We start from the raw sequence: 72089 nt of genomic DNA on the forward strand, positions 1-72089 counted from the left end.
GTAAAATAATTCATATGGCTATGAATTTGCATTTTCCTCCTCCAAAAAACTGACACTGGTACCTTTGAAAGCAATTTTAGGTTAGCATATGCTCTGAGATGCCTTGGACAGAGCAGGGAAGGAAGTAATTTATTGTGTGGTTTTCTGAACATGCCTCCACCATGTGCAAGGTTTGAAAATATAAATAAAGAAGTATATGACGCTATTTGCGATACTGTCAAAGTTTCTGTGAAGAAAGCAGTTGAGGAATTGGTGGAAATACTCTAAAAACAAATAAATCCTTGGGTAGATATTCATGACAGTCAATCTCCTACAAATATTACTGACATGTGTGTGTCTGTAGGTTGGACCTGGATGCAAAGGGGTCACACATCTCCGTATGGAGTTGCATCTGTTATTTGGATTGACTCAGGTAAATTTTTAGATGTAGAAATTATGTCTAAATACTGCCACCAGTGTGCAACAAGGAAAATGTCCAACAATGAAGACAGTGAGAGTGGCTAGAAAAGCATGCTGTAGCATGCTCTAAAAATTATAGTGGTTCAAGCGGGGGCATGGAGGCTGCTGCAGTTGTAAGGATGTTCTCCAGGTCTGAGGACCAGTATGGTGTTAGATATACTAAATACCATGGTGATGAGGACTCCACTTCATTCAAAGGTGTAACAGATAAAAATCTGTACAATACAATAGAAAAGTTAGAATGTGTTGGCCACATCCAAAAGAGCTTTGGTAGCAGGCTTCGTCGGTTGCTGAAATAGATGAAAGATGAAGTACTTGCGGCTAAAAAATCACTAGGAGGAAAAGGCAGGCTTACTGTGAAAGAAATTGGTTCTTTTCACTTATTTCATGGAAGAACTATCAGGAGAAACAAACATAATTTAGAGGCAATGAGGCGTGCTGTGTGGGCAATTTTTTCCCACAAACTATCCAATGATCAAACACCAATGCACCATGTGTGTCCGAAAGACGATTGGTGTATGTTCAACAACAAAATTGAGATGTATTCATATAAACACTCATTACAAGAACCTGATATGAATGCAATTAAGCCAACATTCAGGTTTCTTGCAAACCCTGACTTATGGGTGTTTTGATGGAAAGACACAAAATGCAAATGAAAGCCTCAATAATTTAATTTGGATGAGATGCTCAAAAAGGACATTCTGTGGATTTGAAGTACTGAAAATAGGTGTCTATGATGCAGTTAAGTTAAAATAACGGAAATAATGGGAGAATTGAAATGCTGAAGAGCGTTGTTATAGATCATGGTGTGTTTACAATAAAAGCAATTTACACCATCGACGAGAGCAGGGTCAAGAAAGTAACAGATCAGTGTCTTATATGCAAATACACGACAGGCAGATTCGAAGAGGAGAGAAAAGAAACCTGGAGAATGAGGAGTATCAGTATGGAGGATTTTAAAATTGAGGTAAGCTTATTACATGTAGAAGTATGAGAAGAAAATCTTTGGACCTGATTTTCTCTGTTTTACATTTTTTACGTTATTTCAAGTCTTTTCTCAAAAAGTATATGCGCTAATACTATAAAATTTTCAGGAAAGGTTCGCAACTTGTTGCTGTTTGCTCGGAACTAAAGAATACGATATCCTGCGATTACATTCTGATTTTTAGACGACTGTATGTAGGAAAAGATGTTACTTTTGGATGTGCAAAATTAAAAACTCTGTTAATAATACAGTTTATACCACAAATTAATAACTGTACTTCAGTGGTCTTCTAAACTTCTTAGGATACTACACTAAAATTTTCACTTTAATTGCATTGTTAGAATTTGAGTTGTGGCTTTTTATGAAAAAGACATTAAAAAATTAAATATTCAAACTTCTAGCAAAATATTAGTCCTGAATATTTTATTATATTTTTCTGTTAAAATACAGCTCTTTTGATTTACACATGCAAATATCTTAGATTTGTACATTAATAAATATGGCTTTAATGATTATTAAATAAATGTTTACATATTCTGTTACATCACCCCTTAATCAGTTGTGTTTTGAAATTGTTCACTTTGGCTACATTTTCTAGGATTGCCATTTCTCTTTTAATCCTGTCTTCATCAAACTGCAGAGTCATCATTCTCCAATTCATTGTATGTAATGATGCTTTTTATTTATTCGATACTAATTAACGTGTCTTGGGACGGTACATACCGAAAGTGCCTACGAAGAACTTGAGCAGCAGATGCAGCAGGCCGTGCGCATCCTGTAACAACACCAGTGGCCAAAATGGCCCATGTCTCACTGGCTGCGCGTGCGTCGTCTGACAGCTGTGGGCCATCTTGGCAACACGGCCGGCAGGTGGCGCTGTGATTGGACAGGCAGAGGAACCACGAGTGCAGGTCAGCCAGCACAATCCCCAAGCGTGTGACGGGAAAACCTGACCGTCGGAGTGAACAGCAGATCGTAGCCACCATAGCTGAAATAACTGATAAGTAAAATACGAAATAAGAGAAAGCTTAAATAAAAACTGAACCAAACCTGTGTCACAGGATCAGTCCAGTGGTTTCGAAGACAAAAGTTATACAAGTGCGTGTGTGAAGACACGTCCTCACTATGAGATTTAGTTTAACAGTCATTACACGTTAAATGTTTTGGAATATAAAATAATATATAAATATTAATAGCTTACCAATGCCTTAGACAATTCAGCAAAACATTGTGTCAATGGACAGGGCTCAGTGTGCACCACTGGACTGATCTAATTGATTTCCTGTCAATATTTCGTGTTTCAAATAAAGGCAAGCATGTGTATTCAGTGCACAGAAAAGTGTATTTATTAGTGATGTAAGGGCCCAAAATATAGTCCACATGAGCGAGAACACTATGTGCATGGAAAGCGTTAAACCTATGACAAAACTAAAGGAACCACTGAGATTCTGATGAAATTTACGTCCACATTCATGTGTTGTATTTATACATATCATTACATTTACACAATGCAGAGCCAGAGAAACTGGTACACCTACCTAATATCGTTGAGGGAGTAATGTAACAAGGAGGGCACAAATGGTTAGTACGAGTTGCCTACATCAGGGGCAAGTATGCACTCAGGGGCATACCCATTGTTTTCCTTTCCAGGTCAATAAGATCACTTGCCACTGAATGGCTGGAAAAACAGTAATAATTTTGATAAAGTTTATGAGGGTCTAACTACATAATGTGAACTCTGAATATAAAGAAATTTTACTACAATGAAAGTGTTTTGTGGATGAAGATTTTGGAATAATGATAATCAGAATAGGTTTGACAAAACCTTTATTATATAAACATCTATGTCAGTCAGTAATTTAAAGTTTTTCCTGCTAGTCGAAGTTTGAAGTCTATAGACTTATTGGGTACTTTTCCTAGATGCTCAAAACTTTGTGTACACATTTATAACTGTGTTATGTAAAATGACTGAAATCAAATTATTTCAATCAAAAGTTTTCATGCTATACGTACATAAATTATACAACCAAAATTAAGGTGTTTTTTTATAGTTAAGAAGGGTACATTTCTCATCCTGGTGATAGTAAGCTGGTATCTGTAGTCTACTTTTCTCCAAATGGTAGTCTGAAATATCGCGAAAGATTTCAGACATCTAGTTCAATTTCTTTTCTTTTTTCTTTTTGCATAAAATAAACATGTCAGAATATTTAGGTTAAAGGTACATTTCATTTGTTACTCACCTCAGTTGTTCTTAAAACCATCGAGGCGCGTGGTTTTTGTGTTGCTCATCTACTGTCTTCCTTTTCTTGCTCCTCTGTGCTATTCAGGCCTCGTTAGTTGCCTCAAGGACCCCGTTTTCGTGCAGAAGTTTTCGTTTCACGGCTTCTCCGTTTGCTTCCCGACCTAGCAAGCGATTTAGCCTTCCACACTTTTTATACTGGAGATATATTTACTAGCTGCATCTTAAACTGAGTTGACAGAGATAGTGAGTTGAGGATACTATAAATGATATTTCATGAGGAGGCTCAGTTATAGACCCTTCCTCATAACCATCTGACAACAAAGCACATAAACAATAGTGGCCGCTGACCAGAGGAGGCAAAGGAGGGTGGTCCCCTAAATTTTCTGTAGTAGAGGTGATAGTAGTGGAGTCGAAGTAGTAGTTTTAGTGGTAATGGCAGCAGTAGAAGCAAAGTTATTTTTATAATAAAACTTAATACACTTTTGTCAACGAGCACAAAAGACGATAGCTTGTGCCATTTCTTTCATACTACCAGCCCTTTAGAGCAAGTCAAAGTGCAAAAGCGTAATCCTAACCTAAAGCTGACAGAGATGCGAAGAATATGTCGAGGAGGCCAGACACAACCCAGGCCACCTCTTAACACCCAGTTGCCATGGTAACTGTTACTCCACTGCTAAAAACAGAAGAGGGGGTTCTTGCTGCCCCCGCCATCCAACAGGGGGGCAGTTGAAGGGGTGTCGCGTGTGTAGGTTTCCCTTACCTTAGTTGTCCTGTGTGTAGCGAATATGGCTGAAACCCAACCTCGTATAGGTACAAGTGTAACACTTTCGAGGTAGGATAGCGTTACTTCCTTGCAGGAGCTTTCGTCTTCAATGGGATGTGAAACTAAACGACACGAAATTCTGGACAAAGGATATCCAATAAGGGCTCTATACCTTCTTCAGGAAGATAAATTCAAAACAGATGCATTCTGAAGTTCATGGTATGAATATGGCAACGCTAGTTGTTACATTCTAGCACTACAAACGGTAAACGATTATGCCGCCCATGTTTGCTCTTAAGCGCAAGAAAAATTCTGTGATTCACTGAGGATTATGACAACCTGAAGTCCTTGTCTAGGAATTTAGCCTCGCAACCTTCTTTTAAAGATCGTCCCTTTAGTTATATTTCACATAAAGAACTACTAAAAGAAGTTTTTAATATTTCAGAGTTGCTTAATCATCTGATGAAAATCAGACATACCGATGAAGTGAAAGCGAGCAGGGAGATCATGAAATTGTAATCGATATCAGACGTCTTTCGTGAATCAGGAGCTAGTTTTCGGGTATCATGTTGACACAGACGACTCCCTGAATCCTGGAAATTTGAAAGTCGTTTCTAAATTTGTGCTAAACTTAACGAAGATTTTAAGGGACGCTTTGAGGTAACTTGCCAGTGAACGGCTGGTAAAACAGTAATAATTTTCGTTATGTTTTTGAGGGTCTAACTACATAATGTGAGCTCTGAATATAAAGAAATTTTAGACAAATTAAAGTATTCTGAGGATGAAGATTTTTGTATGTGAATAATCAGAATAACTTCGATATAAACTTTATTATATAAACATTTATGTTGGTCAGTAATATAAAATTTTTCCTGGCAGTCTAAGTTTCAAGTCTATAGAATTATTAACTACGTTTCCTAGTTGGTTAAATCTTTGTGCACACATTTATGACAATGTTATCTAAAAGTTAGATTAAAATCAATCGGTAATCTTTATCGTAAAATATATAAACCAGACAATCCAAAGTAATTTTTTTAAAATTTATAAGGGTGTATTTTTCCTTCTGGTGTTAAAAACTGGTGTCCATAGTCTACTTTCCTTCAAATGTTGTCTGAAGTATTACAAAATATTTCGGACCCCTAGCTCAAATAGTTTTTTGCATAAAATAAACATGTCAGAAAAAAACTGGTTCTTGATAAATTCAGTTTGCAGGTCCATTTCATCTGTTACCCACCTTTGTTGTTCTTAAAAGCCTCCAGTTGCATAATATTCTTGGTTTGTGTGTTACTCATTTTATATCTTCCTTTTCTTCCTCCTCGGTGCTATTCTGGCCTCTTTAGTTGCCTCATGAACCCATTTTTCATGCGGAATTTTTGTTTAACGTCTTCCCTGTTCTTTTCTCCGACTTAGCAACCAATTTAGTCTCACACTCTTTTTCTGCTGGAGTATTTACTAGTTGCGTCTTAACATGGCTTGACAGACATAGTGAGTTGAGTTCGCTGTGAATTAAATCTCATGAACAGGCTCACATAGAGACCCTTCATCATAACTATCTGACATCATAGAAAATAAACATCAGTAGTGGCTGACCAGAGGAGGCAAATTAGGGTTTGTCCGCTAAGTTAACTGCAGTATAAGAGTCAGTAGTAGAGTAGTGGTAGTAGTAGCTTGTTGTTATAGTAGTAGTAATGGTAGCAGTTAAAACAAAAATTTATTTTATCATAAAACTTTATGCACTTTTGTCATCGAGCAAAAAAGACGATAACTTCTGCCATTGCTTTCAAACGACCAGTACTATAGAGGAAGTCAGAGTACAACAGCTTAAACCCAAACGTATGGCTGACGTAGGTGTGAGGAATATGTCGAGGAGGCCAGACACAAGCCAGGCCGTCTCCTAACACCCAGTTACCATAGTAACCATTACATCACTACTAAAAAGAGGAGAGGGGGTACAGGCTGCCCTCGCCTAGTGTAACCTTTCGAGTGAGGATATCATTACCCTCTCGTAGGAGCTTTCGTCTTCAAGAAGATGTAAACTGAAAGACTCGAAATTCTGGAGGAAGGATGTCTAGTAACAGCTCTACACCTTTTAATCAGAAAGACAGACTCAAAACACATGCTTTGTGGAGGTCATGGTATGAGTAACTCTAGTTGTTATATGCTAGCCCTACAAATGGTAAATGATTGTGCGGCCCACAACACATTTTCTGTGATCCGCTTGGGGTTTTCACAATCTGAAGGATCTGTCAAGAGGTTGAGCCTGGCAATCGTCGTCTAAAGATCTTCTGTATTGTTTTATTTCACATAAAGAACTATTGAAACCGGTTTTTAGTGTTTCAGAGCTACTTAGTGAACTGATGTAAATCAGACATGACGATGAAGTGAAAGCGAGCGAGGAGAACATGAAAATTGTAACTGATATCAGAACTCTTTCTTGTAAACAGGAGCTAGCCTTCAGGAATCATGATGATACAGACGATTCCCTGAATCCCAGAAATTTTAGAGTCGTTTTTAAACTCGTGCTAAACATAAACGAAGATTTGAATGGACACTCTAAGTTCACTTGCCAGTGAACAGCTGTAGAAACAGTAATAATTTTCATAAAGTTTGTGAGGTTCTAACTATATAATGAGAACTCTGAATGCAAAGACATTTTAGGACTGAATGTGTTTTGATGAGGAAGATTATGGCATAAGAATAATCAGAATAGCTTCTATATAAACTTTATTATATAAACATTTATGTTGGTCAGTAGTTTAAAATTTTTCCTGACAGTCTGTTTGAAATCTATAGACTTATTAACTACTTTTCCTGGCTGCTTAAAATTTTGTGCACACATTTATGACATTGTTATGTAAAAAGTAGACAACAATCTGATGATATCAACCAATAGTTTTTATACTGTAAATGAATTAGACGATCAAACGTAATGTAATTTTTTTGGAATTAGTAAGGGAATGTTTTTCCTCCTCTTGATTGTGAGCTGGTGTCTGTAAGCTACTTTTCTGCAAATGGTAGCCTGAAATATCACAAAAAAATTCAGACCTCTAGTTCAAATAAATTTTTTTTGCAGAAAATTGAATCTTGAAAATTCAGTTTGAAGGTACTTTTATCTGTTACTTCCCTCTGTTGTTTTTGAAAACCTCCTTTTGCTTAATATTCTAGGTTTGTTGTTCCACATCTTCGCTATTCCTTTTATTGCTTCTCTGTGCTATTCTGGCCTCTTTAGTTGCCTTAAGAACCCATTTTTCATGCTGAATTTTCCCGTCCACGGCTTCAATGCTTGTTCTGACTTAGCAAACGATACAGACTCTCACTCTTTTTATACTGGAGGTAAATTTACTAGTTGCATCTTAAAATGAGTTGACACAGATAGGGAACTGAGAATACTGTAATTGAAATCTGATGAGGCGGCTCACATAGAGGCCCTTCATCATAACTATGTTACAACAAAGCACATAAACATCAGTGGCGGCTGACCAGAGTATTCAAAGGCGAGTGGGGCCCCAAAATCTTCTGTAGTGGAGGTGGTGTCACTAGACTAGTAGTAGTTGTAATATTAGCAGCAGAAGCAAAAATTATTTTTATAATAAAACTTTATGCACTTTTGTCAACGATCATAAAAGGCGATAGCTTGTGCAATTTCTTTCAAACCACCAGGCCAATGAGGTAACTCAAAGCGCAAAAGATTAACCCTAACCTAAAGCTGACTGAAGTCTGAAGCATATGGCAAGGAGGCCAGACACAAGCCAGACCGCCACCTAAAGCCCTGTTGCCATGGTAACCAGTACACCACTGATAAAAAGAGATGAGGGGTACAGGCTGCCTTCGAGACCCCACAGGAGGCCAGATGAATTGGTGCCACCCATGTAGGGTTTCCTTATGTTAGTTGTCCTGTGTGTAGTGAATATGGTTCAAACCCAATCTCGTATGAGTACAAGTGTATCCTTTCGAGTGAGGACATTATTAGTTCCTTGCAGGAGCTTTCGCCTTCAAGGAGATGTGAAACTGAGCGACACAAAATTCTGGAAAACAGGATGTCCTGTAATGGCTCTATACCTTCTTCAGAAAGGTAAATTCAAAACACATGCATTCTGAAGTTGATGCTATTAGCAACACTAGTTGTAATGTTCGAGCCCTATAAACGGTAAATGTTTCTGCTACCGATGGTTGCTCTTAAGAACAAGAAAAATTCTGTGATTTACTGTGTGTTTTGACAATCTGAAAGATTTGACTGGGGGTTTATCCTGGCAACCTTCTTCTAAACATCATCTATGTAATTTTATTTCATTGAAAGAACTACAGAATCACATTTTTAGTATTTCAGAGGTTCTTAATGCACTGGTGGACATCAGACATAACGTTCAAGTGAAAGCGAGAAGGTACATCACGCAAATTGTAACTGTTTTCAGAAGTCTTTCGTGTAAAAAGGAGCTAGTTTTCAAGAATCATGATGATACAGGCGATTCCCTGAATCCTGGAAATTACAAAGTCGTTTATAAACTTATGCTAAACATAAACGAAGATTTGAAGGGACACTTTAAGGTTACTTTCCAGTGAACAGCTGGAAAAACAGTGTTATTTCTCATAAGGTTTATGAGGGTTTCACTACATAATGTGACCTCTGAATAGAAAGAAATTTTAGGACAGAGAATTTTGAGGATGAAGATTTTTGTATGAGAATAATAAGAGTGGTTTTGATACAAACTTTATTATAGGAACATTTATGTTGGGCGGTAATTTAAAATTCTTCCTGCTGATCTAGTTTTGAAATCTATACACTTATGAACTCCCTTTCTTAGATGCTTTAAACATTATGCTTACATTTATGACATTGTTATCTAGAAAGTACACTACGCTCAAATGGCTTCAATTAATAGTTTTATACTATAAATACATAAATCACACGATCAAAATTACGGTAATTTCTTTATAATTAATAAGGGTACACATTTCCACATGGTGATAGTGAGCTGGTCTCTGTAGTCTACTTTTCTCCAAATGGTAGCCTGCAATTTCACAAAAAATATCAGATTTCCAGCTCAAATAGTTTCCTTTGCATAAAATACACATGTAACAAAATGTGATTATAGGGAAATCCAGTTTGAAGTTACGTTTATCTCTATTCTTCTCAAAACACTCCAGTTGCATAATATTCTTAGTTTGTGTGTTGCTCATTTTCTCTCTTCCTTTTCTTGTCCTCTCTGCTATTCTGGCCACTTTAGTTGCCTCAACAACCTATTTTTGGTTCGGAATTTTTCGTTTCTGGATTTTCCTATTTGCTTCCCGACTTCTATCTCTTTTTATACTGAAGGTAAATTTACTAGTTGCATCTCAAACTGAGTTCACAGAGACAGACATAGACAAAATGGACAATAATATCTGGCTGATTGCAATGCTGAAAACCGCAGGTATTTACTTCTAATAGTTTTGGAATTGTGGACATCCAAGCGGACTAGCAAGGGTGGCGATACTGGACGTACTTTCAAAATGAACGTACCTTAATTACCGAAAATCATTAAATCTATAGTCAAAATGGACAACAAAGTCTAGCTGACTGCAGTGCTGAAAACTGCAGGTGTTTACGTCTAACAGTTTTGGAATTATGGACATTTTAGCAGACTAGTGAAGGTGGCGATACTAGCCGTACTTTCAAAATACAGCCCACATGTTAGACAGCATTAACGTTGAAAACTGGCGAAAATCATTAATACTGTAGTCAAAATGGACAACAAAATTTTGCTGCTTGCAATGATGAAAACCGCAGTTTCTTACGTATAATACTTTCAGAATTATGGACATTTGAGCGGACTAGTGAATATGGCGAGACCAGTCGAACTTTCAAAACGAACGTTGCAAAATTGGCGGAAATCATTAATACTACAATCAAAATGGGAAACAATATCTTGCTGATTACAACGCTGTAAACCGCAAAGGTTTACGTTTAGTGATTTTGGAATTTTGGACATTCAAGCGGACTAGTGAAGATGGCGATACCAGCCAAACTTCCAAAATGAACGTTGAAATACTGGCAAAAATCATTAATAATGTAGTCAAAATGGACAACAAAATCTTGCTGATTGAAATGCTGAAAACCGCAAGTGATTCTGTCTTATGGTTTTGGATTTATGATCCTTTAAGTGGATGGTGAAGATGGCAATACAGGACGAACTTTCAAAATGATCGTTGCAAAACTGGCGAAAGTCGTTAATACTATAGTCAAAGTGGACAACAAGATCTTGCTGATTACAACGATGTAAACCGCAAATGTTTACGTCTAATAGTTGTGGAATTATGGACATTTAAGCGGACTAGTGAAGATGACGATACCGGCCGAACCTTCGGTACGCAGCCCACTTGTTACACAACTTGAACGTTGAAAAAGTGGCAAAAGTCGTTATTACTACACACAAGAAGGACAGCAAAATCTTGCTGATTGCTGTGCTCAAAACCGCAATTCTTTACGTCTAATAGATTCAGAATTGCGGATATTTAAGTGGACTAATGAAGATGTCGATACTGACAGAACTTTCAAAATGCATCTCACTTGTGAGACACCTTAAACGTTGCAAAAGTCGAGAAAATCATTAATACTATAGACAAAACAGACACCGATATCTTTCTGATTGCAGTGCTGAATACCACAAGTGTTTACGTCTAATTGTGTAAGAATAATGGATATTTAAGCGTACTTGTGAAGATGGTGATACCGGCCGAACTTTCATAATGCAGCCCGTTTGTGGGACACATTGAAATTGGTGAATATCATTAATACTATAGACATATTGGACAACAAAATATTGCTGATTGCAATGCTGAAGACCGCAAGTTTTCAAGTCTAGTAGATTCGGAATTATGGACGTTTAAGTCGACTAGTGAAGATGGCGATTCCCACCGAACTTTCAAAATGTAAGTTGCAAAATTGTCGAATAACATTAAAACTACAGTCAAAGTGGACTTATAAATATTGCTGATTGCAGTGCTGAAAACCGCAGGTGTTTACGTCTAAAAGTTTAGAAATTATGGATATGGAGATGGCGATACTGGCTGAATTTTCAAAATGCAGACAACTTTTGAGACACCTAGAATGTTGAAAGTAACGAAAATCATTAATACTATAAAGAGAATGGACAACAAAATATTGCTGACTGCGATGCTGAAAACGGCAAGTATTTATGTTTTTTAATTATGAACAATAAAATAGATTAGTGAAGATAGCGATACCAGACGAACTTCCAAAATGGACGTTGCAAAATTGGCGAAAATCATTAATAGTATACCCAAAATGGACAAAAAAATATTGCTGATGGAATACGCTGAAAACTGCAGGTGTTTACGTCTAATAGTTTCGGAATCATGGACTTTTGAGCGGGCTAGTGAAGCTGACGATACCGACCAAATTATCAAAATGTAGCGCCTTTTTCAGACAGTTTGAATGTTGCAAAATCGGTGAAAATCATTAATACTATAGTCAAACTGGATAACAAATTATTGCGGATTGCAATGATGAGAACCGCAAGTGTTTACGTCTAATAGTTTCGGACTTACGAACATTAAAGCAGACTTGAGATGATGGCTATACCGGTAGATTATTCAAAATGCAGCCCACTTGCTAGACACCTTGAACGTTGCAAAACTGGGGAAAATCTTTGGTACTATATTGAAATGGTCAACAAAATCTTGCTTATTATAATGGTGAAAACCGCATGTCTATTAGTTATGGATTATTGACATTTAATTAGACTAGCGCAGATGGCGATACCAGCCGAACTTTCAATATGAACGTTGCAAAGTTAGTGAAATCATTAATACTATAGTCAAAATGAAACACAAAGTCTTGCTGATTGCAATGCTGAAAACCGCTGGTGTTTACGACTAATTGTTTCGGAATAATGGACATTTGAACGTACTAGTGAAGTTGACGATGCTGGCCGAATTTTCATAATGCAGTCCATTTGTGGGACACCTTGAACGTTGCGAAACTAGAGAAAATCTTTAATACTATAATCAGATTGGACAACTAAATATTGCTGATTGCAGTACTGAAAAGCACAGGTGTTTACGTCCAATAGTTTCGGAATTATGGAGATTTGAGCGTACTAGTGAGAGGGCGATACTTTCCGAACATTCTTAATGCAGCTGACATGTGAGACACCTTGAACGTTGTAAAAGTGGCGAAAATCATTAATACTATAGACAGAAAAGACACAAAATCTTGCTGATTGCATTGCTGATAACCGCAAGTGTTTATGTATAATACTTTTGGATTTATGGACATTTAAGTGAATCAGTGAAGATGGCGATACCGGACGAACTTTCAAAATAAACGTTTCAAATTTGGCGAAAATCATTAATAGTATTGTCAAAGTGGACAACAATATCTTGTTGATTGCAAATGCCGAAAACCGCTGGTGTTTACGTTTAATAGTTTCGGAATCATGGATATTTGAGAAGCCTAGAGAAGATGACCTTACCGACCAAACTATCAAAATGTTGCCCATTTGTCAGACACATTAATCGTTGCAAAAGTGGCGAAAATCATTAATACTATAGTCAAAATGGACAAAAAAATTGCTGACTGCAATGCTGAGAAACGCAAGTGTTTGCGCTATTTCATCCTCTGTGGATCCATTTAAAAGGCACGTCTCTGCAACAAATAGTGTCCTGTCTCCACTCGTTTGAACACGTTAAATTGCAAAGAGTCTTGATTTCAAAAATCGATTAACAATAATAACATTTACCAAATCAAACGTTTTTCATCCTGCTACATGACGAAAATTTAATAGTCATGGGTGACTGGAATTCGATAGTAGGAAAAGGAAGAGAAGGAAACGTTGTAGGTGATTATGGATTGGGGGTAAGAAATGAAAGGGGAAACCACCTGGTGGAATTTTGCACAGAGCACAACTTAATCATAGCTAACACTTGGTTCAAGAATCATAAAAGAAGGTTGTATACATGGAAGAATCCTGGAGATACTGACAGGTTTCAGATAGATTATATAATGGTAAGACAGAGATTTAGGAACCAGGTTTTAAACTGTAAGACATTTCCAGTGGCAGACGTAGACTCTGACCACAATCTATTGGCTATGAACTGTAGATTAAAACTGAAGAAACTGCAAAAAGGTGGGAATTTAAGGAGATGGGACCTGGATAAACTGACTAAATCAGAGGTTGTACAGAGTTTCAGAGAGAGCATAAGGCACCAATTGACAAGAATTGGGGAAAGAAATACAGTAGCAGAAGAAGGGGTAGCTTTGAGGGATGAAGTTGTGAAGGCAGCAGAGGATCAAGTAGGTAAAAAGACGAGGGCTAGTAGAAATCATTGGGTAAAAAAAGAAATATTGAAATTAATTGACGAAAGGAGAAAATATAAAAATGCAGCAAATGAAGTAGGCAAAAAGGAATACAAGCGTCTCAAAAATGAGATCGACAGGAAGTGCAAAATGGCTAAGCTGGGATGGCTAGAGGACAAATGTAATGATGTAGAGGCTTATCTCACTAGGGGTAAGGTAGGTACTGCCTACAGGAAAATTAAAGAGTCATTCGGAGAAAAGAGTACGACTTGTATGAATATCAGAAGCTCAGATGGAAACCCAGTTCTAAGCAAAGAAGGGAAAGCAGAAAGGTGGAGGGAGTATATAGAGGGTCTATACAAGGGCGATGTACTTGAGGACAATATTATGGAAATGGAAGAGGATGTAGATGAAGATGAAATGGGAGATACGATACTGCGTGAAGAGTTTGATAGAGCACTGAAAGACCTGAGTCGAAACAAGGTCCCGGGAGCAAAAAACATCCCATTAGAACTACTGATGGCCTTGGGAGAGCCAGTCCTGACAAAACTCTACCATCTGGTGAGCAAGATGTATGAGACAGGCGAAATACCCTCATACTTCAAGAAGAATATAATAATTCCAATCCCAAAGAAAGCAGGTGTTGGCACATGTGAAAATTACCGAACTATCAGTTTAATAAGTCACAGTTGCAAAATACTAACGCGAATTCTTTACGGACGAATGGAAAAACTAGTAGAAGCCGACCTCGGGGAAGATCAGTTTGGATTCCGCGGAAATGTTGGAACACGTGGGACAATACTGACTCTACGACTTATCTTAGAAGCTAGATTAAGGAAAGGCAAGCCTACGTTTCTAGCATTTGTAGCCTTAAGGAAAGCTTTTGACAATGTTGACTGGATTACTCTCTTTCAAATTCTGAAGGTGGCAGGGGTAAAATACAGGGAACGAAAGGCTATTTACAATTTGTACAGAAACCAGATGGCAGTTATAAGAGTCGAGGGGCATGAAAGGAAAGCAGCGGCTGGGAAGGGAATGAGACAGGGTTGTAGTCTCTCCCCGATGTTATTCAATCTGTATATTGAGCAAGCAGTAAAGGAAACAAAAGAAAAATTCGGAGCAGGTATTAAAATCCATGGAGAAGAAATAAAAACTTTGAGGTTCGCCGATGACATTGTAATTCTGTCAGAGACAGCAAAGGACTTTGAAGAGCAGTTGAACGGAATGGATAGTGTCTTGAAAGGAGGATATAAGATGAACATCAACAAAAGGAAAACGAGGATAATGGAATGTAGTCGAATTATGTCGGGTGATGCTGAGGGAATTAGATTAGGAAAAGAGACACTTAAAAGTAGTAAAGGAGTTTTGCTATTTGGGGAGCAAAATAACTAATGATGGTCGAAGTAGAGACGATATAAAATGTAGGCTGGCTATGTCAAGGAAAGCGTTTCTAAAGAAGAGAAATTTGTTAACATCGAGTATACACTCCTGGAAATTGAAATAAGAACACCGTGAATTCATTGTCCCAGGAAGGGGAAACTTTATTGACACATTCCTGGGGTCAGATACATCACATGATCACACTGACAGAACCACAGGCACATAGACACAGGCAACAGAGCATGCACAATGTCGGCACTAGTACAGTGTATATCCACCTTTCGCAGCAATGCAGGCTGCTGTTCTCTCATGGAGACGACCGTAGAGATGCTGGATGTAGTCCTGTGGAACGGCTTGCCGTGCCATTTCCACCTGGCGCCTCCGTTGGACCAGCGTTCGTGCTGGACGTGCAGACCGCGTGAGACGACGCTTCATCCAATCCCAAACATGCTCAATGGGGGACAGATCCGGAGATCTTGCTGGCCAGGGTAGTTGACTTAAACCTTCTAGAGCACGTTGGGTGGCACGGGGTACATGCGGACGTGCATTGTCCTGTTGGAACAGCAAGTTCCCTTGCCGGTCTAGGAATGGTAGAACGATGGGTTCGATGACGGTTTGGATGTACCGTGCACTATTCAGTGTCCCCTCGACGATCACCAGTGGTGTACGGCCAGTGTAGGAGATCGCTCCCCACACCATGATGCCGGGTGTTGGCCCTGTGTGCCTCGGTCGTATGCAGTCCTGATTGTGGCGCTCACCTGCACGGCGCCAAAAACGCATACGACCATCATTGGCACCAAGGCAGAAGCGACTCTCATCGCTGAAGACGACACGTCTCCATTCGTCCCTCCATTCACGCCTGTCGCGACACCACTGGAGGCGGGCTGCACGATGTTGGGGCGTGAGCGGAAGACGGCCTAACGGTGTGCGGGACCGTAGCCCAGCTTCATGGAGACGGTTGCGAATGGTCCTCGCCGATACCCCAGGAGAAACAGTGTCCCTAATTTGCTGGGAAGTGGCGGTGCGGTCCCCTACGGCACTGCGTAGGATCCTACGGTCTTGGCGTGCATCCGTGCGTCGCTGCGGTCCGGTCCCAGGTCGACGGGCACGTGCACCTTCCGCCGACCACTGGCGACAACATCGATGTACTGTGGAGATCTCACGCCCCACGTGTTGAGCAATTCGGCGGTACGTCCAGCCGGCCTCCCGCATGCCCACTATACGCCCTCGCTCAAAGTCCGTCAACTGCACATACGGTTCACGTCCACGCTGTCGCAGCATGCTACCAGTGTTAAAGACTGCGATGGAGCTCCGTATGCCACGGCAAACTGGTTGACACTGACGGCGGCGGTGCACAAATGCTGCGCAGCTAGCGCCATTCGACGGCCAACACCGCGGTTCCTGGTGTGTCCGCTGTGCCGTGCGTGTGATCATTGCTTGTACAGCCCTCTCGCAGTGTCCGGAGCAAGTATGGTGAGTCTGACACACCGGTGTCAATGTGTTCTTTTTTCCATTTCCAGGAGTGTAGATGTAAGTGTCAGGAAGTCGTTTCTGAAAGTATTTGTATGGAGTGTAGCCATGATGGAAGTGAAACATGGACAATAAATAGTTTGGACAATAAGATAATAGAAGCTTTCAAAATGTGGTGCTACAGAAGAAAGCTGAAGATTAGGTGGGTAGATCACATAACTAATGAGGGGGTACTGAACAGGATTGGGGAGAAGAGGAGTTTGTGGCACAACTTGACTAGAAGAAGGGAATAGTTGGTAGGACATGTTCTGAGGCATCAAGGGATCACCACTTTAGTATTGGAGGGCAGCGTGGAGGGTAAAAATTGTAGAGGGAGACCAAGAGATGAATACACTAAGCAGATTCAGAAGGATGTAGGCTGATGTACGTACTGGGAGATGAAGAAGCTTGCACAGGGTAGAGTAGCATGGAGAGCTGCATCAAACCAGTCTCAGGACTGAAGACCACAACAACAACAACATATCTACATGATGAGAACAATAAAATGCATGCAAGAAAATACAGCCCCAAGAAACACGAATTACGAGAAAATGATTTTCTCCTTTTTGACGAAAAACTTTTTTTCGAAAGTGCCTAATTCCTAAACATCAGACGATGCCACATTCCACCCTCAGTCGACTCTTGCAAACGACACCTCTGCGACAAGTGTAAGGCTAGTTCGCGTCCGTAGTAGAATACTACACGTGCACCCTGGGTAACGCTAAATGAACTATCACTAAAGGCAACCAGATAATCCAGATAATCCTGTGCTGGATCTCCTGGTAAACACATCATGAATGATACCGACCAAATGAACGATGAAGAATTGACTAGAGCACTCGGACCGTGCCTCCGAGTCTGCCACCTAAACATTGAAGTCATAAGCAGGAGCAAATGTGAATTTCTCCAGAGAGTTCTCACTCAGAACAAAATCGACGTAGTCGCGATACAAGAGACTCATGCGGAAAACATAGATCAGCTGGCCTCTAGAGGAAAAATCCCTGGATTCGAGATACTGGGAGCCACCTATCACCGCAATTACGGTGTGGCAACCTACATACGAAATAAGATAGAAAATGCCTCCCTGTGTAAGATATCTACAGACAACAACATACATGAAGTTGCTGTCAAAATTGGCGAGACCACTATAGTTAACATCTATAAGCCTCCCGGCTGTCCATGGCCTGCAGAAGTACTCCAAGAATATCCCCACCCTGCTATCTACGTAGGAGACTTTAATAGTCACCATGAGAACTGGAAGTACGCACGAAACGACCAGAACGGTGAATCCCTGATGAGCTGGAGTGAGGAGACAAACACCCACCTGATTTTCGACGCCAAGGACCGCGGAACATTTCGATCAGCAGCATGGAGACGAGATTATAACCCTGATTTATGTTTTGTCACTAAAAACAAAAACAACCAACCGCTAGCCGTAACTCGTGAAGTCCTGTCTGATTTCCCACATAGCCAGCATCGCCCTGTTATCTTAAAAGTCGGAATTAACATCACAATCATAAAATCCTTTCCTCGCCCACGATGGAATTTCCAGAAGGCAGACTGGGCCACCTTTGCAGAAAACCTTGACAAGTGTCTAGGTTGGATACCCCAGACTAGGGACAACTATGACAGATTTGTGGGAGCAGTCATTGCCACGGCTAAGAGGAATGTACCCAGACGCTACCGGAAAGAGTACATTCCTGGCTGGAATGAGAGAGCGAAGACCTGTACCAGGAATTTACCGAAACCAACAACCAAGAAATCGCGGACGAACTGTTGCACAGCTTAGACGCAGCTCGACGGGAAAAATGGATGGACACCGTGGAGAATCTAGATTTCACTAAATCCAGTAGGCAAGCATGGACCCTACTCCGTAACCTGGGTGGCAGTAAACGTAAAATAAAAGACACCCACCCGATTACCCCTAACAATGTGGCCGCACACATAGTTAGAACCTCTAGAGCACCAAGGAACAGAACACACACCACGACCGTCAAACGTGAATTAAGATCCTTAAAACAAAGGGCATCGCCTACCTCCGAATTTTCCCAGCCTATCACAGCGGAAGAAGTTGCAGCAGCCTTGTCAAAAATCAAAAGTGGCAAGGCTCCCGGCTTCGATGGCATCCACCCGGAATTCCTACTTCACTATGGAAAATATACTAGAACATGGCTCGCAAACTTCTTAACAGATATTTTAGAATTGGGTAATATCCCACACCAGCTTAAACGAGCAAAGATTATAGCGATAATAAAGCCAGGCAAACCTAATGACATGCCCCAAAACTACCGCCCTATCGCTCTGCTGAACTGTGTCTATAAGCTGTTGGAACGTATCATCTACAATAGAATAAGCGGAAAAATTCTTGAAGTGGTACCGATTGAACAGGCAGGTTTTCGACCCAACCGCAGTTGCACCGACCAGATCCTCTCCCTAGCAACTCATATAGAGGCGAGCTTTCAGAAAAAACCCCAAATATCAGTAGCCTTTATTGACCTATCAGCCGCTTATGATCCCGTTTGGCGACAAGGCCTGATATTTAAGTTGCTGCGGTTCATACCATGTAATAAGCTGGCCAACCTCATTGATAACATGCTCACAGATAGAAGTTTCAGAGTCATAATGGGCGACTTAAAAAGTGACCAAATGAAGCTCAACAATGGTTTACCACAAGGCTCCGTTCTGGCGCCATTGATGTTTAACCTCTACATATCTGACTTACCTGAAACCACTTCTCAAAAATTCGGATATGCCGACGACTGGGCAATAGCTGCAAGAGGCAGATCAATGGAGGCAACGGAAAACACATTAACTGCGGATCTAACAAAGCTGGGAGATTACTTCCGAAGGTGGAGATTACGGCCAAACGCGACAAAAACGGAGGTGACATGCTTTCACCTCGACAATGCCCAAGCAAAAAGAAAGCTCAACGTTCATTTCGAAAACAGGCAGGTAAACCATAATAATTACCCCAGATACCTAGGCGTCACCTTTGACAGAACCCTAACATTCAAGGAACACCTACGTAATACAGCCGCAAAACTTAAAACTCGAAATAATATCATACAGAAGCTATGTGGGACCACGTGGGGCTCTTCCGCGGCTGTACTGAGATCTTCGGCTTTGGGACTTGTCTACACAACAGCAGAATATGCCACACTGGTATGGCTAAACAGTAAACACACAGGCTTGATCGATGCTCAACTAAACAACACAATGAGGATGATATCAGGAACAATAAAGCCAACGCCTTTACACTGGCTACCTATACTAAGCAACATTCCCCCACCGGACCTGCACAGAGAGAACGCTCTCTTACGCGAGTATGGAAAAGTGCTGAACAACGAGAAACTGCCAATCCATAAGGATGTTCCTGCCCTGGTGATGAACAGAATGCGCTCAAGACACCCCTCTTTAAAAAAAGGCAAAAAATACGCATCCTCTCAACCCGGATTATGGCAACCTCTGGAAAATGCGGTGGAGAGAATCTGTGCCCCAAAACCTGCTGAATATGCCATGCATCAATGTCCAACCACCAGGATTCAATTTGCCAAGGAAAACTTGGACGACCCTGAATCGAATTCGGACAAATAACGGCAGATGTGCAGACAGCCTCTACAGGTTGGGTAAAATCACCACCCCGAGGTGTGACTGCGGTGCGGACCGGCAGACGATTCGTCACATCGTGGAAGATTGCCCTCTGAGACGTTTTGCAGGAGACCCCAATGAGTTTCTGACCGCGACTGAAAGTGCAGTAGACTATGTCACAAATCTGGATGTTTGTTTGTGAACTTTTGTTTGTTATATACACTATTTTTAAACACTTTTATATCTACAACTATATGTTGCACACTGTGACTACTCTTTATTTCTGTGTCTTATGATTTTTATGTCTTTTCTATATGATGTGTTATATGCCATAAGCTAAATAAATAAATGCGACAAATAGAACACTGTCTATGTTCGTTTTAACACGCATAAGTACAAAGAGTCTAGAATCGAAAAATCGATTAAAAATACTGGGATTTAGCAAATCAAAAGTTCTTCTCCCTGGTACGTGTATACATGATGATAACTATAAAATGAATGCAAGAGGTCGCAGTTCTGAGAGTATACGAATTTCGAGGAAATAACGTGAAGACTTCCGAGGCTTTGCGAATATTTCATATTTGATTAAAAACTTCTTTTTCTGAGGCATCAAGCGATACGTTATTTCGTCATTTTTCGATTCATACAGCCCGCTACACTCTGCCACATTTAGTACTGTGTCGACATTCGATTGAACATGCAAAAATGCCGCAGTGTTTCCTATTTTGGTAGTAGACTACGAAGCACTCGTGATCGAAAGGCAAAACTGTACATTTGCCGAGTCAGAAAAGATAGCTGTACAATCAGAAAACATTGCTGTGCAATTGGGACTCGACCACCTATTCTTAGGGGCCATAGTTTCGCACGATTACGGTTCAAACGAATCATAAGCGAAATTTTCCTAAGACACGTATCGCATTATTCTAATTATATTTCGTGAAGGCATAGTAATCATTATCCAAGTGAAAATGTATACAATTTCCGAATCAGAAAAGCATCCTCTACAATTTTGATTCGACCGAGAATTCGTAGCTGTCACAGTTTTTTCATTATGCCAGTTCAAACGAACACTATGCGAAATTTTGCCAAGACGTGAAACGCGTATCGCATTGCTCTGGTTAGTGTTTCGTAAAGGCAATGCACCCGTTATCCAAAAGCAAATGTATACATTTTCTGAATCAGTAAAGGATCACCTGCAATTTGGATACGACCGAGAATTCGTAGATTCGATTGTTTTTGCACTATACCAGTTCAATCAAACACCTAGCTAAAAATTGATAAGATGCGAAACGTGTATCACACTGTTCTGATTAGTGTTTCGCAGAGGCAAAGTACTGGTTATAAGTAGAAAATGTATACATTTTCCGAATCAGAAATGTATTCTCTACAAATTAGATCCGACCGCGAGTTCGTAATTGCCATAGTTTTCACACTATTAATGTTAATACAACCACTATGCATAATTGCGAGTGTAGATTTTGGACGGAAAGCTTTTTTTCGAAAATTCCCACTTCCTATACATCAGACGAATTGCCATTACATCCCCTTTTGATTACTGCAAACGGCACCTCTCCGTTACAAATAGTACCCTGTCTACGCTCGTTTTAATGCACAAAAGTACAAAGAGCCTTGAATTCAAAAATCGATTAAAAATACTGGAATTTAGCAAATCGTAAGTTTTTCAGCCGGGTACATATGTACATGATGAGAACTATAAAATACATGCAGCAAAACGCAGTTCTAAGAGTACACGAATTCGAGGAAAAAAATTGAATACTTTTCAATTTTTCCATATTTGAGAAATAAGTTTGTTTTCGAAAACCCCACTTCCATTACATCTAGAGAAACGAAATTTTATCCTCTGTCGATTCATACAATTCGCAGCACTCTTCCAAAATTAGTTCGTTTTAGCACGCAAAAATGGGGAGGTGTTTCCTCTTGTCGTTGTGCGAAGCACGCGTGATCGAAAGGCAAAGATGTACATTTTCGGAATCAGAAAAGATTCATCTACAATCAGAAAACGTTGCTCTGCAATTCAGATTCTACCCCAGTTAGTAGGCGCCATAGTTTTCGCATTATGCCATTTCAAACGAACCCTATGCGAATATTTCCTAAGACGCGACATGCGTATCGCATTGTTCTGATTAGTGTTTCGTAAAGGCAAAGTACTCGGTATCCAAAGGCCATACGTCATTTCATCATTTTTCGATTCATACTGCCCGCCACACTCTGCCACATTCCGAATAAAAGAAGAAAGGTCTACAGTTAGAATCAATCGAGTGTTCGTAGGTGCCATAGATTTCGCACTATGCCAGTTCAAACGAACCGTATGCAGATAGTTTGATTAGACGCCAAACGCGTATCGCAGTGTTCTGATATACATTTAATGAAACGGAATAGCATTCTCTACAATTTAGATTCGACCGCGAGTTCGTAGGTGCCATAGTTTTCACACTATTGTCCTTCAAACGACCACCATGCATAACTGAGAATGCAGATATTGGACGAAAAACTTTTTCGCGAAAACACACTCTTCCTGCACATCCAACGGATCGTCATTTAATACTTCGTCGATTCATGCAAACGGCACCCCTCTACGACAAATTGTACCGTGTCTACTCTCGTTTCAACACCCAAAAGTGCAAAGAGTCTTGAATTTTGAAATCAGTCAAAAATACTAGGATTTGTCAAAACGAACATTCTTCACCCTGGTACATATCTACGTGATGAGGACTATAACACGCATGGAAGAAAACGCAGTGACAAGAGTAGACGAAGATCGAGGAAAACCGATCATATCCCGGGGGCTATGCAGTATTTCCATATTTGATGAAAGATTTTTGTCTGGAAACCTCGCGTCCTATACATCACACGAAACGTTATTTCATCCCCTGTCGATTCATACATTCGCCAGCACTCTACCATAATTAGTACTCTGCCTACGTTCGTTTGAACACGCAAAAATGGTCAGGTGTTTCCTGCTTACGTAGTGCGAAGCACGCGTGATCGAATGGCAAAACTGTACGTTTTCCGAATCAGAAAAAATTCCTCTACAATCAGAAAATGTTGCTCTACAATTTAGATTCGACCACCAATTCGTAGGTGCCATAGATTTAGCACTATGCCAGATCAAACGAACCCTATGCGCAAATTTTCTAAGACGCAAGATGCGTACCGCATTGCTCTGGTTAGTGTTTCGTAAAGGCAAAGCATTCGTTATCCAAAATCAAATGTGTACATTTTTGGAATGGTAAATGCATGCTCTACAATTCAGATACAACCGAATATTCGTAGGTTCGAATATTTTCGCACTGTGCCAGTTCAAACGAACACTGTACGAAAATTTGCAGAGATGCGAAACGCGTGTCGCAATGTTCTGATTAGTGTTTCGTACAGGCAAAGTACTCGTAATCCAAAGCAAATATATACATTGTATCAATCGGAAAAGAATGCTTTACAGTTTAGTTTCGACCGGGAGTTGATAGGTGCCATAGTTTTCACACTATGTGCGTCCAAACACCCTCTATACATAATTGCGAGTGTAGATTATCGACGAAAAACTTTTCCCGAATACTCCCGCTTCCCGTACATCAAACGAGGCGTAATTTGATTCTCTGTCGGTTCATGCAAACTGCACCTCTCTGCTACAAATAGTACCCAGTCAACGCCCGTTTGAACAACAACATAGCAAAGAGCCGTAATTTCAGAAATCACTTAATATTACTAGGATTTAGCAATTCGAAGTTTCTTCACACTGGTACAAATCTACATGATGCGAACTATAAAATGCATGGAAGGGAACGCAGTTCTGAGAGTAAACTAATTTCAGCAAAAAAGCGTCAATACCTCCGGGGCTATGCGAATTTTCCATATTTGAGGTAAATCTATTTTTGTTCGACAACCCCACTTCCTATACATCAACCGTAACGTCATTTCATCCTCTGTCGATTTATACAATACGAAGCTCTCTGCAACAATTAGTACTCTGCGTTCGTTTGAACACGCAGAAATGGGGAGTTGTTTCCTATTTTCATTGTGCGAAGCCCTCGTCATCGGAAGGCAAAACTCTACATTTTCCGAATCAGAAAATATTGCTCTACAATCAGAAAACTTTGCTCCACAAATTAGATTCGACGGCCAGTTCGTAGGTGCCATAGATTTCGCACTATGCCGGTTGAAATTATTCTTGCTGCAATTGTGGACGGGTTGGAGATGTACAATCCGTGTGCGAACAGCGTAAACGGAACTCAATTGCTTCTGGTGCTTCCGGACACGCACATTCTGTTCATGCTATTAGTTCTAAAGACAATGTAGTTAATAGTGCTATGCCGCCCTCTGTGCAACGCCGGGAGAACAAATTGTACACTGAGTTGCACATCGCTTCACATTGTGTGAAATTTCAGTTGGATACAGGCTCTTCCGTTACACTGATAAATAGTCGGGTGTATGTATTGCTCCGAAGCGAAACGCGTCTCGCATTGTTCTGATTACCGTTTCGTAAGGGCAAAGATATGTATCAGGGAGACGAACGTTCGATTTGCTAAATCCTAAAATTTTAAATCGATTTTTGAGTTCAAAACTCTTAGCACATTTGCGTGTTCACATGTGCGTATACAGGATACTATTTGTTGCTGCTTACTGTTTTCAGCATTGCAACCAGCAAGACTTTGTTGTCCATTTTTATTAGAGTATTAATCATTTCAGCCAACTTACCAACGTTCCATTTGAAAGTTCGGTCGGTATCGCCATCTTAACTACTCCGCACAAATGTATATAATTTCATAACTATTAGACGTAAACACCACCGGTTTTTAGCATTGCATTCAGCAGTATATATTTGGCCATTCTGAATACAGCATTAATCATTTTCAGCAATACTGCAACGTTCTTTTTGAATGTTCGGCCGGTATCGCCATCTTCACTAGTCCACTTAATTGACCGTAATTCAGAACTATTAGTCGTAAACTCTTGCCATTTTCAGCATAGCAATCAGTGGGAATTTGTTGTTCATTTTGACTATAGTATTATTGAATTTATACAATTTTGCAAAGTTCAAGGTGTGTCGCATGAGATGCTGCACTTTCAATGTTCGGCTGGCATCGCCATCTTCAGTAATCCACTCAAATGCCCATAATTCCGAAACTATTATAAGTAAACACTTGTGGTTTTCAGCAATGCAGTTAACAATATTTAGATGTCCATTTTCACTAGTCTGCCTAAATGTCCAAAATTATGAAACTATTGGCAGCTAACACATGTGATTTTCAGTACTGCAATGAGAAAGATTTGTTTGCATATTCTGACTATAGTTTCAAAGAGTTTCGCCAATTTTGCATCGTTCAAGCTGTCTCAAATGTAGACTGCACTTCGAAAGTACAGCTGACATCGCCACCTTTACTAACCTGCTCAAATGCCCATAATTCAGAAACTATTACATGTAAACACTCGCGGTTTTCAGCAGCGCAATTAGCAATATTTTGATGTTCATTTTGACTATAGTATTAATGATTTTCGCCAATAATGCAACGTTTTGAAAGTACGACCGGTATCACCATCTTCACCACTCATAAACACCTTTGATATTCAATGCAATCAGCCAGATTTAGATGTCCATTTTGACTATAATATTACTGATTTTCGCCAGTTTTTGAACGTTCAAGGTATCTCAAAAGTGGGCTGCATTTTGAAAGTTCGGCAGGTATCGTCATCTTCCCTAGTCCGCTTGAATGTCCATAATCTCGATACCATTAGTCGTAAGCACTTTCGGTTTTCAGCATTTCAATCATCAAGATTTTGTTGTCCATTTTTACTGCAGTATGAATGATTATCGCCAATTTTGCACCATTCAAGCTGTCTCACAAGTAGGCTGCATATTGAAAGTTCGGGTGGCATCGCCACCTTCACTAATCCGCTCAAATGTACATAATTCCGAAACTATTAGAAGTAAGCATTTGCAGATTTCTGCAATTCAATCAGCAAAGTTTCGGTGTTCGTTTTACTATACTATTAATGATTTCCACAAGTTTTGCTTCGGTCAAGGTGTCCCACAAATGGGCTGGCTTTTGAAAGCTCGGCCACTATCGTAATCATCACGAGCCCGCTCGCATGTCCTTAATTATGAAACAAGTAGACCTAAATACCGGCGGCTTTCAGCATTGCAGTCATCGAGATTTTGTTGTATATTTTCAATATAGTATCAATGATTTTCACCAGTTTTGCAACGTCCAAGGTGTATCATAACTGAAATGCATTTTCAAAGTTCGCCCTGTATCGTCCACTAGGCCGTTCAAATTGCCATACTTCTGAAAGTATAAAACGTAAACACTTGTTGTTTTAGGCGTTGCACTCAGCAAGATCTTGTTGGCCATTTTGTATGTAGTATTAATGATTTTCATCAGTTTCGCGACGTTTAAGGTCTTTCGCAATTTTCCTGATCTTTGACAGTTGCTATTGCCATCTTCACTAATTCACTCAAATGTAATTAATTCTGAAACTATTACAGAAAAACACTTGCGGTTTCCAGCATTGCAGTCAGCAAGATTCTATTGTCCATTTTGACTAGTAGCGTTGTATCCACGGACCCAACCAATCAACCAACCATCTCACCAACTCACCAACTGGCGCACGCGCGCGCTGACCGTGACATCGCTGGCCACAGTTCCTGTCGCGGCCGTCGGCGTCTCAGGGCGTTACCGCCGACGGAAGAGGTCGCGCCACGGACAGTCTATGGTCGATTGTCTATTGCTAGCCTTTCGTGGAGTTCATAGCGGAGCCATTGCAGTGTGATATTTGCTATTGTATTCGACTAGGCTCAGTACACGGATTACTCTCGGATATTACTTAGACTTGTATTGCTGGTGCACGTTTCGTCAGAAATAAAGATAAGTTATCTCTTCATTCTAGCTGGCGCAATTCTTGTCATTAATTATTTTTCGGCCAACAGACATAGCTACATCCTGGTCACTACCCACAATTTATAAAATTTGTGGTGGCTGCCCCAAAAGTACCGCCGAGGACCTTGGGTTTTGGAGCCGTCACAAAAGTGGCGACGAGGATTTTGGAGAAGCGATCGTACCTTGCCTTCCGACGCCGCTGTCAACCCCACTCGTCTCATCGTTAGCTTTTTCGCTTGTGCACCATTTGCAAATTGTTTCTTGCTTGCGCCTGACCACACTAACACAATTGCTTGTGGACATTTTTTGATTACAGTGTCGAGCGCTTCGCACCTTCGCTTCATTTACTGGTACATCGTTCTCAACAGTTGCATTGTACTAACATGGCTACTGCCGCGCCTCCACCCCTTGCTCCTACCAATCCGGCGCAAGCGTCTGGTGCATCCACTCAGTCACACGTGAACAAATTCTGCTTCTGCAAACGCAGCAGATGCCACAAATCCTGTCTGGCGTGCAACAACTCATAGCAGCGCAGCACCAATCGACTTTCCCTGCTGCCGTCGGCCCAACGGACCGACCAGCCTCCACGCCACCATACAGATCCTTCAGTCAAGAGGAAGAAACTTGGCAAGAGTATATGGCCTTACTCGAATCGCACATGGCAGCACACCGACCCCCAGGTCAGCTAAAACTTTCTTTTCTCTTGGCCTCCGCCCGTCTTAAAGTGTACAGTTTATTGGAAAAACTTTTCCCGGCTTCCCGACCTGAACTTTTGCAATATGAACACTGCATCCAGGCCTTATCGCAGTACTTTGACTCGCAAACTCTAGTTGCTGCGGCCAGATTCAGATATTTTTTTCGTTATCGCAAACAGCAGGGTCAAACTTACAAAAGAGTGGATCACTGACCTTGAGGGCTTAACTCGTGACTGTCGTTTTGGGTGTGACTGTGGAAAACGTTTTGCAGATAATATGATTCGTGACGCAATAACTCAGAATGTGCAAGACATTCACGTAAGGGAACCGATTTTGCGGATCCCCGACCCCTCTCTAGACCAAGTCGTAGCTATCTTGGAGAGTAGAGATGCATGTGAAGGTGCTCAACATAGTTTTGACTTGCCTACCGTTTGTCGCGTGTCGGACGGACATTGTGTACAACAGACCGGCCGTCGTCGGGCTCCCAATCGGCAAGGCGGAAGTAGCTCGCGCCCCCGCCAACAGCTTTTCCGTCAAGACAGGCAGTTTGCTTGTTCGCGGGCACCTTTGAAATCGTGCGCAAAGTGTCATGTGCGTCACAAACGCGAAAACTGCCCATCGTGTATTTATTCTTGCTGCAATTGTGGACGGGTTGGAGATGTACAATCCGTGTGCGAACAGCGTAAACGGAACTCAATTGCTTCTGGTGCTTCCGGACACGCACATTCTGTTCATGCTATTAGTTCTGAAGACAATGTAGTTAATAGTGCTTTGCCGCCCTCTGTGCAACGCCGGGAGAACAACTTGTACACTGAGTTGCACATTGCTTCACATTGTGTGAAATTTCAGTTGGATACAGGCTCTTCCGTTACACTGATAAATAGCCGGGTGTATGTATTGCTAGGAACACCTAAACTTTCTCAACTTTCTGCTCCGAATACGGCATATAGTGGCGAACGTATTGTAGTACTGGGTACACGTATCATGCCAGCACAATTCCATAATGAGACCAGGACAGTTTAGTTGCATGTTGTTTTCGCACGAACGTGCGGCGACATTTTTGGACTGGACTGTTTCGATTTGTTTGGTCTCAGCATCCAAGACCATGTGTTAGCTGTTAGTGAATGTCCTACTCCTGATGCTGTTGTGCAGGTAGGAGACCCCCCAAGGGGGATCATTGCCGACAAAATTTTATTAAATAAAATTTTCCATGCATAATGTTCGGCCGGCTACTGTGGTGGAAGGTGCTGGCCGGAAGATCACGGTCGGCACATTCCTGCCACGTGCTCCTCTGTCAGACTCAAGTCCCACGGGTCGGTTGCGCTGACGGGGGTACGCTACTAGCAAGGCGCGTTGGCAGAATCAATCCTCCAATCAGAAACTAATCGTGTGATCACGTGGGGACGCGGCCGGGAGCGGCGATGGCGGCTCGGAAACAGCTCCGCTCTCTCTTAGCTTCAGACCTCGGCCCCGAGTAGTCGCCCCTCTAGCCTCAGCCTCTCTGGTGAGCAGACGGCAACCCCCCTCTTGGGGCTGCTCAATCCTACTAGGCACCAATGTATCATCGATACAGGAATAAACTGGGTCCATTCCACTTCATTACTTTTCATTTTACAACGCCCTCCGCTCCTGACCTCTATCCTGACGAACAAGTGGTGTCAGAAGTGGGATGCGACCCACCTTACGGTTGTAAAATCAACTCATCAGTTGAGTATGAGTACTACGAAGGGGCCGAGGCTGAGCAAGTGAAGGAAACTAGACCGAACGTGCCAGCCGGTCGCCTGCGTTGCAGAATGTGCGTGGCCGCGCACTAGCGCGCCACAAGCGTGACGCAGTTCGCCGCCGGACGCGAGCCGAGGAGGGTCCGCGATGCAGTCACGCTCGCCGCCGCCGCTGTCCGTAGCTGCCACGGGTCATCGCCTGCGCCAGGGTCTGGGGTGCGGCCCCCGCGCCGCCCCGCCGTCGCAGCTGTCCGTGCTGTCGCCCGCCGCCTGCTGCGCCCGGGCGTGATCAACGCGCCTGCCGCCGCTCGTCGACACCGCCGCCGTCCGTCGTCTGCACGCCACCGAATAATGTAAGTCGCCAGCGACGCTACGGTGGTGTAGACGCCCACACTATTGTAACATGCCGATCACCAGGCAGCAATCGGAGGCAGGAGCAGCCGGAGCGGATGAAGATCCCCTCTTGGTGCTGCAGTCCCAGTTAAATCAATTAAATTTTAAGTTGGTTGGTTGGTTGGTTTGGGGAAGGAGATCAGACAGCGTGGTCATCGGTCTCATCGGATTAGGGAAGGATGGGGAAGGAAGTCGGCCGTGCCCTTTCAGAGGAACCATCCCGGCCATTGCCTGGAGTGATTTAGGGAAATCACGGAAAACCTAAATCAGGATGGCCGGACGCGGGATTGAACCGTCGTCCTCCCGAATGCGAGTCCAGTGTCTAACCACTGCGCCACCCCGCTCGGTAAATTCTAAGTAACGCGGAGCTTAAGCAACAGATAGATGATCTTAAAATGGCTTCTCCGCAATCTAATGTTGCTAAGCAAGTGCTAGTGGAGGAACAGCCGAAGCAGGTGAATCCACCAGTCACTAGTGCAGAATCACCTGTGGCAGTAGCCACCTCTACTTTGGTGCAGAGCTTCCCAGCAGTAGCGTTTATTCCGCCGTTCGCTGGAAAACCGCACGAGGATATTCAAACGCTTGTCCAGAATATCCAGGACATCGGCAAGCTTTGCGGTTGGCCAGATGAATTTCTCTTAAACGTGCGAAGCGCGGAACTATGTGCAGTCGGTCGAGAGCTTGAAAAATGCCCCTACCTTCCCGTCCCTAGCAACAGGGTTGATTGAAAGGTATACAGACAAACGTGGTACTAGTTACTATCGCGACTTGCTTTCCACCCTCAAGCAAAAAACGGGTGAAGATTTAGAAGCATTCGCGGACAGGATTCGAAGCGTCGCATGCCACACGTACGCACTAAGTGCCAGTTCTGCTCGTAACGAAGTTCTGTTGGAAGAATCAGAATGTCGTGCGATAGACGTGTTTATTCGTGGCATAAACCCTCGAATAGGGGGCGAAATCGAGGTAGCTTCCCCCCGCACCTTACACGAAGCCGTGCGATTAGCACTCTTGAGAGAGGAGGCGAGCCGATTTGTGGCCGTCTCCGCGCGGCAAAGCGAGCCCCGACGTGTCTTTTCGAACGATACTAAGTGTGGGCGCTGTAATAGACAAGGACATGTGGCAGAGCAATGTCGCGTGCCATATTGTCATCAGTGCAGGAACATGGGTCACCAAAGCGTGCATTGTCCAAATAGTAGGCCACAACCGCCTGCAAATTTCAGGCGAAATGCAAACCAACCACAGAATTCAGGAAACGACCGCGGGGCAGGAAGTGCCACCCCTCCCGGCCCCCGTTAAAAATAGTGACCCCCCTAGCTTATATGGGAATCACGCAGGTGGCAAGCGTCGTTGTCGATGGTGTTAGAGGCCGCAAACCAATACGCGTGCTAATTGACACAGGCGCACAAATCAGCTTGGCATTTTTATCGAAGAGAGATAAAAGAACATTGCAACCGCCGCGGTACCATATCAGTGGTATTGGTCCCGGCATAGTGAAACCTGATGGCAGCTGTTGCGTTGAGTTCATGTTGGACTACACAGAATATGCTTTTACGATGGAGGTTGTACGGAACAGGCGCACGGATTACGACATCATCCTGGGAAGTGACTTTCTGCGTCATTTCCAGGGGGTTATTGACTATAGGTTAAATACTGTCCAATTCGGCGGCAACGTACACCGTTTTGGACGTGACCGCACGTTGTGGGAGTGCGGAGCTGGGAAAAAAGGATCCGTTTCCCAAGTTTCGGAGTCTCCCGTAACGATGCTAAAAGCCGATAATCCCGCGGAGATACCAGAAGGCACAGGAAAGATCCTTTGGGTGCCTGTCGGGATACGTGAATCCGAAGAGGTTGATTTCTTGGTAGATCCACTCTGCCAGAATGAAACTCTTGACCAGATGCAGGTCCACGTAAAACGTAGCCTGTGCAAAGCGCAGCGAGTACAGAAAGAAAATTGCGTACCCGCGTGTTTCGACAATTTTAGTCATAAGCAAGCTTTAATACCGCGTGCTACAGTATTAGCTAGCTTACAGCTTATCACAGAAGATGAGTTGCCAATGAGAACCCCTTCTCTGAAAAAGAAAAAGACTGCTGCCGCCTCTCAACACCTTTTGACAATCACGACACATCCAAGCTTAGTCACCTCCCATTGCATGAACAAAAGCTAATAAATGAAGTATTCAATGAGTATTCATGGTTGTTTGAAGACAGGAAATATTTACCAGCAACAGATCTAATCCAACATGAGATTCCAACCGGAAATGCTAGGCCAATAGCTCAAAAATGGTACCCAATTCCCTACCATCTTCAGTCAGTGGTAGAGGAAACTATACAACAGCAACTAGAAGCAGGAATAATACAACACTCTTCTAGTGCGTGGTCTAGCCCAATTGTAGTCGTTCCAAAGAAATCTATAGACGGAGAAAAATCCTATCGCCTCTGTGTAGACATGCGAGCAGTAAACAAAGTTACTACTCCAGATCATTATCCATTACCCCGGATCGATGAAACACTCGATCGTATGGGCAATTGCCGGTACTTCACAACATCAGACATGCGCAGTGGGTATCATCAAATTCCAATTGCTCCTCAAGATCGAGCTAAGACAGCTTTTGTAGTTCCTGGTGGCTTATATGAATTCTTAAGGATACCTTTCGGGCTTCGCAACGCGCCAGCAACCTTTCAGCGATTTGCAGATCTGCTATTACGTGTGTTGAAACGTACTATGTGCCTTGTGTATCTTGATGATATAATTATATTTTCAAAATCCATTGCTGAACATGCTGAACATCTACGCAGTGTACTGTTGCGCTTGCAAAATGCTAATTTAAGTTTAAAATTAGAAAAATGTTCTTTTGCTCAATCACAAGTGCAGTATTTAGGTCATGTCATCAGTTCCAGCGGAGTCAAGCCAGATCCACGATTAACTGAAGCAGTAGACACCTTTCCTATTCCAACAAATGTTAAGGAATTACAATCCTTCCTTGGCCTTGCAAATTTAACCGCCGTTTTGTTAAAGATTATGCTACTATTACCAAACCACTTACTAAATTGTTGAAAAAGGATACTCCTTTTGTTTGGACGGATGAATGTTCGACCGCCTTTCAAACAGTGAAAACTATTTTAACTAGTTCACCTCTACTTGTTTACCCAGACTTCGCTGAACCTTTTATTTTATCTTGTGACGCATCTGATTTTGCTGTAGGATGTGTCCTAAGCCAAGTGCAAGATGGTGAGGAAAAACCCGTTGGGTATGCCTCTCGTCAACTGAATAAAGCAGAAACTAATTACAGTACTACAGAAAAGGAATTGCTTGCCCTTCTTTTTGGAATTAATTATTTTAGATGTTACCTCTATGGTCGCAAGTTTACAGTTCTTACCGATCACTCTGCTCTGCAGTGGTTATTGAATCTTAAAGACCCTAGCAGCAAACTTATGCGCTGGACCATGAAACTGTCAGAATATGATTTTGAAGTTCGGCACAAGCCTGGTCGGCTGCATCAAAATGCTGATGCGTTAAGTAGAAAAGTGCGTGTCATTCAATCAGATGAGGTATCAATTGAAGAGTTGAAAGAAGCGCAGCAGGTGGACGTTCAATGTCAAAGATACGCCACCTTGCCAGAATTTGAAGTAATAGACGACCTTTTGTATCGAAGAACTCCCCATGGAAATCGTTGGTAATACCGGAATGCTTGCAGCAACGTATAATACGGCAATGCCGTGATACCATCCAAGCATGTCACAGCGGAAAACGCGCTACGAACGCTCGAATTGCGACACGTTATTGGTGGCAATACCGACAACGTGATGTGGACAGGTATGTAAGATCTTGCCTGCCGTGTGCACAACGAGCACAAAATAGGCATCCGCGAGTGCCGCTGCACACACTTCCTCAGGCATCTTCACCCTTCGAAATTCTTGCTTTAGATTTCCAAGGTCCTTTTCCACAGTCGCAACAAGGTAACAAATAAATTTCGTTTGTTATTGATCACTTTTCACGTTATCTAATTTTGGTTCCCCTCCCCGACATGACAGCTGAAACTGTGGCGAGAGAGTTTGTAAATCGTGTGATGCTACCTTTTGGAAGTCCTGATGCCATTTTAACGGATCAAGGAGCCAATTTCATGTCTGCTTTATTTGTCAAGTTTGTAAATTGCTAAGAATCAAAAAATGGCGTACAACTCCCTTCCATCCTAAAGCCAACGGTCGCGTTGAACGCGTACACCGTACAATTTGTAAAACGTTATCCGATTATGTTGCAAAAACGCACGCTGATTGGGACAGATATGTACCGTATATTTCTTCTGCATACAACACCCGAATACATGAATCCACGGGGTATACCCCTTACGAAGCTGTGTTTGGACGGCCGATGAATTCGCCATTCGAAATAGACAAACTACCTCAAGGTGTAGAAATAAAGGGAGTAAAAGGTTTAGCCCGCCGGCTAAAACCGATCTGGTATAAGGTAAAGAGGAATAATATCAAAGCTACTAATAAACAGTTGCTGTTTTACCGACTTATCAAACAGGTGATTTAGTGTTACTACGAAACCCGGCAATCAAAAAGGGACGAACTAAAAAGTTCTCTCCCCTCTTTAAAGGCCCATATCGGATTGTACGGTTGACCTCACCAGTCAATGCAGAACTGCAATTAACCGATCGTACGGTGGTAGTGCACTTTGACCGCCTGCAACCTTACCACGGTAGGGCTGTGTCACCACAACAGGTCGCAGCCCCCGATCCGCCTGTGTCACCTCCACCTCAAGTGGGACAAAGACGAAAGAAAAAACGGAGGACATTACCTCCACAGGGTTGTAGATAGCCTTTGCGGAATCGACACCCTTATGGGTTGAGGTCGCGTGATTAATCACACCTAATTAGAGTTTTATGTTATGTTCTACTGCACCTTAGTTCAAGTCATTTTCTCCAGGGACTTGGAAGCAAGACGTGCCTGGCCACCACGGAGTTCCCAGCCATTCTCAATTGTCAGTTTCCAGTCCCGTCATGTATTTTTGCTCATTTTTATATGTATGATTATGTTTTATGTTTTGCAAGCAATGCCACGCATTAGACGTCACGCAACTGACTTGCTTCAGATGCAACCATTACACTTGGTGTTGGCAGTACCGCGGCTGCTAACTCCGAATAATATTCTTCAATGTCCTCTATTGCCATCTATTTGGCAAACCAGTACATGTGGAGTATTTTTACTCCGAGCTTTTCTGAATACTTGTTACGTTGACGTCTAGTGTATTGTACTATATGTCGTAGTTCTGTATTTGCTGCAGCTAACCGTAAGTAATCGGAACAGTTAAAGCCAGGACTTGCAATGCATACGCCTCGTACGCTTTGTTTACGGGACCAGCTGTTGGCGGGGCGACACATCAGCTGTCGCCTCCCCTCCTCTTCAGCGCTGTCCCTTCTCCTCGCCAAGAACTGGCCAGCGGCCATCATTTTTTCTCAGCCAGTAACAGCGCTCCGCGCGATGACGTATCTTACCACCACGTGCGCTGCCGCCGCCAGCGTCTCAACACGCCGCGCGTCCTAGTAGTTACAAAAACAAACCGCAAATTACTGCCCTATCCTCCGTGTATGACAGACTACAATGCACTTACCATCAGTTTATATAACTAACGGCCTTTTTAAAAAACTCTTATTCTAGATAATTAGCCATTTCTAATTGGTCGTTATTTCTGGTACACGCTAAGCGCGTGATACTCGTCGCTGCAGCAGCGGCCGGTCTCTCGCGGCTGCACGCCGTCTCACATGGCCGCTGGCGTGCCGCTGCCTACGCCGCACCTACGCGCTCGCTAACAGCTCCAGGCTGGTTTCTTTCATGCAGCCGGAAGACACGGCAAACAAAATTCATTCAAGCATCCCAATAAATCTTAACATAAATATTAAGTAGGTGTGATTCATTGTTTAATTTCTTTTCCTTGTTTTGTTTCACATTAGCTGGATAAATCACACGAAGTTCTTAACGATTTACATTATTCTGCATACCTTAGTCTGCCAATCCTATAAGTGAAGTCTCACTACTGCTTTGATTCATTGTATAAGCTGCAAACTACAGCCTTAACCCTCCTACACATCGAACTATGAGGACATTTAACGTTATCTTCCTTGGACAAGGCCAGATATGGGCAAACCAATGCAATGCCACGGGTTTTTCGCGCTACTGACGAGGCACAAACGACCAATCGTCCGGGCTGCCGTATGTAGGTGGGCGATTGTTCCCTGGTTGCTGCGCAGTTATTTTTGCCCTCCCCATTTATTGTACTCTACCGCCGTGGTCATTGTTCTATCCTGTTTCCCTTCTTCTGTCGATGAGCAGGCCCCTACAACATGGTAGGTACCCTCTTCTGACAGTACCGGTCTTTTAATCTTACCACCCATTTACACCGAGATATTGCTCTCCCTTGTTGCAGTCTTGCCCCAAAATATCGGCCGATGATCCATTGTGAGATACGTACTTTGCCTCTAATTAGCCGGTGATGTAAGCGCTACGGGAACTGTGCCTAGTTGCCCTTTCAGTTCAATTTGTTATCGTCAGTTTTAAAACTAACACACACGCAGCCTAGCAGCCAGCCCCAGGTGGCCAGTGTTACATGTTAACGTTGAGCGTTCCGACTACTTGCAGCGTTATTATTATACATCATTGTGTTTTGATTTTCCTGTCAATATATGTCATTGTGTTTAATTATGTAATTATGCTAGCGCTAGTGATTTATAGTTCATGATTTTCATTTTATGTAGTGTTATGTACTGCGCGCACAAAAAGTGACGCTATTTATGCATCTATGCTATTCTAGCTTCAGAGCTATTTTTATTGCTTGAACAGTCGACATTTTCCTAGTACAGCAGGTCGCTCATAACGCCGCTGATACTTTTATTCCACGTATCGCAGGAGACCCGTGTGCCTACACTAATTCCTTATTAAGTCAGACGGACGCCCTCAGGCCCGCTTAACCACGGTATCGCAGACAGCTCCAATGCACTGCCCACCCCTCAATTATTAGACAGGTTGCCTTAGCACTGTCCACAGGTGGCTCCATTGCCCTGCAAATAATGTAGTCATCAATCCAAGTCTGCAGATTGCACTAATGCACTGCTGAACTTATTAGTCGAGTCACTTGCAGGTAGCTCATTCGCACCGCGAACTTGCACTTACACGTCACCGAATCCTAGGCTCCTCGGTTGACCACAAAACAATTCATACATCAATTACCGCTCACACTACGCCTTTGGCACTCAACCACAAATGAACTGAGCCCCAGACGCTCTTTTATCACATTTTATACAACGCCACTTTCTTCTACATGGCAATTCCATTGCAAATTCATCGGATTCTGCCAAAGATTCAGATATCGTTCCCCAAATGGCAGCCTTTTCCGTTGCTCAACGGATTCGTTGCTTTTCACCATCTGACAGTGCAAACTGCACTTTTAACAACTATGTTGTTATATACACACACTGTCGGATTCTACTGACGTAGTCCCTTATGCACTTTGTCAACCGAGTAAAAAACAACATCCCCTGACGGATTTCGTATCCGATTCGGAAGTTTATGTTCGGGAAATATTCCCTTTATTTTACTTCTTGTCAATTATTATTACTTAAATGTCATGTTTTTTTGTTATCAATTTATAGTTATGATTAATGTTAGTACACTTTATGGTTATACGTTATTTTTGTGTCATATTCGGTATTCCCTTTTAATTTTCATTGTTTCTCGACTGGAAGTATCTCTGATAGCACCTATTGGCCTTCAATTCGTATCCGCCATCAGCTACCATTAGTCACACATTTACACAACACTTCATACGCCCAATAACAACTTACAACACACTCACACTGTTCATATCCACACTACTTTGGTGTAACTTGTTGATGTTACCAGACCTCTATTGTCATATACTAACAAGGGAACCTCCCCATCGCACCCCCCTCAGATTTAGTTATAAGTTGGCACAGTGGATAGGGCTTGTAAAACTGAACACAAACCAATCGAGAAAAGAGGAAGAAGTCGTGTGGAACTATGAAAAAAATAAGCAAAATATACAAACTGAGTTGTCCATGTGCAACATAGGCAACATCAAGGACAGTTTAAGTTCAGGAGCGCCGTGGTCCTGTGGTTAGCGTGAGCAGCTGCAGAACTGGAGGTCCTTGGTTCAAGTCTTCTCTCGAGTGAAAAGTTTAAATTTTCTATTTCCAGACAATTATTATCTGTCCGTCCGTCCAATGCGATCACTTTTTTGGGAATGATTATCACATCCACAAGAAAACCTAAATCGATCAAGGTAGAAGAATCTTTTTACCCATTCGCCAAGTGTACAAGTTAGGTGATCGACAACATATTCCTGTCATGTGACTCACATGCCGTCACCAGTGCCGTATAGAATATATCAGACGTGTTTTCCTGTGGAGAAATCGGTTGACCTATGACCTTGCGATCAAATGTTTTCGGTTCCCATTGGAGAGGCACGTCCTTTCGTCTACTAATCGCACGGTTTTGCGGTGCGGTGGCAAAACAGAGACACTGAACTTATTACAGTGAACAGAGACGTCAATGAGCAAACGGACAGATCATAAATAAAAAAAAATTAAACATTTCACTCGAGGGAAGACTTGAACCAAGGACGTCTTGTTCCGCAGCTTCTCACGCTAACCACAGGACCACGGCGCTCCAGCACTCAAATTGTCCTTGATGTTGCCTATGTTGCGCATGGACTACTCAGTTTGTATATTTTGCTTATTTTTTTCATAGTTCCACACAACTTCTTCCTGTTTTCTCCATTGATCTGTGTTCAGTTTTTCAAGGCCTATCCACTGTGTCAACTTATAACTAAATCAGAGGGGGGTGCGATGGGGAGGTTCCCTTGTATGTATATGAACAAGGCTTTTATCGTTTGTGCCCTCCGCTCTTCGGAAGGGGAAAGGGAAGCACGTACGTATGTACGTTATGTTCAGTAGCAGTTTCTTTTAATCAACAACATAATCATTTTACCTGTTGAACACTTAAGTTCTGTTAAAATGGAATCAAACGTCTTTGTGACATCAGCTATTCGTTTATTATTGATTTGCAATAAACTGTTACTTTTAAGCTGCACTTACAATGCCTTGGTCTCCGACGCAGAGCCTCTAGCGCTCTCCGACGCTGTTATCTGAGCTCAGCACTCTGCCGGCTCAGCGCTGATTAAGCTGCGCTGCGCCGCCTCCACTGCTTCACGCCCAGCCTCTGTATTCACGACCAACAGACTCGCTCTCGCTAACATTCATTTCCGACTTCAGTACAGGTAATCTCTCTATTGACTACTTCTGTAAGTAAAGATCCTATGATTATTAACTTGAGTTGTCCTAACCTCATTCGGGTTTTCTGCAGCTGAAAAACCACTCAGTATTATTTCTGAAGTTTATGAAGTACTTCACCTGTCTCGCCGTGTCGAGCCTTAGCGGGGTGGGTGCCCCTGCATAGTGGCCAATGCGTGGGAGGTGCTAGGCTGTGCAGGTTTACACCGCGATCACAGGATTCCTTCTCATTTTATTCATCTAAAAAAAAAAAAAAAAAAAAAAAAAAAGAAAACTTTCTTCGTACAAAATCTCAAATTAATTAACGACATTTGGCCTTCGTCCCATAGCAGGTTGAAAAATTTTTCCAGCGAGTTACGCTTAGTCTGCGCTGCGTAGTACTGCCTCCGCGTTCAGCGTCTTTTTTGCTGACGCGTGATTGATCAGCGGATACTCGGTGACGGGAACACCATTGTCTTGCCGCCTTGCTACCCCCACGGCTGCCAAACTGTTGGTTGCCTGCCGTGATTCTACTTCGTGGCCTTCTTCATCAGTAAGCGTCACTGAACTGGTCCATCGTGGCTACTTGCCAGGCAATTATTGCTACAACGTTGTACCCCCTCTGTCATCTCTTAGTTACTCATCAAGTAAGCCAGGAAATTTTTACTTGTAGGGTCACTAATACTTTCTCTCGCAGTCGACCGTTACCAACATTGGAAGCTGAAAGCAACCTCCGTTCAAATGGCTGTCAATTTATCATCCGCAATGGGAAGCATGTTAACCTCAGTGGTTGTCGTCGTCGCCGTTAAGGCGCCTCCATTTCACGTCTACCCTCCCACGTCTGGCGTGCTTTTTGGACGTCGTCATAATCTGGTGCATACTCCACATTATGCTATTGTGTTAGCTAATGTCAACTTAACACTATTAGAAGAGGATATGATACAGGATTAGAAGAGGATATGATACAGCTCAGCAATTGTCAAAATATGAAACCTTCTTGACGCAGACGAAGGAACATGAGTTTCTCCGATCTTTGTGGGAAGTGACTAGAATTATTTCCACCCTTCGAAGTCAGTTGAACAGTATTAGGGATGCTGTACCACGGCCTCGTTTCAAACGGGCCTGGTTGCCCGTTGCAGGTACATTATTAAAATCTGTCTTTGGGACTCCTGACGAAACAGACGCGAAACGCTGGGATTTGGACACACAGCAAGCGCTTTCGGAAACTCAAGATAATCACGAAGTGTTGGTGCATCAACAGGTGCGCCTGACACACCTTGAGAATTACCTGTTAGCCACAACTAGACAAATACAAGTTGTAGCCGACAGATTAACACGACACTATGGTGCATTTGAACAATCCTTTAACCAAGAGTGGACTCATCTTCGCTCGGGATTACGTAATCTGACTGTCACATTGGACATTGTGAAGACCACGCAGATCCTTTTATTTAATATACACACAGCACAGTTACACGTGCAAATGTTACATTCGGCCATTCAACTCGGACTGCAAGGAAAGCTCAGTCCACATCTGTTACCCTCAGAGCCCTTCTTGCACATCCTACACAATGTGTCGTCGCAAATTCTGGCCCCTAAACAAATGCTGTATGCCGTGCGGGAAACTAACCTCCCCTTTTACTATGCTGCGTTGGAGGTCCGACTTACCCGTAATTCGGACGGTATTCGGATGCGAATGAGGTCGCCAACCACGTGCGCAAATTGCGAACACGAGTGCTATCAGATACACACTTTTCCAGTCTCTTGGGCCACCCTGCACCACCATGTTGTTTGGCAGACTCAAGAATTTATAATAGTTAGTCGGGATCGACAAACCCACGCCACTCTCCCTCTCGCCGAACTACCCAGTTGCACCCATACAACACATTACTTATGCTCCACACTAACACTGCTGAGTGCGAGGTGTCACTGTTTTTAGCTGAAACTACTACACCTCCATGTCCTCGTGTTCTAGTCTCACTTCGTCAACCAATAATTCAGCCCGTTGGCAACAGTTTTCTGTTCGCTGTTCCACAGACTGTCACCGCCACCCTGGTGTGCCACCGTTCAATGTGAGAGACTAAATCGTACCGGGTAACACTGAATAATAGTGGCCTAGTGTATAATAGTTCAAGATGTGACGTATACGCTGCTTCTACGAGGATATCAGCTCAATTGCACTCCACCTTTCATGTCACCATTCTCACATTTACCTTATACCTTCCTGAACTCTCTTTTAAACTCCATCACCATGAGAAGCTAAAGAATTTACCGAATACCAATGATTCAGATCTACTCCAATCGATCAATCATCTCCTTACCCAGGAACACAACCAAGTTGCTGTTGAGCGAATGGCCTCACATATTGCTGATTGGCACCAGACCAAGCCACTAACCACCGCTGTATTACTCAGCGCTGGTTCGGTAATCATCATTGTAATGATTCTGATTATAGTATCCTGGATACTCTGTAAAAGAGGGTTTTGCAAATGTTTCACTTCCTTCCGAGAAGTAGTATCACCGCCACAACCTGAAGGTGAATATCACACCTGAAACTACCTGCCAACCTTGGTGCATGCGATCAGGCATGACCCCCCCCCCCCCCCTTTGAATTAAGTTGTAGTCTAGGTGTCAGGTCAATGAACTAATTTTGTAATGGATTTGTATTTCTATGTAAAGTCTATGGAATCACAATTTAACTGTCGAGTCTTAACCCTCATGTAAGTCATTTTGTTTTCTCTTTAAATTTTTGTCATTTTGTAATGTTCTCACTCACCCACTTGGGCAATTACCATTGTAATCCTAGATTTAAGAACTCTAGGTAATATTACGGGGAAAAACCCCCTTGTGACTGTTAGGTCTGGGAGCATCCTCTCCCCCCCACGAGGGTGGAGTGTTTCAGTGTGCTGTGCTCCGGTGCCCCTCATCATCGCCTGGGTACCCACCACCACTGACACCGCCGACACACACTCACAGCACGGCGCCGCCCCACTGCCGTCGCGCCAACTTCACAAGGTTGTTGTTCAAGAGCCTTCCTTCAGGCCCTTCAGGCCACTTTGTAACATTTGCACATATTGATATGGATGTTAATTTCTGGGACCCTTCATAATGATCATATATTTTTAAATGGAATAATCAATTAGAATAAGCTCATTCATTATCATCCAGAGAGCCTTCTTCGGAAGGGGAAAGGATGTGCAGGGAGGATACCCCCCAAGAGGGATCACTGCCGACAAAATTTTATTAAATAAAATTTTCCATGCATAATGTTCGGCCGTAGCCGGCTTGGGCATACTGTGGTGGAAGGTGCTGGCCGGAAGACCACGGTCGGCACATTCCTGCCACGTGCTCCTCGGTCAGGCTCTATCTAGTCCCACGGGTTGGTTGCGCTGACGGGGGTACGCTACTGGCAAGGCGCGTTGGCGGAATCAATCCTCCAATCAGAGACTAATCGTGTGATCACGTGCGGACGCGGCCGGGAGCGGCGAGGGCGGCTCGGAAGCAGCTCCGCGCTCTCTTAGCTTCTGACCTCGGCCCCGAGTAGCCGCCCCTCTAGCCTCTGCCTCTCTGATGGGCAGACGGCAACCCCCCTTGGGGCTGCTCAGCCCTACGTAGGCACCAATGTATCATCGTTACAGGAATAAACTGGGTCCATTCCACTTCATTACTTTTCATTCTACAACGCCCTCCGCTCGTGACCTCTATCCTGACGAACAGTAAGAACTGATAAACGGCAAAATGTGTCAAAGGCTTTAGGACGAAGACTGTGGAGTACCTAATAACAATAAACTGCTGCCGACGAGTGTGACGTCACACCTGGTTGCATTAAGTTCAAGAAATGGCTGTGATCACTGTGGAACTTAACATCTGAGGTCATCAGTCCCCTAGAGCTTAGAACTACTCCAACCTAACTAACGTAAGGATATCACACACATGCATGGCCGAGGCAGGATTCGAACCTGCGACAGTAGCAGTCGCGCGGTTCCGGACTGGAGTGCCTAGAACCGCTCGGCCACAACGGCCGGCTAAATATTACACCGACGCATCCTTTTATGCGCAAAACAGCTTAGGTTCTGAAAAGATAAACTGTTTCATGCGCCCCTTGTCTTCCTAGTACTTTCTGTTCACCAAATGTCCTATACTAAGTGTGTGGTTTGAAGGAACCCGTTTTAAAAAAATCAAATACCTCACCAATGCAACTTTTCACACCTCATTCGCCTTCATACCGTCTTCTCCAAATGCATTAAATTTCCTACTTGGTAGTCAGATACTGCATGTGTGTGGCTTTTTATGCACAAAACAGATAGGTGTGAGGCGGTGAGCTTGTAACGCTTCGTTTCATTACACCAGTTTCCGCTGTCGGTTTGGTTTCGTGCTAGAGTGCATTCCAAACTACTTGTTCACGTAGCTCGCAATACCTGTTGCAGAAATTTTTCATTTTCCCCTCAGATCAGAAAATAAGTTTTGTTTGAGGACCCCGCCTTCTGTGTTGTGCGGTTCTGATGCGTTCTTCTCGTCGTCATTCGGCTACACGGGACCAGCCGTAGTGCTTCTGGAATCTCGACACGCCGGCTTAGACCGCTGTGTAGTTTACCTCCCATCTTTTGCGATCCTGCTGACATATTCCTGTGTAACCGTGCGGCAGGGAGATTGTAAACGTTGTAATAACCAACTGCAGACTGTATCGAGCAACAACAGGTAATTTTCAGAGTTCTTCTTCACTATCGCGAAATTAGTGGGGGGAGTGTCACGGATACGATACCGCAGATGGGGTGGCAGGGATTAAAACAGTGGCGCTTTTCCGTACGACGAGATGTTATCCGAAATTTCAGTCACCATCTTTCTGATCGCATTACGAAAATGTTTTGCTGCCGTGCACCACGTACAGAAGAATCTTTTCAAAGCCTTACTGAGTATTTCTGCAGGTTTTTTGCGACGATGTACCAGTAAGTACGGATAGCGGAAGTGCTCTCTCCACGACAGATTTTGGTGACGTCACAACACGGACAGCCGTGAAGAATTTATCTCGAGCGATTCCGGAGCGTGACGTATACCCCAGTGAGGTTGTCCTCCTGTTCTTCTCACCTATATAATGCGTTTAGTACCCTGAAAGATTGACCCTTTTATGACGAAACAAAGACTTTTCGATTGTATTGTGTCTACCTTTTGTTATAATATAGTTGTGCTACACCTTGAAGAGACACAATTGACGCACATCTGTCAGACCGTTTCTTACGCTCCGGGTTAGAAGCGCCAAACGTGTACTTTTTTTTCCCGCTCTGTTCCTGCCTCGACAAGCGGGCCACGTGACCGGTGCTGGCTGCAGGTCACCACTGCTGTAACGTCTACCGTCTCGAAATTCTGCTGCCGTCTGCTCCATATTCAGGGCGTATATACAAACTATGACTTACAATGGAACAGTCCAGTAAGACATGTAAATCTACTCTGAATATTTTTTTACACAGGGAGACAATGAAAGAAATGGATTTCCAAATTTTTAGCTGCTAAGGAGCACTGCAAGTATTTTGCAAAAAAATGTTGGAGTTACGGTGCACACATTTTTGCCCGCCGAGAGCAGCTTACGACAGCGGTTTGTACAGCCCTGCCCGCCTAGGGCGCGACTCGCAGAATCAGACAGGCAGCGCCGCGCAGCGGGATTGTCCGGAGTTGACAGACACCAAGTCTAAGCACCTGAAGCCTGGCTTACGTTGTGTCTAGGAATCCTACAAACTCGGTTCGCTAGACAAAGAGTCAAGCAACTCGTACGAAAGAGTTTCATTGCGAAACACAATTAGAATTACTCGTCTTTGATACGTGTCGCATGCAACGGGCGGCATTCAGAATAATCAGTCTACTTCATAAGAGAGAAACTAGTCTGTAGTTCTGTGCTACGCAGAGGCCGCCGCCGCCGAAGCCGCGGTCCGCCTCCAGTCGGGGGCGGCGCCGACGCCGCCTCCACGCGGGGGCCGCTGGTGGCGCGTTGTCGTCCTGGAGGGAGGCCGTTCTCTGGTGTGCGGCTGGAACCGTCTGTACGGAGGAGAACTGCCTGTGAACGGTGTCTTACTGGTTTCTACTCTCTGGAGCTAATACTCGGCACACAGGATACAGCTCCGCCCTGCTACAGCCACAACGCGAAACTTTGGTGTTCAGTGAGGATTATTTTGCGTGTCAAGCGCACTGTTCTTAACGGAGCATCCAAAATGGCGCAGGGAGGCAGGAATTTAAGTGTCTCAATTTGTACGGAAGCGTCACATGAGCGGAGATCGTGCACTTTGCAATGGAATTGCATCTCCATCTCTCGTTACCACTGGTCCAAAATTTTCCTCGTATGTCGGCTGCCGCCTTTCCCTGGCTTCTCACTACCACTGAGGGGAAATTTATGAAGAGGACGCCAATTATCGACATCGAGCATCATCTGAAGAGCGGGCGACACAGCTGGCGTTTCCACTAGGTTTGTAACGTCTAATGGTCAAATTCCTTTTTCTTCCTTCTTTTTCTCTAAAACATGAATGCTGTAGTGGCAAAGCGCCCGCTTCGTGATCCACAGAGGGCGGGATCAAATCCCGTTCAGAGCACAACTGTTTTCACTGTGATTTTTAACCGAGCATTAACTTCCTCAGACGTTGGAGTGGCCACGAAAGACACGTGGTTGCGATTCCACGTTAAACTGCAGGTGTCCACTTTGGGATCAGGTGACAGGGGAGGGCCAGGGAAGCGTAAGCAGCTGCAGTGCGGCCGCCAGAGAGACCTGCAAGAGGCCTGCCGGGCGGGTTCTCTGCCGCTCGTGCTCGTCAGCCCGTCTGCCGCTGTGGAAACCTGCCTTGAACTGTACTGTTTGAATAACTTCATATCGACTATCCCATTCCTGGACGTGTATCAGTGGCTAGCAGAGACAGTAAAATCATGGCAGTGTGTGATAGACGACTTCCATCAATGAGGACTTTGTGAACTGAAATGTGTCTTGCAGTGCCACATTTTACAACATTTGCTGTAGGCCATTGCTTGCAATGATGATCGATTGTTGTACATTTCACTATCAGTGGAACAGTTGTTTGTTTATTCTCTGTAGTGGTCACAAAAATGCAAAGTGTCTGTTGAGTGACAAAAACAAACCGGAAAAAGGAAATATTGACGCAGCGACCACTAGTTTTATTTACACAGAGCTCCGATGTAGTCAGAAGTGGTCCCGAGCATTGTTCTGCATATTCCGCTTCATTGCAGGCGTCACTGATGTAATTCGTAGAGTGTGGCCAAGACAACTGGCGATGGACAAATGACGGTAGCTTAAGAATACTCTTCCGCTGATAAACCTGAAACGAGAGAGAGGTATCGGAAATGATGTTGTCTGGTAATTTCCTGAAAAAACGCTTTCCACTGTCGAAAACATTCTTTATCGAGAGGTCGAATCGCACTAGTGATTCCAGGCGGAATCCACATTAGGTCGACAGATTTTTCGTCGCCCTCCACAAAAACAAAGGCGTCGTTATGTCCAGAACATGAGTCCAACAGAAGCAATGAATTGGTTTCTGCAGCTGGCAGGAATATGTTTCGAACGACATGTTGAAAATTATTCTTTCCCATTTTTACAGATTTTGATATATTGACCACAAGATCTTTGGCACTAGACAGTCGATTCTCTATTTTTGGTCCCTACTTTGTGTTGCGGTTCTCGCAGACAGATGTACAGCTGCTGAAACAGTAAACCGCCCACACTTCCTACCGGCATTATGGTACAAGAATGTGTCACTGCATTCACTGAGTGGGCAGCCGACTCCGCCTCTTTTCCACCCCGACACGATAAAGAGCGGGCCGCACGCAGTTCTCTCACCAAACCCGACTGATCGGCGCTGTAAACGCCAGTTGCGGCGACAGCGGCAGGTTTCGCCTTCAAGTCAGCCGCGAATTCCCGTGCAGCACTGCCCGCCACCGGCAGCTGCTCCACACGGTCACGTGACGTAAACTCGGCGGCTCTGCGGCCTCCTGCTCTGTGCGACTCCTGGAAGCCGCGCAGCCGGCCGGCCAGAGGCCCAGAGCCGGCAGTGGCCGCGCCGGCTGCAGCCCCGCACACCTCCGCCGCTGACGGCGCACAGCCTCTCCATCCGGCCAGTCCTCCATCTTCCCGACAGTTTCTCCACTCAGCTGGTTTCCTGTAATTCATTCTTCCACTTCTACAGTTCACGCTCCGATTGTATGAAACGAAAACGCCTTCGCACACTGCGTAACTTCGAGCGTTTTCCCGTCCTTCGTCTGACCGATACTTCGCTGCCTTCTCTTTGTCGCTGCAAGCTGTTGCAGTACGTGTGTTGTTTCCAGACTTGGGAGGTATTCTCCTTCACAACTGTTACTGGCACGGCTGACGTCGTCCCAACCACAGTTCACGGAATCGTCACCGTTATTTCGTATTTCATCTGACGTATCCACAGTTTCAAACGAAATGTCGATATCATTCGAATGAATGTCAAGGAAGTCAACTGACAAATGACAAATATGTACGTCCTCAGGAGAAGTAGGTGACTTCGCCTGGAAGCCACGTTGTTCATGTTTCAACATTGCTGAATCGAGAACGTTAACTGGATTCCACATTACTGTGAAACAGGAAGCAAAACAGTCTTGTTACTACGCATGCCTTACGAAAGCGCACTAAATATTAACTCAGCTTCATCTGTATTGTCAGTAGCTCCCAATACTGCAAAATGGAACTGATAATTTGTAATACATGTTTGTTTGAGTGGCTAATTCGAGAGAATGGTAACTCTGTGCTATAGTGTCAGAGAAACTATCAAGCAACGATAACCTGAAACGTCCTTTACAAATTAGAATCGGGTTGTGTCGTGTTTGCTATTCACAAATGCACCACCAATGTCGGCTGTGTTGCGCATGCGCAGCCGCTACAGCGCCAGTAAGGGTGTACATTTCTACCGACGCCTGGCGCACAACGCATTTGCCAATTGTTCAACTATTTTTTTTAATTAATATTTTGACAGTCCATTTCTTTCCTTGCCTTCTTCCTGTGTAAAAACCTTGAGGGCTAGGTTTCGACTTGTCTTATTGGACCATCCTCTTGTCAGTTTCCTTGATCACCATCTGAAATGAATAAAAAGTTCTAATCTTTATCTCCTCTTGTAAACTGTACCACCCGCCTTATTTAAGTAGTGGACATCATAAAGTTGTTCCATAAATCTGCGAGATTCTTATATCTATGCCTTCTTCCAAAATCATTGCCCACTATAGGACAAGAGCATCTACTTTTCATCCAAAATTATTCGTTGTCTTGCGAAAGGCATTCCATACAGTTTCGCACGGCCGCCTGATCAACAAAATAGCGAGCGTACGCAATATGAGACCAGCTGTGTGACTGGACAGAATAGCGGCCAGTAAACGGAACACAGCGTATCATCCTGAACGGAGAGAAGTCTTCGGACGTACGAGTAACTTAAGCGGGCATTACACGAGGATTCGCCGCGAATGGTACTGGTTAGAGAGCCTGTATAGGGAGAGAGTGGCCAACGGGACGATACGGCGGCCATTTTTCTGCCAAGTGGCGGGCGGGACTTTAGAATGGACGGTAGTGGAGTAAACACTCACAGAATCAAAAGCACAAGACAATATTGCGAAATCATTCGTTAAATGCCTTTGTTTATAAGAATAATGTGTTATAATAATTTTCACACAGCCAATTTACAGGTCTGTTTTCAAATTTAACTGTGTATATTGCAAGCTGTTTTATATTTAATAAAAAGCAAAAATGACTGACTTCGCATAGATAAGAGTACTTGGTTGTTTTCACCGAGGCTCCTGTTTCATTTACGTCAGCCATGTTGACTGCGACTGCCCACTCCTTTCGTATTTCTTCATTGCGTGGAAATGCTGACATGCGAAATCCATCTTCGCCTCTATTGGAACAACTAAACGCAGCACAACCGGGCACCGTTTACGAACGTCTCCAGAACGAATTACAGATGTCAAAAACAATACTGTACAATTACTAACGTGTTCACTTCAAACATGTAGGCCTACCGACTTCATCACAAAACGCTTCACTATTTCAGCTCATTTTTAAGATCGCAAACGCTAATTACGTACTAAAAACGATATACTACAAGATCGAACATGCACGCACAACGCATAACAAGTTTCTCAATAATTCTAGTACCTTTTAATCGTTTCCAAAAGTCCTCTCAACTTCAATTCAACTCAAAAGCACGGTGAACATAGGAATCGCGAGAGACGTTTGGCGCCATTTTTCTGCCAAAGTTAATCAACCAATCAGGGGCAACTTCACCTATGGTCACTCTCTCTGCATATAGGCTCTCTAGTAATGAAATGGAGCAAAGAGGCATTAAGCGTCTTAAAACAGGCATACAGCGTCGAAAGGTGATTTATGACCCACTGTATCATGCTACATCGGATGACCCACTGTATCATAATAAACTACATCGGAGGGGTGCAATGAAGGAGCCTGCCCGAAGACTGCGACAGCAAGACACAAACGAGAACCACAATCGGGCCACGTCGATCTATCAGCGGCTAATCCGTCAACAACCGGAACGGACATCTGAGAAAATGAAGACCAGTGAGACCCTACCCAAACGGTCTTTTCTAAGGCCACTTGTGACGATGTCGATAAACATTGAAGGAATATCGAGAGACAAAGAAGTTTTATTACCTGACTTGTATAAAGAATATCAATGTGACTTCCTCCTGAATCCAGAAACTCATCGGGGCAGTACAAGACCCACACCCAAAATAGATGGAATGAAGATGATCTTGGAGAGACCACATGAACGGTACGGTAGCGCCATCTTCGCCAGACCAGGAACTAGAGTCACTTCCGCATCACTGACTGACAGGCAAGACATTGAGATATTAACCGTTCGAACTCAGCAGTATAACGTTACCTCTGTGTACAAACGCCCAGAATCAGATTTTGTGTCTTCACTGAGCCTGGCAATTTCAGTTACGAAGACTTTAAGTTTGTACTGGGCGATTTCAACTGTCAGAGCACTGCATGGGGCTCTAAAGAAACTAACAGCAGCGGAGTGGAACTAGAGGCCTGGGCTGAGGTACACGATCTGCTGCTCATACATGACCCGGAACTGCCTAACTCCTTTAATAGTGGCAGATGGAAAAAAGGGCACAATCCCGATAACATCTTTGTTACCTTGAAACTCGCTCGCCAATGTCGAAAACTGATTGGGGAGCCAATTCCCCATACGCAGCATCGGCCCATAATTTGCACGGTCAACGTGAGATGTACGACTCTTTTGTCAAACTCGTTCAGAAGGTGTCTAGGAAAACAATACCGCAGAACACAGTATATTACGGGAATGTCTGAGGACGCAAAGCCACTACTGGAAAGATACCAGAAGGTCTTCGATAATGACCCATTTGATGACGAGAAACTTCTAGCAGGCAATGAACTCGTGTCAGTCATAACTGAGAACCGCAAAGCCAAATGGTGTGACCTCGTGGAGAACCTGGACATGAAAGCGAATAGTAGGCGGGCTTGGAAACTGGTAAAGAACCTTAACCGTGAGGCCACAAAGCCAAATGATAAATTTACTAACTACACGCAGACCAAGTCGCCACTACACTCCTTATGAATGGCAAAACCCACGGTAGAAAGTACCACGAACCATCAGCACGTGATCCGCCAGGGGAAAGTCATCACCTCAAGGCACCATTTACAATGTCACAACTTACTGCAGCCATTTCCAGCTTGAACACTAACAGAGGTCCTGGTATCGATGAACTCAGAGTCGAGCAAATTAAAAACTTTGGCAGTAATACCCTACAGTGGCTGCTAGATTTGATAAACGCGTGTGTAGAAAGGCTCCATATTCCAAAGATGTGGAAGAAAGCCCGAGTGGTTGCACTTCTGAAACCAGGAAAGGTCTCTGATGATCCAGAAAACTTGCGACCTGTGTCTCTTCTATGTCACTGTTTTAAGATCTTGGACAGCCTGACGCTAAGCCGCATAGACAGCGTCTTGGAACAACAGGTCATTTCCACAGCAGGCAGGTTTCCGACCGGGCAAATCGTGCTGCGTTCAAGTCCTGAACCTGACCCAACGTATCGAGGATGGGTTTGAGAGGAAAGAGATCACTGGAGTGGCATTCATAGACCTTTCAGCTGCATACGATACTGTAAACCATCGGAGGCTCCTTAGGAAGGTATATAATGTGACAAGAGATTACCATTTAACATCACTGGTAGGTACTTTCCTGCATAATAGGAGATTTTTCGTCTGGCTCCATGGCAAGAAGAGCAGGTTGAGACGTCAGAGGAATGGCCTACCTCAGGGAAGCGACCTCGCCCCAGCTCTGTATAGTATATATACAAGTGACCAACCAGTGCCAAACATCACGCGCCAATTTATGTATGCCGACGACACTGCAGTTGCAGCCCAAGGTAACAATTTCATGGATGTAGAAGAGAAATTAGCCAGTACCTTGGAAGCTCTCTCCCAGTATTATGAGACAAACCACCTAAGTCCGAACGCTTCCGAGATGTAGGTCTGTGCATTCCATTTAAAGAACAGGGAGACAAATCGTGAATTAAATGTAATACGGAGAGGTGATCGTCTCGAGCACTGTAAACGCCCAAACATCTTGGTGTCACGTTGGATCGCACACTGACCTATAAACACCGTTGTAATGCCACAAGGGAAAAAGTCTCAACTAGAAAGAACATCATCAGGAAACTAACCGGCGGATGTTGGGGTGCAAACCGAAAAGTCCTGAGAACTTCAGCCCTTGCGCTCAGTGTGTCAGCCGCGGAATACGCCGCTACAGTATGGTCTACATCAGCACACGCGAGAAAAGTCGATGCCGCGGTGAATGACATGGCACGGATTGTTGCCGGATGCTTGAGACCAACCCCAGTGCACAAGATGTGCTTAATCGTGGGGATCGCACCGCCCGACATACGACGTGACGTCGCTGCCGAAGCCGAAAGAACGAAGCAAGAAAAGGACATGCGTCACCAGCCTGCTGACCGACGGCTTTGTTCGAGGAAGAGTTTCCTGTCACGTACCCGAGCCCTGGAAGGGTCGGCTGCAGGGAATCGGTTGAAAAGGCGGGAAATCGACCCGAGGAACCCCCATAAAGACGTAAAAGAAGAACTGGCGCCTGGTGGAGACCTACCACACACAGTCTGGAGAACCCTAAACCGTACGAGGGTAGAAGTGCCAAAGTGCAAGTCAAACCGGCAGCAATGGGGTTTCCTAAAAGAGAACGAGAACACTGTCTGTCTGTGTGCTTCTTTCCAGGATCCTCAACAGCTGCTGATCTGTCCATATTCAGACCAGCCCTGCACAGTGAATGACTTATGGGAGGCAAATGACAAGGCCATATTGGCTGCTGATTTTTGCAAGTTTGAAGTCTAGTTCCGGACATGGAAAGTAAGTAAGTAAGCTACATGGGAAAACGCTTCTTTCTGAGTAATATGCATATAACGTTATACGGCGGTTTACGATTTGTATCGCAATTAAATAGTTTAGGAAAGTTCTAGTTTCATTTTATTGCATCTCTTGCTCGATTTCAGCATGCCAGAAAAGAGAAACTGGCAGTGAAAGGGAGAGAGTCGTTGCAGTTTGGCCCAGAGCGACAGACGAGGACTGTAAAACTCTTGACTAGCCCCCCCCCCCCCCCCATATATATATATAGTCCAAACTTGGAAATATAACACAAGTACACCTTTAAGTAGTGGTCCTTTCAAGTACTGCAAATTGCAGTGCGTACACCCACACCTAGTTTTGAAATGGTGGGCCACGCTATAATGTGGCTAATAGCCAGACTCTTGAAAGATTCCCCAGTCAGCAGGAAACGTAGTGTTACATCCAGCCTGCATCGTAACAGAGCATTTACCGGTATTTTATTGGTGATGTAGGCTGGTATAACCACCAAATATATAAACATATAATTTTATTCTTAGTTTCAAGAATGTGAGCTAGCCTTCGTCATGACTGTGTCACACTTGTTAATTCGATCTTCTGTCATAGACAGCAGCTTCTCGAAACAGGCCATGTCCATCCTCAGGAAGTTCCAAAATTGTTTAGGATCTTTGGCCCTCATTTCTTTCATAAGCAATACAATCGTCTGCCTTGGTTCCTGCTTTTCAGCCTGGGTCGAACTCAACAACGTCTGGCTTTTCATTTTCGTCGTCGAAGATTTGCGTCACTGTCAGGGCAATAGCTCCAAAAAAAAGTGGGTCCTCCATGTACAAAATGTAAATTTTGCTATAGATAGACCTGTGTAACCAAGTGTCGTAATGTAAAACTAGCTGTTGAGTCTGTAATTCAGAACAGTAGTAACCTACATAAGAAATTAACAACTACTTAATAAATAATGATAAACAGTTTCTTATGAAAGAGGAACCTTGAGTGACATGAATAATTAGAACGGATGACATTCCAATACGTCACACGGTCCCCCTCGTGTTTCACGCGGAAGAACGAACGACTCGACAACAGATCAGACAGTCGTGTTTGCGTTTCGCGCGTTACCACTGTCTGCTGCGCATGCGCGCCAGGTATGTCCCGCGTGGATGGTGTAACAGGTCTACGTGAACCAGCCTGTAGTTACAGATATGCACGTTTGGATCGCTGATGCATAGGTCTACGGTTTAGGGGCATAAGTGTTCAAAAATGGCTAAAATGGCTCTGAGCACTATGGGACTTAACATCTGAGGTTATCAGTCCCCTAGAACTTAGAACTACTTAAAGCTAACTAACCTAAGGACACCACACACATCCATACCCGAGGCAGGATTCGAACCTGCGACCGTAGCGATCGCGCGGTGCCAGACTGAAGCGCCTAGAACCGCTCGGCCACCACGGCCGGCGGCATATGTGTAATATTGGCTTTTAGGGTGTGCCCCAAAGGGAGTACTACAGGACCGTTACTATATATGTATGACGTAGTAGATGACGTCAGGAGTTAAGTCAGGCTTTTGCTGCTGTACACAGGGGAGTCGCGACGGTGAGAAACTGCAGCGGAGTACAGGAGGACCTGCAGGGGGAGCAGGCTTTGGTGCAGGGAGTCGCAGCGGACCCTCAACATGGACAGGCGTAACGTAGTGCGAGTACGTACACAGGGAGACCAGTCACTGTAAGATTACAAAATTACAGAACAATCACTGGACAAATGGTTGTAGTAAGTATCAGCTCTTAACTTCTCGAATTTCCTCGCTGTGGCCATTTCGCGAGATGTGTGAGGGGGGAGGGGTAGTGTGTAGTGCGACTCTTCGTCGAAAATGCTCTCTCGCAATGTCAGCAGCAGACCTCTCCCTGATGCACAACGCCTTTCTTGCAGCGTCTGCCGCTCGATTTTGTTGGCCGTCTCTGTGACGCTCTCTCGCCGACCAAAAGGTCCCGTGACGAAACGCGCCGCTCTTCTTTGGATCTCCCCTGTCTCTTCCTCCAGTCCTACCTGGGGAGCGTCCCAGACTGACGAACAGCACTCTAGAATCGGTCGCACAAGCGCCTTGTGAGCCACATGTCTCGTGGATGGTTTATGTTTCCTTAAGATACTCCCTACGAATGTGTCTGGCACCCGCTTTTCCTAGTAATTGGTTTCGATGGTCATTCCACATAGGTTCGCTCTGGATAGCTACTCATAGATTTACGATAGGTAACTTACTGCTTCCAGAAATTTGTCATCAGGTACGTGGTTTTAGATTAGTGGATTTCTTTTCCTATGTTTGAGCAATATGTTAGATACATTTACGTTCAGCGTCAACTGCGAGAGCCTGCAATGTTCATTAAGTGTCTGCAGGTGATTCATCAAATCTGCACCGCCTTCTGGCGTCGCTGCTTCCTTACAGACGAGTGCGTCATCCATCAACAGTGTCAGAGACCTTCCAACTGTAACACTGTCACAGCAGGGCCACAGAACCACTTGTTCAGAATGTAGTCTGCCACTTTAGCCACAGATCCACGGGCAGGGATGCCAAGTCTAACTCTATGACAGCAGAAAGGAGAATCGATGTTCGATATGTCGTCTGCCAGAATACGTACACATGGATGGACAGTGATGCTACGTGTGATTTAGATATGCAAGTCCAGTGTGTCCTCTGCACACTTCTCGTAATTTAGTGCTTTGTGATTACCTGCCACCTTACAGGCGTTGCCCCTATAAGTTTCTTCTCTGCCGTTCGCGAACTGTAGCGATTCTACCATAAACACTGGTTAATAATGTGATGACTACGTAAGTTTTAATGCTCAGCATAACAATAAACATAAGATGCTAGGATGCCAACCATTTTTGTTTTATTTCACCAATGGCAAAATCAGTAAGACGATTTCTACAGCCAGTCTGTCGTTAATATTCGTAACAAGATTCCCAGTCACTATTCAGTGGTTCCCGAGCCCTCCTAACGTCTCAGAAATGCTTCACACGGTCTTGGAATCAACTTGATACCGCACAAACACGTTTGCCGAGGCAGCTGTAACAATTAACTCTGTCTTTACGCGGAGTTGCACTTCACACACCAGGTCGGGTGTTGCCACTGTGGAAACCTATGGTAGACTAGCCGTGAGCTATCGTAACAGTCTGAGTTCGGCGCCTACCCCTTGGTCCATGATTTCCATCGACAAGCACTGAAGGTAACTGGAACTTCTATGTAGCATTTCCTGCTCCACAGAGTGATATTGAAATTATTACTGACAAGTTATCACTGCAAGTACCGTCATCAGCACGGCCCCAGCTGTATGTTAGTGTTTCAACGGTGAATACAAGAGAGGAGAGACGCGCTCTGTGAGTCCCCACTGAGGCGGCCGTCTGCCATCTGGCGCGCCGCCCCGTGAGTCCGCTCTGTGACGCTACCCGCTCGCCAGCCTGCCGCAGCAAAACCTTCCCACACTGCGCATCCAAACGTAGCAGCAAAAGGCAATGCGTAAGCGTGGGCGGGGATGTGACGTAAACGCCACACGAAGCTTTCTACTGCGTCATTTCCACACTTTGTAAACACCAACAGCTCATTACAGTTCCTTGGGGGGTACTGCGGAAGTTGCCGTCCGCATCTGTCGGTCTTGTTGCGCTAGGACCGGCGTGTCGAGTTCTGGCTGTAAGCAAGTCTGCTGCCTGTGGCGCACCTCGCCGCCCATGTCTCGCGGAGGAACAGGCCGAGCTGGGGTCCGTGTTCATTTTTGTACAGCATAGCTTCGTTCTGCAAGGACCTCGTAATACGCAACCACGAAACATGTCCCATAACTGTACAAGAGATCGACGTCAGTGATCTAGGCGCATAACTATGTGCCTCTGTCCTGCGGTCCTTGTCGAAAACGGAAACGATCCTCGCTTTTCTCCGGTCGCTAGGTACCCTCCCTTGCTCCGGCGATTCGCCGTGAACTGCTAGGGAGGGGACGAGGCAGATGCCACACAGGTCCATTTTGAGAATCTTCGGAAAATGTAGTCCACCAACAGAGACAGTGGCTTACAAAACACTCGTTCGACCAGTACTTGAATACTGCTCGCCAGTATGGGATCCGTACCAGACAGGACTGATACAGGAAACAGAGGAGGTCCAGAGGAGAGCAGCGCGTTTCGTCACAGGTTCGTTTAGCGAGCGCCAAAGCGTCTCTCGCCTCCTCAGCCGTCTGCTGCGGCAGGCGCTGCAAGAGGGGCGTTCTGCGTCACGCCGTGGCCCACTGCTGAAGTTCCGAGAGCGAACACCGCTACAGCAGTCGGCCGGTGCGTCGCTGCCCCCTACGTGCGTATCGCGAAAAGTCCGCGGAGGTGAAATCAGAGAGGCTTCCCAGCAATCGCTCTGCCCGCGAACCATACGCGACTGGAACAGGAAGAGGGGGGGGGGGGGGGAGCGACACCGGTTGACAAAACTACCCTCCGCCACACATCGTCACGTGGCTTACGGAGTACAGATGGAGACGCAGAGCCACAGGACTTGTGATTTTCTTTAAACTGTGAGTTGTCTGTCTTCACTTCTTATCAGCAATTCGCCGTTTTGTGTTACCAACGGAACTGAAATGACGTGAAAGTGAGACAGTTTTATTTGAAACCGAAAGCGTTGTGCTGTTTTCTTTAGTGAGTGTTGTGGGAAATGGCGGCATCTCAGCTGTTGGCATTCTTCCTATACTAGGTCGCCGGCCATGGTGTTTATCTTTTTTTCGAACTATTGTTCATTGTTAATAACAAACTTGAGGAGGAGTTAAACGTAACGTCACTCTGTTGTCATTCTGTGCAACGCTTCGGGGAGCTGCCTCTCTTTACGCCAGATCTTGCAGAAAAGTGTGGTCAACATCTGCACATCAACTATGCTATACTGTATCCCTATAGGGTTCTGTACGAATACAATAATTGGTTTCCTCAAAAACATTCAAAGATGCAAGTACTTTCATTTCCGTAAACAAAAAAAAAATTTAAATTTTACCTCAGTTACCTCATACGGTACCTCTACCGTTTTACAATCTGACGGCACGTTACGAGACTCCCACCTAAAGTCACCTCCCGCGTCAGCCTCTCGCTACAGTCTCTGTGGACGCTGTCGCACATTTAAGCCAGAAAATTTCTACACTTTGCTCACCTACATATCTCTTGGAATGAGGAGTCTTTAAGCGACAAAAGGCAAAAGAAGTGACACACCTCAGCTCTGGAAACGACACGGGAGCTGGAGGCGCACGCGACTCGCCTGCTGGAAAGCCGCTTTCCTCCAGAATGAAATCCGCCCGTCCCACCAGCTGAGTGGCTCAGTTTCCACCCACGGGCTCACATTAGCGCCAGCGTCAGCTGTAGGTGCTCTACATGACAAAGAGCAATCCATAAAGGGGGTCCAAAACTGGACGGAAAATACTATTACGATTGGAAACACAATTTCTTAATGTATTTTTAAAACATATAAATCGCGTACATCTAAGCGATCGCTTAAAACACGGCTGCTTACATGCGTCAAACGTAGAAATTTCCATCGCTTGTTTCCTGCCTCTACAATCAAACAGTGAAACGTCTGCTGTCTAAATGTTTACGCTGTAGTTGCTTCTTCCTCCGCTAAGTAGCGCTGCGACATCTTGCGCACTCTGCAGAACCGTATAAGCCTCGGAGGCGACACAGGAGGGACTGGCCGTCAGAGTCCGCTCCTACCTGATGCGGCGTCCACTGTCCCACAAGTTTAAACACAGGCTGTCTCAGAAGCTGCGCTACAAGTTCACTGTCGTATAATTCGACATGAAATTACCTTACAGGGGAAAAGTAAAGTCTGCGTGAGACAGCAACTCAAAAAGTTCATTCTAATTCTTCAATCAAGTTCTACCTGCGGTCTACTTCTGACAAACACGCTTTCGGGATGTCGATGCATTGTCGCACGACCAATTCGCCGTTCATTCATGCCTTAAGAAGATGCTTATGTTGGGAATGATGGAAAAACCTGCCGAATTGTGTCTCCGTATTTTCGTCACTCCTCTTTCAGCTGCCTGTATGGTGCTTCAGACGGACGCTCGCTGTTTGCAACAAGTTCCCGGGCATTTTCTTATGGATAACCGAAGTGGGTGAGGGTTTTCCGTACCGCGTTCCGAAGAATGTCTCATGTCGGGTGTCTGTTTTGATAAATCAGTGTGCCCACCATTCTGCGACTCGTCTGTGCTTCGAACCACGCTGCACCAAGACAGAGGGTTTTTTCTTTTTTTTTTTTTTTTGTCACCGGGAAAGGCAAAACATTTGTTCACTGCCTCACTTAGGATTGCATCGGACAAGCTTTAAGTTTATTCTCTACGTTAATTACAGGTCGAGTTATATCACTTTGACGTTGTACCACACCTTTTGGGACAGCCGCCAGACCATACTACGAGACTGTACCAGGAACTGGCAGGAAAGGTATGTACTCATCACAGCGTACACATCTGGCACGACAGAATTACTGTGTACTCTCCCGTTAGCACACTAAACTTTTACAAGAAATCGTTTCTGGTACTCCGGCCACATCTATGAATGACGAATACTCAAGAACGACTCTTTTGTTTCGTCCAGACAGGTGCTTCGACATGAAAATCTAAATTTGCACCGATGATTAAAGTTTTCTTCTTCATACACGCTCAGTTCTGGAGACAATATTTAGCGGCTTCAAGATTACTCACTATTGGTACCTAATGGAGTTACTTTATGTTCTGGTCATTACAAAATCGTATGACCTAAGTGTTGCACAGATTTTGTTCACACACTTCCTTCACGCACACCATCACGTGACACACATTATTTTATCTCGACCAGCAGGTGTATATCGAGACTGTAAAAGAAAGTGCGCCTTATAGCACTGTACTTGTGTACGATACTCAGATCTTTCTGCGTGCACTGGCTGATTCAAGAACTAAGACTGCATCTCCGGTCAGCGACGGCAGCAGACTTGTAATGACGGCTGAAACGCGGCCTGCCTGCCAGAGACGCTGTCGAATGGGTCCGCCATTACTGACGATGCGAGACAGCTGTCTGACCAGCTCGTTCAAACGGTCAACTTAACTTGTGACGCGTTACGAATAGACTTGAAGTGCACAGTGGTTCATTTAGAGATTGGCTGACCCGTTGTTACCTGTGCATGCAGTTTCATTTCGCTGCACTGAAAGCTGTGACGAGCTGCGTATGGGACATCCTTCAGTTACAGCTCGCATTTACCGAGTAGAGCACCTGGACTGATACTGTGAGCGTGTGGGTTCTATTCTGTCGTTCTGCGCAACGGATTTATCTGAGATGTACCCTTTACCCTGTGGCTCCTGCAAGATGCAATTTCCACCCCCACACTGCTACAGAAGTCAGACAGACGCTCCTATCGTTATAAAGAGAAATGCCTGAAAAACTTTCAGCAATAAATATCTTCTGGAGTCGTCCGCTGTAAGGAAATGACACAAAAACTCACAAAATTTCTTACGTAACTAGTGGGATACTTGGGTACTGGTGTAGCGCTAGTTAGTGTAAGAAAAACATGAAACTAACGAAAGTTATTATTTATTTTGCTAAAATTCTAAGAAATCACACTGGCACCTTTAGTTATGATCTGAACAAGTTATTTCCAGGTTCTTTTCGGAATGTGAAGTTACCTCTGAAGGGTAGAATTCGTTAATGAAATTTCTATACGAAGTTTAAGATTGTTATTGAATTGGCAGAATGGCTGAGAGCCGCGCCTACTGAACTTGAATAATTATCCGTTAGAATGTTGCTAGCTAACGTCGAGGCTGTCGCGTGTGAAATCCAGTGAAGTGTACTGTTGGGGAGGAAATATCGGTCCCGCAAGAGCTGTAGCGGACAATACCGTAAGCTGCGATGACAGCTGTCTGCGCCGCTCGCTGCTGAAAAATAGGATAACTCTCGTTCCGTCTTGATTGACCTTCGCCAATCAAACTCTTCCACGCCTTGATGAAGTCGATGACTCCTATTCTCCACTAGTTGAACTATTGGCATGGTACACCGGTCAGATAACCAGTCCACCGCGATGCCATTCAAAAGTTCGCTCCCACGCATTTAACTGTAACTCTGTCCGTTCACACCGCACAATAAGTGTGGCGGCCAACACAGTTAACAACGCTTAATTACAAGGACTCAATATAGAGTGACACTCAGATTCGCTCTCGACTTTCCAGTACCTATTAATGTGACTGTACGAAATATAAGCCGACAGACTATGTAAAGAACACTCCGGAATATCTTCAATCGGATCTAACAAGAAAACTGTTTATCGCAGAGTGATGCAGTTTGCAGCAATCGACAGAGCATAAAATTGCCCTTCATTTTATATATAAGAAGTAGATGTTTGCGAAAGACCTTTTTTATTGCAAAAAAATCTCAAACTGGCGGGTATCGACATTTTTTCAAAAATCGACTTTTCTTAGATCTACGTTTTTATGCATGCATCGTATGGATCTCATCATTTAGATATGCACCAATGTGATAATCGTTACATTTCTTTAATTTAAATAATATTTTTAGGATTTTAAAGTCAACAAGAATTGAATTTTTGCGTATTCGATTGCTTGTAGCAAAGGAACCAATTGTCACAGAGGGCTGCGGTTTGCAGCAATCGGCAGAGTATAACCTGACGTTTCGTTTGAGGTATAGTAAGTGGGGGTTAGCGAAAAAACGTTTTTCCGAAAATTTGCAAATTACAATTATACATAATTGCTTTTCATACACGTGTACTGAAAACACTAATGCATCTAGGAAGTCACGATGGTTACTAAACTGTAGTATGATTATTTACTAATCGGAAAATGTCTATTTTGACCCTCTGGTAGCGATTAGTTGATGTGGAACATAATTTCGAAAACTACATTTTCCGTCTTAGAAATTACGGATGATTGAATTTTGAGGTCGCGTACTGTATAAACTATGGTACCTAAAAGCTTACGATGGTCTGTAACATATAGAAGGATTATTTAAGAACCGAAAAATGTCTATTTTGACTTTCTAGTACCTATTGATGTGACTGTACGAAATATAAACCGACAGACTATGTAAAGAACACTCCGGAACATCTTCAATCTGATCTAACAAGTAAACATTTTATCGCAGAGTGATATGGTTTGCAGCAATCGACAGAGCATAAAATTGCGCTTCATTTGATATATAATAAGTAGATGTTTGCGAAAGTTTTTCTTTTTTGCCAAAAACCCTCGAAGGAATTTCCTCAAAAAATCGACTTTTCTTAGATCTTCGTTTTTATGCATGCATCTTATAGATCTCACCATTTAGATATGCAACAATGTGAAAATCGTTACATTTCTTTAATTTAAATATAATTTTTCGGATTTTAAAGTCAATAAGTATTGAATTGTTGCGTATTCCATTGCGTGTAGCAAAGGAACCAACTGACACAGGGGGTTGCGGTTTGCAGCAATCGACAGAGTATAACCTAACGTTTCGTTTGAGGTATAATAAGTGGGGGTTAGCGAAAAAACGTTTCTCCGAAACTTTGCAAATTTCAATAATGCTTAATTGCTTTTCATACATGCGTACTGTAAACACTAATGCATTTAGGAAGTCAGCATGGTTACTAAACTGTAGTATGATTATTTACTAATCGGGAAATGTCTATTTTGACCCTCTGGTAGCGATTAGTTAAAATGGAACATAACTTCGAACACTACATTTTCCGTCCTAGAAATTACGGATGATTGAACTTGAGGTCATGTACTGTACAAACTATGATACCTAAAAGCTCACGATTCTCTCTAACTTATAGAAGGATTATTTAAGAATCGAAAAATGTCTATTTTGACTTTCTAGTACATAATAATGCGACTGTACGAACTATAAGCCAACAGCCTATGTAAAGAACACTCCGGAACATCTTCAATCGGATGTAACAAGAAAAGTGTTTATCGCAGAGTGATTTGGTTTGCAGCAATCGAAAGAGCATAAAATCGCGCTTAATTTGATCTATAATTAGTAGATAATTGCGAAAAAAAATTTGTTTCAAAAAATCTCGAACGCAGAGGGGGGGGGATTGACATTTTCTCAAAAATTGGCTTTAAAGCCAATAAGTATTGAATTTTTGCGTATACTGTTGAGTGTAGCAAAGGAACCGATTGTCACAGAGGGCTGTGGTTTGCAGCAATCGACAGAGTATAACCTATCGTTTCGTTTGAGGTATAATAAGTGCGGGTTACGGAAAAAACGTTTGTCCCGAAAATTTGCAAATTACAATTATAATTAATGGCTTTTCATACATGCATACTGTAAACATTATGGCATCTAGGAAGTCACAATGCTTACTTAACCGTAGTATGATTATTTACTAATCGGAAAATGTCTATTTTGACCCTCTGGTAGCGATTAGTTTTATAAAATGGAACATAATTTTGAACACTACATTTTGCGTCTTGGAAATTACGGATAATTGTACTTTGAGGTCGCGTACTGTACAAACTATGGTACCTATATGCTCACGATGGACTCTAACTTATAGAAGGATTATTTAAGAATCGAGATATGTAAATTTTGACTTTCCAGTACCTATTATTGTGACTGTACGAAATATAAACCAACAGACTATGTAAAGAACACTCTGGAACATCTTCAATCGGATCTAAGAAGAAAACTGTTTATCGCAGAGTGACGCGGTTTGCAGCAATCGACAGAAAACAAAATTGCGCTTCATTTGATTTACAATAAGTAGATGTTGAAGTAAGCTGTTTTTTTTTTTTTTGCCAAAACAACTGATACGGAGGTTTCGACATTTTTTCAAAAATCGACTTTTCTCAGGTCTTTGTTTTTATGCATGCATCTTATAGATCTCATCATTTAGATATGCATTAATGTGATAATCGTTACATTTCTGTAATTTAAATATTATTTTTAGGATTTTAAAGTCAATAAGTATTGAATCTTTGCGCTTTCGATTGCGTGTAGCAAAGGAACCAATTGTCACAGAGGGCTGCGGTTTGCAGCAATCGACAGAGTATAACCTAACGTTTCGTTTGAGGAGTAATAAGTGGGGGTTAGCGAAAAAACTTTTTCTTCGAAAATTTGCTTATTTCAATTATACTTAATTGCTTTTCATACACGTGGACTGAAAACACTAATGCATCTAGGAAGTCACGATGGTTACTAAACTGTAGTATGATTATTTACTAATCGGAAAATGTCTATTTTGACCCTCTGGTAGCGATTAGTTGATGTGGAACATAATATCGATCACTACATTTTCCGTCTTAGAAATTACGGATGATTGAATTTTAAGGTCACGTACTGTATAAACTATGGTACCTAAAAGCTTATGATGGTCTGCAACTTATAGGATTACTCCGGAACATCTTCAATCTGATCTAACAAGTAAACATTTTATCGCAGAGTGATATGGTTTGCAGCAATCGACAGAGCATAAAATTGCGCTTCATTTGATATATAATAAGTAGATGTTTGCGAAAGTTGTTTCTTTTTGCCAAAAAACCTCGAAGGGATTTCCTCAAAAATCGACTTTTCTTAGATTTTCGTTTTTATGAATGCATCTTATAGATCTCATCATTTAGATATGCACCAATGTGAAAATCGTTACATTTCTTTAATTTACATATTATTTTTAGGATTTTAAAGTCAATAAGTATTGAATTTTTGCGTATTCGATTACGTGTAGCAAAGGAACCAATTGTCACAGAGGGCTGCGGTTTGCAGCAATCGACAGAGTATAACCTAACGTTTCGTTTGAGGTATAATAAGTGGGGGTTAACGAAAAAACCTTTTTTTCCGAAAATTTCCAAATTTCTATCATACTTAATTGCTTTTCATACACGCGTACTGTAATCACTAATGCATCTAGGAAGTCACGATGGTTACTAAACTGTAGTATGACTATTTACTAATCGGGAAATGTCTATTTTGACCCTCTGGTAGCGATTAGTTGAAATGGGACATAATTTCGAACACTACATTTTCCGTTTTAGAAATTGCCGATGATTGAATTTTGAGGTCGCGTACTGTACAAACTATGGTACCTAAAAGCTCACGATGGACTCTAACTTATAGAAGGATTATTTAAGAATCGAGAAATGTCTATTTTGTCTTTCGAGTACCTATTAATGTCACTGTACGAAATATAAGCCGGTAGACTATGTAAAGAACACTCCAGAACATCTTCCATCGGATCTAACAAGTAAACTGTTTATCGCAGGGTGATGCGGTTTACAGAAATCGACAGAGCATAAAATTGTGCTTCATTTGATATATAACAAGTAGATATTTGCGAAAGTTATTTTTTTTGACAAAAAACCTAAAAAATCGACTTTTCTTAGATCGTCGTCTATATGCATGCATCTTATATATAGAGCTCATCATTTAGATATGCACCAATGTGAAAATCGTTACATTTCTTTGACTGAAATATAATTTTTAGGATTTTAAAGTCAATAAGTATTGAATATTTGCGTATACGATTGCGTGTAGAAAAGGAACCAATTGTCAAACAGGGCTGTCGTTTGCAACAATCGACAGAGTATAACCTAATGTTTCGTTTGAGGCATAAAAAGTGGGGGTTAGCGAAAAAATGTTCTTCACGATAATTTGCAAATTTCAATTATACTTAATTGTCTTTCATACACAGGTAATTGAAACACTAATGCATCTAGGAAGTCAAGATGGTTACTAAACTGTAGTATGATTATTTAGTAATCGGGAAATGTCTACTTCGACCTCTGGTACCGATTAGTTTTATAAAATGGAACATAATTTCGAACACTACATTTTGCGTCTTGGAAATTACGGAACATTGTACTTTGAGGTCGCGTACTGTACAAACTATGGTACCTGAAAGCTCACGATGGACTCTAACTTATAGACGCATTATTTAAGAATCGAAAAATGTCTATTTTGATTTGCCAGTACCTATTAATGTGACTGTACGAAATATAAGCCGGTAGACTATGTAAAGAACACTCCGGAAAATCTTCAATCGGATCTATCAAGAAAACTGTTTAGCGCAGAGTGATGCTGTTTGCAGCAATCGACAGAGCATAAAATTGTGCTTCATTTGATTTATAAGAAGTAGATGTTTGCGAAATATGTTTTTTTTTTTTTTTGCCTGGTGGTGGCGATGCGAAGTCGTTCTAGGTCACCCACCTTGCTCAACATATAGCGAGTAACTGAAGGCAGCCATGCAGAAACACCCACCCACCTCCCCAGGGTTCGGAACTCCCATGCCCATTAGAAGATACAGATGCTTCAGTATTTAATTACTGTTATAATACAGTTAAGCAGAGAGCATAACAGAGTGATCAATGGTTGAGATCAGAGAGAATAATCCCAAAGTAGAGAACACAGAGAACATCCCGGAGTAACCCAGGGTGGGGACCCAAGAGAGCATCCCAGAGTGCCAAAGAGAACTACAACAATCAGAAGATTTGCTTCTCGGCTTTTAGCAAGATCAATGTGTAGCACTCCTTTAACAATATAGAACTCAAAAGTTTGCATGGCTGTCTTGAGCTACCGCCATCTTGTTGCGCAAAGTGGGTGACCTTGAACGAGTTTCGCCTCGCCGCCACCAGGCCTTGGAGTATCGCGCTAAGTTTTAACTAAGCGCGATCCACTGAGAAAAAGAACTTCCATTGCGGCGACGCCCTTCCGGCTGGGTTCTGATTGGCTACCTGGACTATTATCGGTAGCCACATCCGGCGCTGCCGCTTATCTTTAACGACTACCGCTTGCAGCTGGGAACTGAGGCCCCTTAATAACTTTTGGGTCCTATATTGTTAAAAGGAGTGCTACACATTGATCTTGCTAAAAGCTGAAATGCGATTCTTCTTAGTGTTGTAGTTCTCTTTGGCACTCTGGGATGCTCTCTGGGGTCCCCAGCCTGGGTTACTCTGGGATGTTCTCTGGGTCCTCTACTTTGGGATTATTCTCTCTGATCTCAACCATTGATCACTCTGTTATGCTCTCTGATTAACTGTATTGCAACAGTAATTAACTACTGAAGCATCTGTATCTCCTAATGGGTGCAGGAGTTCCAACTCCTGGGGAGGTGGGTGGGTGTTTATGCATGGCTGTCTTCAGTTACACGCTATATGTTGAGCAAGGCGGGTGACCTTGAACGAGCTTCGCCTCGCCGCCACCAGGCTGCGGAGGATCGTGCTAAGGTTCAACTAAGCGCTATCCGCTGAGAAAAAGAACTTCCGGTGCGGCAACGCCCTTCCGGTCGGGCGCTTATTGGCTGGCTGTGCTCTTATCAGTAGTGACGTCTGCTGCTGCCGCTTATCAGTAATGACTACCGCTTACAGCAGGCTTCTGAGGACACTGCAGCTTTGACTGTTCACGAGGCAACAGCATGTTACAGACAGCCGTGATTTACTGTTGTTGAAGATACAGAAGCATGTTTATACATTTAGTCTATGACAACGTAGGTCTATTTACAAGTAGTTGTTTTTTTTAATATGCTTAATAAATACTCATCCTTTTGTACTATCTCGTGAGATTTTTTTAAAAATTAAAAACAATAATCATTTACTTGACTATCTTAAACTTCCAAAGGGTGCAGGAGTTCCGACTCCTGGGGAGGTGGGTGGTGGCTGTCTTCAGTTGTCGCCATGTTGTTGCGCAAGGCGGTTGACCTTGAACGAGCTTTGCCTCGTTGCCATCAGCCCACGGAGGATCGCGCTAAGTTTTAACTAAGCGCGATCTGCTGAGAAAAAGAACTTCCGGTGTGGTAACTCCCTTCCAGTTAGTTGCTGATTGGCTGGCAGGTCTCTTATCAGTAGCGACTTCTGCCAGCAGCTGGCTACTGAGGCCATTGCAGCCCTGACCATTAACAAGGCAACAGCACGCTACAGACAGCCATGCCATACCATAGCAGAAGATACAGAAGGAGAATGAGACTTCCAGTTTACAAGAATGTAGATACATTTGATCTTACACCAAAGCAAACTGCACAACAACAACCTCTTGGAGGACCAAAAACTTTTGTAGGATGTAAGATAAATTTTTCTTGTACAACTACAGAGGCTGTCAGTGGTAATTTTTGGTTGCGTAAGGCGGGTGATCTTGAACGAGTTTCGCCTCCCGCCGTCAGGCTGTGGAAGATGGCGCTAAGTTTTAACTAAGCACAATACGCTGAGCCCTTCCAGCTGGGCTCTGATTGGCTGGCTGGACTGTTATCAGTAGCCACATCCGGTGCTGCCGCTTATCAGTAACGACTGATGCTTGCAGCTGGGAACTGAGGCCACTGCATGTTTGACTGTTCACGAGGCAACAGCATGTTACAGACAGCCATGCTATTGCATTTGTGAAGATACATCTTGATAATTAGACGTATATTATATTATAATTTTACACATTGATCTTGCCAAAACCCGAGAAGCGATTCTTCTTAGTGTTCTAGCTACCTGAGGCACTCTGGGATGCTCTCTGGGTCTTACTATGGCTCTGTGTACTCTGGGATGTCCCTGGTCTTGCTCTTGCTCTGGGTACTCTGGGTTCCACTCTGGGTCTCACTATGGCTCTGGGTACTCTGTGATTGTTTCTGGGTTTCATCGACATTTTCTCAAAAATCGACTTTTCTTAGATCTTCGTTTTTATGCATGCATCTTGTAGATCTCATTTAGATATGCACCAATGTGAATATCGTTACATTTCTTTAATTTAAATATTATTTTTAAGATTTTAAATTCAATAAGTATTAAAATTTTGCATATTCGATTACGTGTAGCAAAGGAACCAATTTTCATAGAGGGCTGCGGTTTGCAGCAATCGAAAGAACATAAAATTGCGCTTCATTTAATATATAATAAGTAGACGTTTGCGAAAGTTGCATTTTTGCCAAAATAGCTGGTGACAACGCATCATAGTTACCCCTGCCAGATGCTCCCCGTTTTGCTAGAGTCACATATTCAAGCTCTCTCGGGCCAGTTCACCACAAGCGATAGGCCTTGATTTGTCGACCTTAAGACTTTCACAGTTACTCCTGCGAGGTGCTCCTCGAGTTAGCCGATGTTTTTTGCCTGGTGACGAGCATTTGGCAACCTTAGGATAGTCATAGTTACTCCTGCGAGTTGCTCCCCGTTTTAACACAGTCACATCTTCAAGCTTTCTCTGGCCAGTTCACCACAAGCGATACGCCTTTATTTGTCGAAATTAAGACTTTCACAGTTACTCCTGGCAGGTGCTTCTCGAGTTTCCCTGATTATAAGCCTGGTGACAAGGCGTTTGGCTATCTTAAGAGCGTCATAGTTACTCGTACCAGTTGCTCCCCGATTTACCATAGTCAAATCTTCAAGCTTTATCTGACCACTTCACCACAAGCGATACGCCTTTATTTGTCGACCTTAAGACTTTCACAGTTACTCCTGCCAGGTGTTCCTCGAGTATGCCGACTTATTCCACCTGGTGACGAGGCAGTTGGCTACCGTAAGAGAGTCATAGTTACTTGTACCAGTTGCTCCCCGGTATACCCTAGTCAAACCTTCAAGCCTTATCTGGCCAGTTCACCAGAAGTGATATGCCATTATTTTTCGCATTTAAGACTTTCACAGTTATTTCTTGCAAGTGCCGCTCGAGTATTTCGCCTGGTGGCGAGCATTTGGCAACCTTAAGAGTCATAGTTACCCCAGACAGTTGGTCCCCGTTTTATCACAGTTACACCTTCAAGCTTTCTCTGGCCAGTTCACCTTAAGTGAAACACCATTATTTGTCGAAATTAGGACTTTCACAGTTTTTTCTGCCAGGTGCTCCTCGAATTTGCCGATGTTCTTTGCGTGTTGACGAGCTTTTGGCAACCTTAAGAGAGTCATAGTTAATCCTGCCAGTTGATCCCCGTTTTACCATAGTCACATCATCAAGTTTTATCTGGCCAGTTCACTAGAGGTGATACGCTATTATTTGTTGACCTTAAAATTTTCACAGTTATTTCTGCCAGGTGCTCCTCGAGTTTGCCGATGTATTTAGCCTAATGACGAGAATTTGGCTACCTTAAGAGAGTCATATTGGCGTCTGCCAGTTGCTCCCTGTTTTATCACAGTCACATCTTCAAGCTTTCTCTGGCCAGTTCACCAGAAGTGATACACCATAATTTGGAGACGTAAAGACTTTCACAGTTGCTCCTGCCAGGTGCTCCTCGAGTTTGCCGATTTATTCCGTTGGTGACGAGCATTTGACTACATTAAGAGAGTCATAGTTACTCATACCAGTTGCTCCCCATTTTACCATAGTCACGTATTTAAGCTTTCTCTGGCCAGTTCATCAGAAGCGATACGCCATTATTTATCGAGCTTAAGACTTTCACAGTTATTTATGCCAGGTGCTCCTCGAGTTTGCATATGTATTTCGCCTGGTGACGAGCATTTGGAAACCTTAAGAGAGTCATAGTTACTCCTGGCAGTTGGTCCCCGTTTTGTCACAGTTACATCTTCAAGTTTTCTCGGGCCAGTTCACCACAAGCGATACGCCTTTATTTGTCGACATTAAGACTTTCATATTTATTTCTGCTAGGTGCTCCTCGAGTTTGCCGATTTATTCCGCCTGGTGACGAGGCATTTGGCTTCCTTAAGAGAGTCATAGTTACTCCTACCAATTGCTCTCCGTTTTATCATAGTCGCAACTTCAACCTTTATCTGGCCAGTTCACCAGAAGTGATACGTCATTATTTGTCGAACTTACGACCTTCACAGTTATATCTGCCAGGTGCTACTCGAGTTTGCCGATGTATATCGCCTGGTGCCCTTCATTTGGCTACCTTAAGAGTGTCACAGTTATTCCTGCCACTTGGTCCCCGTTTAATCACAGTCACATCTTCTAGCTTTCACTGGGAAGTTCACCAGAAGTGATGCACCATTATGTGTCGGCATTAAGAAGCATTTGGCTACCTTAAGAAAGTCAAATTTGCTCCTGCCAATTGCTCTCTGTTTTGTCACAGTCACATCTTGAAGCTTTCTCTGGCCAGTTCACTAGGAGTGATTCATAATTATTTGTCGACATTAAGACTTTCACAGTTATTTCTGCCAGGTGCCCCTCGAGTTTGCGTAAGTATTTCGCCTGGTTGCGAGCATTTGGCAACCTTAAGAGATTCATGTTACTCCTGCAATTTGCTCCCCGTTTTAACACAGTCTAATCTTCAAGCGATACGCCTTTATTTGTCGAACTTAAGACTTTCACCGTTATTTCTGCCAGTTGCTCCTCGAGTTTGCCGAATTATTCCGCCTGGTGACAAGGCATTTGACTAATTTAAGAGAGTCATAATTACTCCTACCAGTTGCTCCCCGTTTTACCATAGTTACTCCTGCCAGGTGCTCCTGGAGTTTGCCTATTTATCCGCCTGTTAACGAGGCACTTGGCTACCTTAAGAGAGTCATAATTTCTCGTACCAGTTGGTCCCCGTTTATTACAGTTACATCTTCCAGCTTTCTCTGGCCAGTTCACCAGAAGTGATACACCATTATTTGTCGGTTTACGACTTTCACAGTTATTTCTGCCAGGTGATCCTCGAGTTTGCATATGTATTTCGCCTCGTGGCGAGCATTTGGCAACCTTAAGAGAGTCATAGTTACTCCTGAAAATTGCTCCCCGTTTTAACAAAGACTAATCTTTACGTTTTATCTGGCCAGTTCACCAGAAGTGATACGCCATTATTTGTCGACCTTAATACTTTCACAGTTATTTCTGCCACGTGCTCCTCGAGTTTGCTGATGTATTTCGAATGGTCACGAGCATTTGTATACATTAAGAGAGTCATATTTGCTCCTGCTTGTTGCTCCCTGTTTTATCACAGGCACATCTTCAAGCATCCTCTGGGCCGTTCACCAGAAGTGATACTCCATTATTTGTCGACCTTAAGACTTTCACAGGTGCTCCTCAAGTTTGCCTATTTATCCAACTGGTCGCGAGGCGTTTGGCTACCATAAGAAAGCCATAGTTACTCGTTCCAGTTGCTCCCCTTTGCCCATAGTAACATCTTCAAGTACAAACTGCCCAGTTCACCAGGAGCTATACTCCATTATTTGTCGACCTTTTCACAGTTATTTGTGCCAGGTGCCCCTCGAGTTTGCATATGTATTTCGCCTGGTGGCGAGCATTTGGCAACCTTAAGAGAGTCATAGTTACTCCTGCCAGTTGTCCCCGTTTTATCACAGTTACATCTTCAAGCTTTCTCTGACCAGTTCACCAGAAGTGTTACCCCATTATTTGTCGACATTAGGACTTTCACAGTTCTTTCTGCCAGACTCTCCTCGAGTTTGCCGATGTTTATTGCCACTTGACGAGCATTTGGTAAACTTAAGAGAGTCATAGTTACTCCTGCCAGCTGATCCCTGTTTTATCACAGTTTCATCTTGAAGTTTTCTTTGGCCAGTTCACCACAAGCGATACCCCTTTATTTGTCCACCTTAAAACTTTCACAGTTACTCCTGCCAGGAGTTCCTCGAGTTTGCCTATTTATCCGCCTGGTGACGAGGTATTTGG

The sequence above is a fragment of the Schistocerca americana genome, chromosome 11, assembly GCF_021461395.2.
Source record: "Schistocerca americana isolate TAMUIC-IGC-003095 chromosome 11, iqSchAmer2.1, whole genome shotgun sequence".
NCBI classification, from domain to species: Eukaryota; Metazoa; Arthropoda; class Insecta; order Orthoptera; family Acrididae; genus Schistocerca; species Schistocerca americana.